We start from the raw sequence: 72,089 nt of genomic DNA, 5'->3' as shown, positions 1-72,089 counted from the left end.
TCTGATATTTGTACTTGTACTTGTAATGTCTGGAATGTTCCACCGGGGGGGAACCACTAATGCTCCTCACTGGCCCCACCCCTCTTCTGGTATGTTCTACCAAGGGCTCGGTCGATGATGAACTCTGTTAACTCTGCCATGATTCTTACTTAATAAAAGCCTTCAGTCTTAAACTTTAACTTCACGGATTCGGGCAGTTATTTGGCACATCAATTTTATTAAGTAACAACTTTTGGAAGATGGATCGATTTTTGAAACCAGAGCGTCTGGATATCGATCCGCATTCGGCAGACGCGTCGAAGAAATTTACGCATTGGCTGCGATGTTTTGAACACTTCATCGCATCGTTCGATTCGACGGTTAACAAGTTGGGTCTTCTAACCAACTTGGTAAGTCATCAAACTTACTCTATAATTGAAGATATTACTACATATGAAGAGGCCCTCGCAGCTCTTAAAGCCCAGTACCTTAAGACGGTTAACGAAGTATACGCCAGGTATCTCCTGTCTACTCGCAGGCAATTACCCGAGGAATCTCTGGACGATTTCCTGCAGGACCTTAAGGCTTTGGCTAAGGGTTGCAACTACAAGGCTGTCTCTGCCATAGTGTATCAGGAAGAAGCCATCCGCGATTCTTTCATATCTGGCCTCCGATCTAATTATATTAGACAGAGACTCCTCAAGAACGACTCGTTAGTTTTAAAAACGGTCGTCGCTGCTGCTCGATCGTTAGATGTAGCCCAGAAGAATTCAGAAGTGTATGCATCAGCCCATGCATCTCTCTCAGCCTCGTGTGTTCCGAGTATGGAGGCATCCATAACACCAATGGAGCCCCCACTTAATCCTATTGTTGCGGCTGTGCCCCATGGGTCTAAGTGTTATTTTTGTGGCCAATCTAAACACCCCAGGCAAAGTTGCCCAGCCAGAGAGGCTACCTGTTTTAAATGTAAGAAACGGGAACATTTTAGTAAAGTGTGTAAGGGTAATCCTGTACCCGATGTCTTCTCTGCTGCCGCCTATCGTTTTACTCTAGCCTCGGCTACGGTTGACCAGACCATACCGTGTTCCTTGTCAAAATCTATGATGGACATCAAGATTAATGGTCGTCCTACTGGGTGTTTGATAGACTGTGGCAGTACTGAAAGTTTTATACACCCCAACCTTGTTAACTCCTGTTCATTGAAGGTGTATCCTACTCGAAGTGAAATTGTGATGGCGTCCAAATCCCTTACTTCGGAGGTAACTGGATATTGTAAAGTCACATTGACCGTTAAGGATACGGAGTATAAGGACTTTAAACTCCTCATATTACCTCAGTTGTGTGTGAACTTAATATTAGGCTTGGACTTCCAGTGTCAGCATGAGAGCGTTACCCTTAAGTATGGTGGATCTCAGCCTCCACTCACAGTCTGCGGCCTTTCTACTTTAAACGTAAGTCCGCCTTCTTTGTTTGCGAACCTTGCTCCTAATTGTAGACCTATAGCGACTAAGAGTCGACGGTATAGTTCAGAAGATAAAACATTTATAAAAGAGGAAGTGGAAAGGCTTCAACGGGAGGGAATCATCGAACACAGTGGTAGCCCGTGGCGTGCCCAGGTGGTGGTTGTAAAGTCTGTGGGTTGTACGGTTAATAACGACACAGACTTCAGGAGTAACAAACAAACGGGTCTTTACTATTCGAAGGTCAGGGCGAATCTGCCCAAGGAATCATGCCACAACACTTATATACCGGTGTGGTCACCATCGGTATTACAGTATACAGAAGCCAAACAAGTAGTGCCACCCCTAAAGTAGTTCTCTTAAAGGTGAACGGTTACATACAATAGTTCTCTTAAAGGTAGACGGGTACATACACTACAATCCTCCCTTTTTAGCTTATTACATACAGAGTCCCCATTAAACATAACATATCTTCAACTTCATATAAAACAATTTACAGACATAGTCTCGGTGGGAAACAGTTCACAGGTTCAGTCTCTGCGGGAACAGTTCACAGATTCAGTCTCTGATCTTGACTCGGTCCGAACAACATCTCTTTGGTGTAGATGGTTCACATTGCTAGCGTGACTCCTCCATATCCTTTTCTTGACGTAACAGCTTGAACTTTCGTCCTGCTGAACCAGCAGTGCTGACTTTTACAACAACTGGGTTGCCTTGATATTTTCCTACTTCCCAACTGATTTAACTCCTTTCGTAGGGTCCACGCATGATCTGGTAGAAGTGATAATATTTGCGATAGTTATCATCTTCTGCTTCTTCTTTTTCTTTTCTGCTTTTTGGAGACTCTCGGGGCTCCCTTATCAGCTGCCAGCTGTAGCGCCACCAACTCTCTATGTTCCTTCGACTTTAAGTGCTTCATCCTGATTTCGGCACTTTGGGAGTTTTCATCACAAACTGGGCAGACCACATCCTCGTAATATTCAGTGTCACTCAACAGGTCATGGTAATATTCGGGTTCGTCCTGAGTTAGGCCAGCGAGAGGGCCTTCTACTTCCTCCTTACCCATCTGGACGTTAGCTGACTGTGGTTCCTTCCCTAGACATCGTTCTTGAAAAGACTTCTTCATGCATTCATCTTCATCCCGCTCTTCCTGGGTTTCCTGCAAATCCTTCACTAATGACCTCATTTGTGATTTCAACACTTCCCCTTCCCTCGGGGATTGATTGATCGGGCTATTCAATCCTTCTACTGGAGCAGCTGTTTCAACATTCTGTTGTTCACATAGACGCGATTCAGCGTACTTTTGGCATCCCAGTAAAGTCTGTTTTGCAACCTCAGCTATTTCCCAAACTTTTAAGAGCTCCGAACTCCTTCCCGTTGAAGATTGAAGCTCGTGTTCAGATTGTTCCCATTGCAGAGTCTTTTCCCTCAGCATATGAAGGAGTTGGCTGACCGTTAACTCTTCCACGGGAACACTGTGGATCAGAGTCTTCTCCATTTCATCCACCTTTTCCTCCAATGCTTCCACCTTCTGTTCCTCTTGTACTTTGGCTTTCAGCGCTCGGAAAAGTTGCGCCCTGATGCTCTCTAGCTCATGTTCAGGGACCATTCTTACAGTCTCTGTGTTTCTTACAGTTTCCTTTTCTTCCACTGAAAGGATTCCCAGTTGAATCTGTTCTTCAAGTTGTTGAACCTCGGACATTGCCGCCTCATATTTGTCTTGGGTTTCCTTCAATATTTTTATGAGTTCTTGGACATCTTGTCTTTCATGTTCTGCCATGTCTTTCACCTCTAATTTCTCATCTATGGATGGAACTTCTACCGATGAGTCTGTCTTGGCCTTGAGCTCATCAAGAATTTCCTGCAGCCTTTGGACTTCTTGCTCATGTTCAACCTTTAGTTGTTCATATGCTTCTACTGAAACTAGCTTTTCGGAGGTTGCCGAGTTAACCCCCTCCAGAATTGTAGCCTGGGCCTGTTCATACTGTTCTTTCAACTTCTCACACTCTGCTTGTAAGGAGTCGTAGAGAAGAACTGGAATAACATCCTGGCTTCCTGAAGATTCCTCTTCATTTGCTTCTTTCGCAATTTCCTGTTGGAGTTCAGCCAAGGCTGCTATGCTATCTGCCTCTCGAAGTCTCACTGCCATCAAATCTTCTTTATTCTTGCAGTCTATCTCAGCCATTTTCCGATTACTTTCATTTAACTGAGTGAGTAGTCCCTTATTCTGGGCTGAGAGATATTGCACCTTCTCATGTAGACCATAGCACTCCTTCTCTGCTCGACATAGCTGGTTACTGCTGATTTGGTTCTGTGTTTCAAGTTCCAACATCCTTTGCTTAGCTTCTTTCAGTTTCGCCCCTATAAGCTCCTCTTGCAACATGGCCACATTATTCACATCAGGTAAAGAAGCGTTTCTCTTTTCCATGTCCAAGATTTTTTTCTGCATATCTTTAAGTGCACACTGCGATTCAGCTTCTCTTAACCTTGCCTGCACTAGCTCCGTCTCCAATTGCAGAACAAAATCCTCAGTGTAGCGTGGTTTGCCTTTATGCTGTATCTCTAGATCATGCAAATATTCTAACTCCTGAACATCATAAGGGAGATGTGATCGGTAATTGGTCCCGATGGCTCTATGGTTGCTCTTTGCTTGAGCTAGCTGCCTCTGCTGTCTTTCCAGGTTCTCCCATTCGGTGTCCCAGAACTTTTCCATTGTTTTCATCTCTTGTACGAGACGGTAACTCAACTGTTCTAATTGTTGTCGTACTTTGAAATAAGTTTGAGTCCGAGTTCGGTGTTCTTCCGTCGTGGATAAGTCCTTAACTTGAACAGGCTCAGAATTCTCTGTCAAACTGGAGTTCTGCTCTGAAGCTTTATTCTTCTCGGTAGCATAAGCCTTTATGCATGTCTTCGTTTTCTCCACCATAGTCGGCAAGTTCATTTTAGCCTTGTCTTCCATATTTGAGTTGGTCTTATCGTCATCCGTTTCAGAATCTGAACTGATAGCTTGCACCGAGTCCTCACTCATTATGGCTTTTAGATAGTGCCATTCCATGTCTATTTTCTTGATCCACTCTCATCCTAGAAGTGGTGGTCCTCCCTCAGATAATACGTACAAGTTCATTCTTGGGTGTTCTTTACCCCTATCTCTCACCTTGACTCTTATCTTCCCCATGGGGTATACCTTATGCCCCGTGTATGTCTGCAATACGAACTTGGTATTTCTTAAGGACATGTGAGAGAATAGCCAATGGTAGTCCCTTCGATTTATGACTGATAGAGCTGATCCAGTGTCCAACTCCATTCTTACTTGGACTCCAGCTATTTTTAGTATGACCCAGATAGTTTGTAGGTCAGCTTCCTTACTCACATTGTGAATTCTCAGACTACCCAGCTCCTGGCTGTTTGGGTCTGAGTCTGAATTCTGTTCGTCTGAACTCTTCTCAGCCACCTTGTGTACCTTTTTGTACTTTTCTTGTGGTGGCTTCCTTTGGTTGTTGGTCTTCTTCCCTGACCGGCATACCTTAGCGATGTGACCCAGTTTGCCACATTTCCTACATTCTTGGTTCTTAAACCAGCATTGATTCTGGTCGTGTGTTGTCTTCCCACAACGATAGCATTTTGTTGTACTTGAGGTAATTTGGTCCACCCCGAGTGCCGCCGCCTTTAGCTGCATTTCCGCCGTTCCTTTCGCTGCGGCTTCGTGCGATGCAGCTATAAGGACAGCCCTGTCAAGTATGAGGTCGTTCTCTTCGAGTAGTCGCTTTTGTGTCCCTTCCTTGGACAATCCGCATACGAACTTGTCTCGCAGTGCCTCTGTCAGATTCCCTCCGAACTGGCAGCATTTCGCTAGCCTACGCAGTTCGACCAAATATTCCGCGTTGCTTTCGTCTTTCCGTTGCGTTCTTGCATAGAATTTGAATCGTTCAGCCAACATCAATAGTGTGGGGTTCAAGTGGTCCTTCAGAACAGCCACAATCCCTTCGAAAGTCTGATCCACCGGTTTAGCTGGTGCTAGTAGATGCTTCAAGAGCCCGTATGTCTTTGCGCCCATCGAGTTTAGCAATGTTATCGCTTTGTCGTCTTCCTCTATTTTGTTGGCTTCACAATAGATCTCGATGCGTTCCACGTACGTGGCCCAGTCTTCTATCTCAGAATTAAAATTGTTAATATTCCCTCGCTTAGGCATCTTCCTTTCCTTGGGAGCAGCACAAGTATTTCTTTAAATTCTTATTTATTATTTATTTATTTCTAAGATGGCGGTTTTTCCCGCGAAAATGGCGGTTTCCCGCTCTCTCCTTCTCTCCCCGCCCCTTCAATGGCGGTCTCCCGCGTCTGTCGTCGTCTCCGCCTAATGGCGGCTTCCCGCGTTTCTTCCCTGGTGGGAGGGGTACGCTTTCCCCACAGCGGACAGGTTCAGCCGCTGGGCTGGCTTCCGCATAGCTCCCCTTACTCGGCTCTGTCTTTCTCTCCCGCTCGCACGGCTCTACCGGCGCTGGGTACCCTGTTCACGGAGAACAGTTCAGCCGCTGGACTGGCTCTCGCGCAGTCTCTCTCCCCTTGCTCGGCTCTGTCTCTCTCTCCCCCACGTTCGGCTCTACCGGCGCTGGGTACCCCGTTGGTGGAGAACAGTTCAGCCGCTGGACTGGCTCTCGCGCAGCCTCCTTTGGTCGGCTCTGCCTCTCCCACACGCCCGGCTCCCGTTCGCCTCCCAGCCCTCACGCAGTCCGGTGCTTCCCTCCCCGGCTGCGGCTGAGTTTCTCTCTTCCCGCGCCTGCTCCCGGTCTCAGCGCTTCGTGGCTTCGGTCGCTGCCCAGCTTTTCCCGCCGATCGCGGTCCGGCTATCTCACGACGCCGTTGGACCCGCCTTCCTGACCAGCTCTGCTCCCCCTCGACCGTGGTCGAGTGCACAGCCCTTATCCTCCGGATTTCGTTACACTTTTCCCCACTCACAGTCTCCGCGGCCGCCTTGTTTCCTGCTGATCGGCTCACTCCGCACCGTGGTAGAAGGGTAGTCAGTGCCTGTTGCTGATGGAAGCCTTTGTTGCTAAAGTCTTCCTCCTTTCTATTGCTGCAGCCTCGTGTTTTCTTCCAGCATAACGACGAGGGCGGTTGCCTCTCTTCGACGCTCTTTAGTTGCTTTGGTAGTCTTGCCGCAGGGTACGATCGGACTCGTCGCCACTGTAAAGTCTGTGGGTTGTACGGTTAATAATGACACAGACTTCAGGAGTAACAAACAAACGGGTCTTTACTATTCGAAGGTCAGGGCGAGTCTGCCCAAGGAATCATGCCACAACACTTATATACCGGTGTGGTCACCGTCGGTATTACAGTATACAGAAGCCAAACAAGTAGTGCCACCCCTAAAGTAGTTCTCTTAAAGGTGAACGGTTACATACAATAGTTCTCTTTAAGGTAGGCGGGTACATACACTACAGTGGTGGTTAAAACTAATGAGAAGAAAAGACTTGTGGTCGATTATAGCCAGACTATAAACTTGTATACCCAATTAGACGCCTATCCTTTGCCTCGTATTTCTGAGATGGTGAACCAGATAGCTCAGTACCGCGTGTTCTCCACCATTGATTTAAAGTCTGCCTACCATCAACTCCCCATCAAAATAGAAGACCGACCTTATATGGCCTTCAAAGCTAATGGGCGCCTGTACCAATTCCTTCGGGTGCCCTTTGGAGTGACGAATGGGGTACCCGTCTTCCAACGGGAGATGGATCGTATGGTGGATGAATACGCGTTGGAAGCAACATTCCCGTACCTGGACAATGTTACTATCTGTGGGCGTGACCAACGGGAGCATGATCAAAATCTTGCGAAGTTCCTAGAGACTGCAAAGAGGTTAAACCTGACCTACAACGAAAACAAGTGTACCTTCAATACTACACGTTTGTGTATTCTTGGTTGCGTTGTGGAGAATGGGGTAATCGGGCCAGACCCTGAAAGATTACGCCCACTTAAGGAATTACTTTTACCTCACACTGTAAAAGCTTTAAGAAGGTGTCTGGGATTCTTCTCGTACTATGCCCAATGGGTGGCTAGCTACTCAGATAAAGTCCGACCTCTTATTAAGTCGACATCTTTTCCGCTATCGGCGGAAGCTCAGGAGGCTTTCCTTAATATCAAACGGGACATTGAGAAGGCAGTGGTATGTGCCATGGATGAGAAGATCCCTTTTCAAGTAGAAAGTGATGCATCTGATTTTGCGTTGGCAGCAACTCTTAACCAAGCTGGTAGACCAGTAGCTTTCTTCTCTCGTACATTGCAAGGACCAGAAGTTCGACATTCTTCAGTGGAAAAGGAGGCACAGGCGATTATCGAAGCAGTCAGGTATTAGAGACATTATCTCGCTGGCCAACGTTTTACGCTCATTACTGACCAGCGATCTGTGGCCTTTATGTTCAACACTAAGCAGAGAGGCAAGATCAAAAATGATAAGATTTTAAGATGGCGAATAGAACTGTCAACATATGACTATGATATTCAGTACAGGCCTGGAGTATTTAATGAGCCATCGGATGCTTTGTCATGAGGAGTATGTGCTAGTCTAGGTACAGATAAGCTTCAAAGTCTCCACGACGCAATCTGCCACCCTGGGGTTACCAGAATGAACCACTTCATTAAGTCCCACAATCTACCCTACTCTATTGAGGAGGTCCGGACAATGACCAGAACCTGTCATGTTTGTGCTGAATGCAAACCCCGCTTCTATAAGCCGTCCGAGCCAGCTCATCTTATTAAAGCAACTCGACCATTTGAGCGTTTGAGTCTTGATTTTAAAGGTCCCCTTCCATCGAGCGACCGTAATGTCTATTTTCTTAATATTATAGACGAGTACTCTCGGTTCCCTTTTGTTATCCCCTGTCCGGATGTGACTAGTGCTGTTGTAATTAAATGCCTCTGCCAACTGTTTTCCTTGTTCGGCATGCCTAACTATATACATAGTGATAGGGGTTCTTCCTTTATGAGCGAAGAATTACGACAGTTTTTGCTATCGAAGGGGATTACAACGAGTAGAACTACCAGCTATAACCCTCGTGGTAATGGGCAGGTCGAGAAAGAAAATGCGACAGTGTGGAAGGCTATCGTACTGTCTCTGAAGTCACGAGGCCTGCCGACCTCTCGCTGGCAGGATGTCCTGCCAGACGTGTTGCATTCCATAAGGTCTCTTTTGTGTACAGCGACGAATGCCACCCCTCAAGAAAGGATGTTTAGTTTTCCAAGAAAAGCTACTAATGGAGTATCGTTACCCACATGGTTGACGACCACGGGCCCTGTGTTGTTGCGCAGACATGTGAGAGGCCACAAGAGTGATCCACTGGTGGAGGAAGTACAACTCCTCCATGCTAATCCCCAGTATGCGTATATTCAATATTCGGATGGGCGAGAGGATACGGTCTCTATTAAAGATCTTGCACCTGCTGGAGCTCGAAAGGAGTTCGACTCTGAGAGTAGAGTTTTCAATCGTGGTATTGGACCTTCAGAGACACAAACCCTCAGTGTGGAAAATACTGATGATTCTGGGAATTCGAATGAACCGGAGTTAGTACTCCGGGAGGAGCCTCAGCAAGAGTTACGTCGTTCCCAGAGGATTATCAGACCTCCTGACGGACTGAATCTATAGCAGGGGGTGAATGTGATGAAATAACTCTGTGCTCTGATATTTGTACTTGTACTTGTAATGTCTGGAATGTTCCACCGGGGGGAACCACTAATGCTCCTCCCTGGCCCCGCCCCTCTTCTGGTATGTTCTACCAAGGGCTCGGTCGATGATGAACTCTGTTAACTCTGCCATGATTCTTACTTAATAAAAGCCTTCAGTCTTAAACTTTAACTTCACGGAATCGGGCAGTTATTTGGCACATCACAGAGCTGGGTGAACGCAATCGGAGTGGATCACAAGCAGAGTGGAAGTATTTGGTGATAGCAGGAATTGGTGGAGAAGAGGAAGACAGTTGAGATGTCTAACTGAAAAGGAGGAATGGAGCCACAGAACCCAAGGACTCTATGTTAATAGGCCCGACAGCAGACCTGCGGGAGAGCGAGAGAAGCGGCCGGAGATAAAGGTAGGCCCGAGAGCCCAGAGCCTGGAAGGAGAGCGAGCATTAGGGAGTGAGGTAAAAAAGAAAAGTGATGTTAGCACAAGGGAAGAGCTGATTGGTGAGTAGCTTGTGATTTTTTTTAAGTCTTGAGTTTATTTCTGTAAAGTTAGGTAATAGTCTATTAAATAAAGGAATGGCAGGATACCTCAGTCCTGTGTAATGCACATCTTGTGCCATGTGGGAACTCCAAGATGCTTCTAGTGTCCTGGACAACAACGTGTGCAAGAAGTGTCATCAGCTGGAAGAGCTCGAACTCCTGGTTTCGGAGTTTAAGCAGCAGCTGCAGTGCATCCGTGAGGCTGAGAGCTACGTGGATAGTACATTTCAAGAGATGGTCACCCCGCAGCTTAAGAGTGTGCAGGCAGAGAGGGAATAGGTGACCACCAGGCAGACAAGGTAGTGCAGGAATCCCCTGAGTGCATCTCACTCTCTAACTGGTATTCAGTTCTAAATACTGGTGAGAGCAATGGTTCCTCTGGGGAGTACAGCCAGAGCCAAGTCCACATAGAAACATAGAAACATAGAAGATAGGAGCAGGAGTAGGCCATTCGGCCCTTCGAGCCTGTTCCACCATTCAATGAGATCATGGCTGATCATTCAAATTCAGTACCCTGTCCCTGCCTTCTCCCCATATACCTTGATCCCTTTAGCCTTAAGAAATATAGCCAACTCTTTCTTGGATATATTTAATGAACTGGCCTCCACCGCCCTCTGTGGCAGAGAATTCCACAGGTTCACCACTCTCTGGGTGAAGAAATTCCTCCTCATTTCAGTCCGAAATGTCCTACCCCTTATCCTTAGACTATGACCCCTGGTTCTGGACTCCCTGACCATCGGGAACATCCTTCCAGCATCTAGTCTGTCTAGGCCTGACTGAATTTTATAGGTTTCAATGAGATCCCCTCTCAATCTTCTAAACTCCAGTGAGTATAAGCCCAATCGACACAATCTTTCCTCATACGTCATTCCTGCCATCCCAGGTATCAGCCTGGTGAATCTTCGCTGCACCCCTTCTATGGCAAGAATGTCCTTCCTCAGATAAGGCGACCAAAACTGCACACAATACTCAAGGTGCGGTCTCACCAAGGCCCTGTACAACTGTAGCATGACATCCTTGTTCCTGTACTCGAACCCTCTTGCTACGAAGGCCAACATACCATTTGCCTTCTTAACCGCCTGCTGCACCTGCATGCTTACCTTCAGCGACTGGTGCACAAGATCACCCAGGTCTCTTTGCACTTCCCCTTCTCCCAATCGATTGCCATTCAAATAATAATGTGCCTTCCTGTTTTTGCCACCAAAGTGGATAACCTCACATTTATCCACATTATAGTGCATTTGCCATGTTTCTGCCCAATCACCTAACCTGTCCAAATCATACTGGAGTTTCATGACATCCTCCTCGCAGCATACCCTCCCACCCAGCTTTGTGTTGTCTGCAAATTTGGAGATATTGGCCCTGAAATTAGGATCGGGAGCTTGCCGCGCGTGCAAGCCCCTGATGTGCACTCACCCTGCGTGCCGACATCTGAAGCCCGGGCCTGCTTGCATTTCCTGTCACAGGCCCGGTTCCGATGTCGGTGCGATGTGCTTACCTGATCCAGCGGCGTAGTTAGTGCGATGTGCCGGCTGGGATCAGGTGAGCACTGTGCAGCCAATCAGGGGAGGGGAAACTCGTTCATGAGTTTGACAGTAAGAGCTGTCAAACTCATGAAAACTCCTGGCCCCAAAACACTACTTAAACCTGAAAGAAAATTTAAAAAAACATTGCACTACTTAAATGAACAATAAAAAAGTCTGAAAAACTATTCTAAACAATAATTTTAAAATTTGAAAAAAAAATTTACATAAAAATTGGGGCTAAAACTGAATGTACCTTACTGTAAATTCTTTAAAAATAACAAACATGTGAAAAAAAAAATTCTCAATTGCACTAAAAGCCCACTTACCTGAAAAACTAAATACTTACGTCTGGTTTTTCCACGCGTAAAGACCAGAGGCATTTACACACGCGCAACTCTAAAAAAAAAAAAAAAAAAAAGAATTTCACTGCGCACGCGCTGCCTGTGCAGTCGCGCGCGCTCTGCCTCTTAACCCCTTGGGTCAGAGGACAGGAAATGCCGGTTTTCAGCGCATGCGCTGTGCATGCTGAAAACCGGCAATTCCTCCGGGCACACGCGTGAGTACCCCGTCCGTACTCTCGCGTTGTGCCCGGAATTACTGGGCCATTACATCCAATTCCCTCGTCCAGATCATTAATATATATTGTGAACAGCTGGGGTCCTAGGACCGATCCTTGCGGTACCCCACTAGTCACTGCCTGCCACTTGGAAAACGACCCGTTTATTCCAACTCTTTGCTTTCTGTCCGCCAACCAGTTCTCTATCCAAGTCAATACCTTGCCCCCAATCCCATGTGCCTTAATTTTGCACGCTAATCTCTTATGCGGGACCTTATCGAAAGCCTTCTGAAAGTCCAAATACACCACATCCACTGGTTCTCCCTTATCTATTTTACCAGTTACATCCTCAAAAAATTCCAGTAGATTAGTCAAGCATGATTTACCTTTTGTAAATCCATGTTGACTTTGTCCGATCCTGTCACTGCTTTCCAAGTGCTCTGCTATTACATCTTTTATAATGGACTCTAGCATTTTCCCCACTACCGATGTCAGGCTTACCGGTCTATAATTCCCCGCTTTTTCTCTGCCACCTTTTTTGAATAGTGGGGTAACATTAGCTACCCTCCAATCCATGGGTACTGTTCCAGAGTCTATCGAGTTCTGGAAGATGACCAGCAATGCATCTACTATTTCTAGGGCCACTTCCTTAAGTACCCTGGGATGTAGATTATCAGGCCCTGGGGATTTATCGGCCTTCAGTCCCATCAATTTTCCTAACACCATTTCCCTACAAATACTGATTTCTTTCAGTTCCACCCTTTCATCAGACCCTATGTTCCCCGATATTTCTGGGAGGTTATTTGTGTCCTCCTTTGTGAAGACAGAACCAAAGTATGAATTTAATTGGTCTGCCATTTCTTTGTTCCCCATTATAAATTCCCCCGATTCTGACTGCAAGGGACCTACGCTTGACTTCACCAATCTTTTTCTCTTCACATATCTATAAAAGCTTTTACAGTCAGTTTTTATGTTCCCTGCAAGCTTACTCTCATATTTTATTTTCCCTTTCTTAATTAATCCCTTTGTCCTCCTTTGTTGAATCCTGAACTGCTCCCAATCCTCAGGATTATTGCTTTTTCTGGCCAATTTGTATGTCCTCTCCTTGGATCTTATGCTATCCCTAATTTCCCTTGTTACCCATGGTTGTGTCACCTTTTATGTTTTATTTTTATGCCAAACTGGGATGAACAACTTCTGTAGTTCATCCATTCGGTCTTTGAATGTTTGCCATTGCCTATCCACCGTCACCCCTTTGAGTGCCATTCCCCAATCAATCCTACCCAACTCGCTCCTCAGACCATCGTAGTTTCCTTTATTTAAATTGAGGACCCTTGTTTCTGAGTCAACTACTTCATTCTCCATCTTAATGAAGAATTCGATCATACAGGTAGACTATCCTTTATCCGAACTTCCGAAAACCAAAAACCTCTAAAAACCGAAAGTTTTTTCGTTCAGCGTAAGTCGTGCGCACGACATGACCAGAGTGGTGCACGACTTATGCTGAACAGGGCAGAGGGTCACAGAGTTCCCTCCTGGGTAGGAGATTGCAGGCCGAGCCGGGCAGTGTGAAGGAGGTACCGGGACAGTTAACCCAACAATACAGCGGCCGGTCCGATAGCTGCAGCGGCCCGTCCGATATTCTTTTCTCCCCCCCCCCCGACCCGATCCGACCCCCGACCCGTCCGATATTCTTTTCTCCCGACCCGACCCGAACCGCGGCCCGTCCGATATTCTTTTCTCCGCCCCCCGCTGACCCCCCCCGGAACCCCCCCGACCCCGACTGGACCTCCCCCTCCCCCGACCCTGACCAGGACCCCCCCACCGACCCCCCCGGACCCCCCCCGACCCTGCCCTGGACCCCCCCGACCCCGACCTGAACCGCGGCCCGTCCGATATTCTTTTCTCCCCCCACACCCGACCTGATTTGCGGGCCAGCTTAGTAGGAGTCAGCCGATATCCGGCTTTCCAGAGAAGCAGGAAGGGGAATGAGACACTGAACAGTCGCAAGAGGTAGCCTGAACTTTTAAAATTTATATTAAATACAAATTTCCCAGTCTCATAATAATACCTTCTGAAATCCAAAAAATTCTGAAAACCGAAACTCAGTTGGTCCCAAGGCTTTCGGATAAGGGATAGTGTACCTGTATTATGATCGCTCCGACCCAAGGGGCCTTGTACAGCAAGATTGCTAATTAATCCTTTCTCGTTACATAATACCCAGTCTAAGATGGCCTGATCTCTGGTTGGTTCCTTGACATATTGGTCCAGGAAACCATCCTGTAAACACTCTAGTAATTCCTCCTCCTCCGGGTGCTCCGGTTTCCTCCCACAGTCCAAAGATGTGCGGGTTAGGTTGATTGGCCATGATAAAAATTGGCCCTTAGTGTTAGGGGGGATTAAATACGCGGGGTTACGGGGATAGGGCTTGGGTGGGATGGCTGTCGGTGTGGGGACCGGGTGTTAGGGTTTGGATGATCAGCCATGATCTCGTTGAATGGCGGAGCAGGCTCGAAGGGCCGTATGGCCTACTCCTGCTCCTATCTTCTATGTTTCTATGTTTCTATGTTATGTTAGTATTGTTACCAATTTGGTTAGCCCAATCTATATGTAGAGTAAAGTCACCCATGATGACTGCTGTGCCCTTATTGCACGCTTCTTTAATTTCCCTTTTAATGCCATCCCCAACCTCCGCCTTACTGTTTGGAGGTCTATATACCACTCCCACTAATGTTTTTTTCCCCTTAGTATTTCTCAATTCTACCCATACAGATTCCACATCATCAGAGCTAATATCCTTCATTACAATTGTGTTAATCCCTTCTTTAACCAGTAATGCTACCCCACCTCCCTTTCCTTTTTGCCTATCTTTCCTGAATATCGAATACCCCTGGATGTTGAGTTCCCAGTCTTGCCCATCCTTGAGCCACGTTTCCGTAATCCCAACCAAATCATATTCGTTTACCTCTATTTGCGCAGCCAATTCATCCACCTTATTACAAATGCTCCTCGCATTAAGACACAAAGCCTTCAGGCTTGTTTTTTTAACGCTCTTAGACCTATTAGAATTATTATTTACTGTGGCCATGTTTGATTTAAACCGTTGATTTCTCTGACTGCCACTTTTGTTTTTCTCCTTCCTATCTTTTGCTTTTATCCTTGTTTCCCTTTCCTCTGTCTCCCTGCTCAGGTTCCCAACCCCCTTCCATTTTAGTTTTAACCCTCCCCCACAGCACTAGCAAACAAACCCCCTAGGACATCAGTTCCAGCCCTGCCCAGGTGCAGACCGTCCGGTTTGAACTGGTCCCACCTCCCCCAGAACCAGTTCCAATGTCCCAGGAACTTGAATCCCTCCCCCTGGCATCATTCCTCTAGCCACGTATTCATCTGAAGTATCCTTCTATTTCTACTCTGACTAGCACGTGGCACTGGTAGCAACCCTGAGATTACTACCTTTGAGGTCCTGTTTTTTCATTTACCTCCTAACTCCCTATATTCCGCTTTTAGGACCTCATCCCGCTTTTTACCTACATCGTTGGTGCCTATATGCACCATGACAACTGGCTGTTCACCTTCCCCTTCCAAGATGTTCTGCAGCCGCTCGGAGACATCCTTGACCCTTGCACCAGGGAGGCAACACACCATCCTGGAGTCTCGGCACCATGGGTGGCTCAGCTGTACGGGGTGGGAGAGGAAGATCGGGATAGGGGATTCAATAGTTAGGGGAACAGACAGGCGTTTCTGCGGCCACAGACATGATTCCAGGATGGTATGTTGCCCCCCTGGTGCCAGGGTCAAGGATGTCACTGAGCGGCTGCAGGACATTCTGAAGGGGGAGGGTGAACAGCCAGAGGTTGTGGTCCATATCTGTATCAATGACATATGTAGAAAGAGGGATGAGGTCCTGCAAGCAGATTTTAGGGAGCTAGGAAAGAGATTAATAAGCAGGACCTCAAAGGTAATAATCTCCGTATTTCTCCCAGTGCCACGAGCTAGTGAGTATAGAAATAGGAGGATAGAGCTGATCAATGCGTGGCTGGAGAGATGGTGCAGGAGGGAGGGCTTTAGATTCCTGGGACATTGGGACCGGTTCTGGGGGAGGTGGGACTTGTACAGGCCAGACGGGTTGCACCTCAGCAGAGCCGGGACCAATATCCTCGTGGGGGTTGGGGGGGGGGGGGGGGAGGGGTTTGCTTGTGCTGTTGGGGAGGGTTTAAACTAATTTGGCAGGGGGATGGGCACCAGGATGTAGCATCAGAAAGGAGAAACAAGGTGCACAAAGGATTGGGAGAGACAGATAGCACTAGAGTAAGAAATAGTACAGTATTAGGTGGGGTCAGACTAAGAGAATACAAGAAGGTCTAAGATAGGCTTACAGTGCATGTGTGTGAACGCATGAAGCGTGGTAAATAAGGTTAGTGAGCTGCAGCTGCAAATAGCCACATGGGAATATGATGTTGTGGTGATAATGGAGAAAAAAAGGGCAAAATTGGGTACTAAATATTCCTGGATATAAGGTGTTCAGGAAAGATAAGAAAGGAAAGAAAGGAGGTGGGGTGGCAGTATTGCTTAAGGAGAATATTACTGTACAGTGCTGGAGAGAGAGGATGTCCTGGAGGGGTCAAGGACAGAATCAATTTGGTTAGAGTTAAGAAACAATAGCAGCGCCATTACACTACTAGGTGTATTCTATAGGTTGCCAACTAGTGGGAAGGACATAGAGGAGCAAATTGCAAGGAAATTACAGAGAGGTGCAGGAACTATCGAGTGATAATGGGGGACTTTAGTTATCCGAATATAGACTGGGAGAGTAATAGTGTAAAGGGCAGAGAGGGGGGAGAATTTCTGAAGTGTGTTCATGAGAACTTTCTTGGTCAGTACACTTCTGGCCCAACGAGGAAGGAGGCATGGCTGGATCTGGGTCTGGGGAATGAGGTGGGTCAAATGGAACAAGTGTCAGTAGGGGAACATTTAGGGAACAGTGATGATAGTATCATAAGGTTTAGATTAGCTATGGAAAAGGACAGGGAGCAATCTAGAGTAAAAATACTTAATTGGAGGAGGGCCAATTTCAGTGGGTTGAGAATGGATCTGGCCCGGGTAAATTGGAATCAAGGATTGACAGGCAAAACTGCCTTTACAACAAACAACAACAACTTTATATAGCGCCTTTAATGTATTAAAATGTCCCAAGGTGCTTCAGAAGTGTATTATAAGACAAAAATTTGACACCGAGCCACATAAGGAGAAATTTGGGCAGATGACCAAAAGCTTGGTCAAAGAGGTAGGTTTTAAGGAGTGTCTTAAATGAGGAAAGAGAGGTAATGAGGTGGAGAGGTTTAGGGAGGGAATTCCACAGCTTAGGGCCTAGGCAACAGAAGGCACGGCCACCAGTGGTTGAGTGATTATAATCAGGGATGCTCAAGAGGGCAGAATTGGAGAAGCGCAGATATCTCGGGGGGTTGTGGGGCTGGAGGAGATTACAGAGATAGGAAGGGGCGAGGCCATGAAGGGATTTGAAAACAGGGATGAGAATTTTTAAATCAAGGCATTGCTTAACCGGGAGCCAATATAGGTCAGCGAGCACAGGGGAGATGGGCGAACGGGACTTGGTGCGAGTTAGGACACGGGCAGCTGAGTTCTGGATGACCTCAAGTTTACGTAGGGTGGAATGTGGGAGGCCAGCCAGGAGTGCGTTGGAATAGTCAAGTCTAGAGGTAACAAAGACATGGATGAGGGTTTCAGCAGCAGATGAGCTGAGGCAGGCGCGGAGACGGGTGATGTTACGGAGGTGGAAATAGGTGGTCTTAGTTTTGACACGGAAGCTCATTTCATGATCAAAGGTTGCTAGCAGTCTGGTTCATCCTCAGACACATGCTAGGCAGAGGGTTGGTGTTTAGGACAGAGATGAGGAGGAATTTCTTCACCCGGAGAGTGGTGAACCTGTGGAATTCTCTACCATAGAAGGCAGTTGAGGCCAATTCATTAAATATATTCAAGAAGGAGTTAGGTATATTTTTTAAGGCTAAAGGGGTCAAGGGATATGAGGTGAGCATCTGAGGTAAGTGCAAAGTGTTAGTAAAAGTGTACGTACCTGTTTCTTCCAGCAGGCTTCAGTCGGTGTGTATGCGGAGAGTCTCGGACCTCCGTGTTGCAGATGAGAGATGGCCGTTGCATTCTCAGATGCAACAACCATCTCATTTCTGTAAAAGAAAAATAAGTTTGATGAGGTCTTGAATTCAAGACCTCATCAAACTACAGAGAATGTCACTGTTTGACAGCTTCACAGAGCTGTCAAACGATGACAATTCATCTGTCAAAAATTTTTGACAGATGAAACGTCATACGTTGACATTCTCTGCAACTGGCTTCCCCTTAATTGGCCTGCTAAGCCCGCTGGGCAGGCTTAACAAGGTCAATCAAGGGAAAATAGCGTAGTTTGGTCACAAATCAATGGAGGCGGACTAAAACCCGCCAAGCAGCAGTCCCGCCTCCAATGTGCCCCCATTAACAAAATCGCCCCCTAAGATTCTAGATTTTGGCAAGGCTAACTTTAACGGGATGAGACAGAGACGGACGACAGCAAACTGGTCAAAACTGTTATCAGGTAAAAACTAGAGATGAACAGTGGGAGGTGTTCAAAAAATAATTGAGCTTACCACAGGATCAATATATTACCCCCAAGGGAGAAGAGCTCTAATTACCAAATAGAACAGCCATGGTCAACAAAAGAAGTGAGGGATAACATAAAACTAAAGGAAAGAGGAAAGCGCATATAAAAGTGCAAAGAATAGTGTAGATCCAGGGGACTAAGAGAGATTTAAAGAATAGCAAATGATGACAAAAAAGATAGTAAGTACTGCAAAAACAGAATAAGAAAAGAAACTTGAGATATCAAGAGTAACAATTAGAGGAGAAGAAAAAGGGTAGTCAAGGGTAATGCGGCCCCTTTAAAAACAGATGGGGATAATATTGCAAATGAAAATAAGGAAATGGCAAACTTATTGAATAATTACATTGTGTCGGTCTTCACAGTAGAGGAAGAGGATTATGTACCTGGCATTCCAGTGAAATTATTAATGAATCAAGGACCAGAACTCACTAAAGTTAACGTGAGCAAGAAAACAGTATAGAAAAAATAATGGCACTAAAGACTGACAAATCCCCAGGACCTGATGGTTTCCACCCCCGGGTTTTAAAGGAAGTAGGTGAATAAATTGCAGATGCTTTAGCCGTAATATTTCAAAGCTCTCTCAATTCTGGAATTGCCCCTTTAGATTGGAAAATTGCAAATATAACTCCATTATTTAAGAAAAGTGAGTGAGAGAAACCAGGAAATTATAGACCTCTTAGTCTAACGTCTGTAGTGGGGAAGTTATTGGAATCTATAATTATAGGTAGAGTGACCAAGTTCTTGGTCACTCTGAGTTGATCAGAGAGAACCAATATGAACCAATATGAATCTGTAAAGGGTAGGTCATGTCTAATGAATCTAATTTAATTATTTGAGGAAGTAACTGAAGTAATAGATAGGGGAATGTGGATGTTGTTCATATGGACTTCCAGAAGGCATTCGATAAGGTTCCACACAAGAGGCTTACAGCTAAAATTAAAGCTCATGGAATTGAAGGCAATTTTTTGACCTGGTTAGGAAATTGGTTAGGCAGTAGAAGAATAGCGATAATGGGTATGTACATGAATCGGAGGGAAGTGACTAGTGGTGATCTCTGTGCTCGGGCCTCAACTATTCATTATATTTATCAATGACTTAGATAACACAATAGTGAGTCATATACCCAAGTTTTCTGATGCACAAAGATTGGTAATATAATAAGTAGCGTAGTTGGGAGCATAAAGTTAGAAAGAGACATTGATAGATTAAATGAGTGGGCAAAACTCTGGCAGATCGATTTCAACGCAAATAAATGTGAGAACATTCATTTTGGACCAAAAATGGATAGATCCGAGTATTGTTTAACTGGTGAAAAGCTAGGAACAGTGGAGGTCCAAAGAGATTTAGAAGTCCATGTACACAGATCATTAATATAGTAGACAGGTACAATAATCAAAAAGACTAATGGAATGTTAGCCTTTATATCTAGAGGGGTAGAATATAAAGGGGAGGAAGTTTTGCTGCAGCTATACAAAGCCCTGGTTAGACCATATTTGGAGTATGGTGTACAGTTCTGGACATCGCACCTTAGGGAGATATATTGGCCTTGGAAGGGGTGCAGCACAGTTATACCAGAATGTCAGACAAGGTATTAAGGGATATGAAGCCAAGGCCAGTTGAATGAAGTTAAGATACAGGTCAGCCACAATCTCATTGAATGGCGGAACAGGCTCGAGGGGCTGCATGGTCGACTCCTGTTCCTATATAACTGTTATGATCTAGTATTGCTGCCACCACAAATCTTGTGTAAGGCAAGTGTCTAGAATTATCATAATTGCAACCATCAATGCTACTTCATAACCAGCCAATGGAAAGCAGGGCAGCACTAATACTGCTATCTCTGCTAAATATTCCATCATACACATCAATCCAGAACTGTATAAAATCACCCAGTGAAAACTTGCAGATTATAAAATTTAGTTCAGGCTGGAATTTTAATTCTGGACCCCTTCATTTGAGAGTCATCAGGCTCTCCAGGCCATTCCTAAATTGTTTGGAGGAACGCGCTAACAATTTTCCATACCGAGCAGGAATCAGGCACCCAGAGTAACAGAAATCAACTGGAAATTTTGGCTAAATTTGAGATAATCTGAGATTTGGCAACAGGCCAAACATTGCGGTCTGCGGCGTAGTTCCAGAGAACCTGCACCTACCTTCAGTCGGTCCCCGAACAGTGAGTTCCCCTTCAGTGCTGCAAAGTTCTGTGCAGCGTATGACGTCATGAAGGCCAGGAGCGCAGCACAAGGGAAGAAACGCCCACAAAATCTGTCAAAACCTGTATTTGCATAAGCCACGCCCACAGAGGTTTCTTTCACTCTACAGAGGATAGAATATTGAAACCACCTGTGTTTCTTAAATGTAAGTGCTTTTAATGTTTATAAAAACTTTTAGAACATTCTGAAAGACTTTTAGAAAATTTTAAAGACTTTTAGATGAGTTTTAAAGACTTTTGAAAACTTTTAAATAATTTTAAATGCTTTTAATTAAACAGCAAAGTAAGTTGAGATGATGAAGAGGGTTCAGAACTTTAATGGAGATGACCTGAACACACTCCTCAATGAAGTTGAGGCGAAGCAACATCGGCTCATCGGGACTGCCAAGTTCAGAGCGCCACACAAAGGACAATTGTTAGCTTGAAGTGAAATTTCACAGGCTGTTAGTGCGAAATTCACCGTACCACGTACAGCAGAACAATGTCGGAAAAAAACTGAATGATTTAATGCAATCTGCTAAAGTTTGTATAGTTATTAGAAATTTTAAATGTAAGATTTTGTAAAATGTAATTTTACTATAGCAAAATACAGGAGGTTGTTTATGTGCATAGTTGTTGTGATGTGACTTCATTATGCAGTCAACTAGTCTCAACTAGTCATAAAATTCAATTGCTTTGGAGACGGTCAGAGATACTTCTTCTTAGGCAGTCCCTCGGAACAGAGGATGACTTGCTTCCACACTAAAAATGAGTTCTCAGGTGACTGATGAGTCCACCGCGGGACCTACAGTCTCTGTCACAGGTGGGGCAGACGGTGGTTGAAGGGGCGGGTGGGTGGGGTGCTTGGGTTGACGTGCGCTCCTTCCGCTGTTTGCGCTTGGCTTCCGCTTGCTCCCGGCGAAGAGACTCGAGGTGTTCGGCGCCTTTCCGGATGCTTCTCCTCCACTTTGTGCGGTCTTGGGCCAGGGATTCCCAGGTGTCGGTGGGGATGTTGCACTTTTTCAAGGAGGCTTTGAGGGTGTCCTTGAAGCATTCCCTCTGCCCACCTGGGGCTCTCTTGCCGTGTTGGAGCTCCGAGTAGAGCACTTGTTTTGGGAGTTGTAAGATTCACAAAATCCCCACATTCCCCCAAAGTTATTAACATGGACATTTTAAAAAGGGTACCCAAAAGATGGCGTCCGCACCTCATGACCAAAAGCCTGCAAGATTTTAAAAGCTTGGACTCTGTAGCAGCACAAGCAGCTTTTGGGGAAATCAAAACCTAAAATGCAGTTTCTGTGAAAAAGGACTTTGTATTTTGAAAAGCAGACAGCAATCATTGAATATGCATTAAGCCAGATCGTAGGCAGATCAGAACTAGGTAGGCCTATACTTGAGGCCATCAAGTTGTCTGCATAAATAATCGGAAACAGCTTAAGAAAGCCATCGAGGCTGGACAGGCCAATTAGGATGCATTAATAACAATACAGCTCAGACATCAGGCCATTAGGTGCGATGATACGGCCATCTAAAAAGTTAGTTTAGATTGCTATAATCATTTAAAACAGCCCACCAAAATTGAAACAATGAACTAACCTGATTTGGCAGGCAGATAAAGGGGCTTCGAAAGGAGTATAACTGTGGGCCCCAGGTAGCAATCACTCTCTTGACTCTTGGCCCTGGTCTCTTGACTCTTGTCGGGCTTGGGGCTGCTGCCGCCCATACTCGTGCCCTGGCCTCGTGGCGGGTTCTCTCCTCGCTCCCCGTAGCAGAGGTTCAGCAACTAAGGACACCATACCAACAACAGGGGAGGGGAACGAGACCCGAGTCATCCGGGACGCCCAGGCCACAAAAAGGGGCAAGACAAAATTGAGCAGGTAGCCCAGGACTTGTATAGTAGTCCGGCGAGACGAGACGAATAGAGACAAAGAAGACGATAACAACTCCATAAGAGCAGAGCAGGGCAGGGCAGCAAAAAACGTATCGATAAAGGCGCTTGGGAAGACGAACACCTTGCTGAACACTGCGATAACGCAGGTGTCTACGCCACAACAAATATACTGGTGTTTGACGCATGGGTAGAGAAATCTAAATGGTAAAGACTGTTAACTGCCCGATAAACATAACGTTACCACCGACGACCGCCCGAGGGAGAAGAGAACCCATCAAGACGAGACGACGACGATAGCGGAGGTGTGTCGCAGCAGCAGCTCCAGCACCGCGCCCCTGAAGACCACGTGGCGACGGGGTACCTAAGAGGACAGAGAACCAAACCTCAAAACCTGCATTTCGTTAACAGTTGGCTTTGCTTTGGATTGGTAAGCATGAATTCTGGCCCCTCATAGCTTAATCTAGTTAGGTATAGGGGGTGGGATAAGGATAAGGGGATTGTTAATATAGTTTGTTTTCCCTTGATGTGCCGTGTGCTCCCCTTTCCCTGTATAAGTATAGTTATTTTGTATTTGCCTGTATTTTATGCTAGTAATTTCTCGTAAAACTGTGTTAATTTCTGTTTTAATAAAATCTTGGTTTTTCTTACATCCAAACCACCTGTCTACTCGAGTTTCCTGTATCGCCGCCTGTACCTAAGTCCGGTGTCTAGAACCCAGGGGCGTGGGAGCAATTCGAACCACTCAGTCAGGGGCATAGCTGACTGGGCGCATGCGCCACACCCGCCACCCCCTACAGAGTCTCGTATCGGGCATGCAGAAGATGTGGCCCGTCCCTCGGAGCTGATCGAACATGGTCAAATCTTCAATGCTGGGGGTGTTGGCGTGAGCGAGAACACGGACGTTGGTGCACCTATCCTGCCAATGGATTTGCAGGATCTTGCAGAGGCAGCATTGGTGGTAACTCTCCAGTGCTTTGAGGTGGCTGCTGTACCTGGTCCATGTACGTGGTACATACTATTGTGCTTGTAAACATTTTATCTGTATGCCAGATTTGAGGTGTGAAATTGCAATTAGTGAACAATACCTTGTCTCCAAAGCAGCCAGCTGGTCTCTTTTAGCCAACAATGAACCAAATCTGAAGTTTAATTTTCATTTCTGTTTAGAGTAAAATGGCATCTAATGCCAGAGGGTGTGCCATGACAGGCAGTGGTATTGTCGTTCTTAAGGAGTTGTCTGAGCAAGAGGAAAGGGTCATGCACTTGCTGGAAAATCAGCGATGGCAGTTCAGTGTCTGGTGCCCAATCAGGCATTGGAGTAAGGAAAAGTGAGTTGTTCTGTCCAGCTGTATATTTAAAATTGTAAGGTGTGCGCAGAATATCAGCTTGTGTGATGTGCCAGATCAATGTGCTTCACCATTGTAAATGCTTACTGTTTCCTTCCCTTAGGTGGACAAGAGTGCAGAGAGTCTGCAGCTGCAGATGATGTCCACATGGGGCCTGGAGAGGGCACTGAGAAAGGGGGTTACAAAGCAAGTGCATATGCTAAGTGAGGCGTGGGAGGAAGAATTTGTGGAGTGGCAGTGAGTGGAAGGGGAGGGTGTGGACGGCTATGCCAAGTGGGGACCTTGACCATGATGAAACGCTGATCACCGCCTCTCCATCTCCTGGCCCCTCTGGCTCTGTGCGAGGCACAGATGACTGTCCTTCCACAGCCAGCCGCTAAGCTGATACCACAGAGCAGGTGGGAGAAGCAGTAACACATTTAACACAGCAGGCTGATTTTGACACTCGGGTGCAACAGATTGAAGGCTTGAGGCAAGCAATGCTCACACAGCAGAAGAAACTTGACTCTCTTGCCTCTATCAGGCAGCAGATTGAGATTCATGGGAGCTATCTGTGTAATCAGTTGGCTATAGGTATACGGACTATTACTAATCAGTTGGCCATAACTACACAGATGATTGTTACTCAGATTGACGTTGGTTCACAGTATTTCTGGCCCTGATGCATCAGGCGAATAGTCAGGTAATCGAGTCTCTCCTTCAACTATTGCAGTTGCAGACAGCAGGTTCAGCGGTCATTCATTTGACCCCCACAGAACCCCCCTTGCCTGCTCCCAGCACAGACACAGTGCAGGCCCACAAGCCAGCAGCTCCGGCGATAATATTGCCTTTCAGAAGCAGCAACCCAGCCACAAGTCAACTGCTGAAGGGCAAGAGCTAGCACCCAGGGGTCATGCCCTTGGCATGAGAGGGGTCCAATCACTGGGAAGGGCAAGGCGCAGGAGACAGTAGGATGCCACCTTTTGCAGAATCCACCTCCTTCGACCCTCAGGCACGGATGTGAGGGGACATAGTCAGTCATAAAGTCATAACGGCACAGAAGGAGGCCATTCAGCCCATCGAGTCCATGTCTGTTAATTTTTTAATGTTTGCTATTATTGAAATGTTGGTTATTGAAATTTATTTGGAATGATATTGTAATTACCTGTTTTGTTTTGAATATATATAGTCTGTTGTCACTTTAAAGTGTTCAACTGTTTTTATTATCAACCAATTTAACATTACAACTGTTTACAAAGTAGAAAATAGCTAGAACATGAAATAATTACCTCAAAAGTCTTGCAAAATGTATTTGCTGCTGCAATAAAAGTTCACTGTTTGACTTTAAATCGTGTCTGTTCTTTTCTGTGCCTTGTTGGGGGAGAGGGAGGGAGGGAGGAAGGAGGCGATATGATCAGCACCTCGTAAACGTGTTAGTTACCAGCTGTTCTCTGGCAGCTCTGCTCTCTGCAGCAGTTGGTTCCTCCCCATCAAGCCTGGCCACAGGAACATCAATGTTGGCATCCTCCAGGTCGTCCATTTCCACGGGGATCTTGTCTGCTGGGTTAATGGTCAGTCCTTCCTGCAGGGCAAAGTTGTACAAAGCACAACAGGCCACCACAATCCTTGACACTTTCAGAAGTGAATACTGCAACGTCCCCCCGACCTGTCCAGGCACCGGAAGCGTGATTTTAGAACCCCGATTGTCCTCTCCACCACTTGGCATGTGGACACTTGTGCATGGTTATATCTTTCCTTTGCTTCATTATTGGTCCTGCGGTATGGTGTCATCAGCCACAGTTTCAGCAGGTAGCCCTTGTTGCCTAATATCCATGCAGATCCTGGACGCAATGTACTGAGGACATCATGTAAGAAAGTGCCGGAAGACAATGGCGTCACTTCCCCGGTGATCTGCATTCACATTTAGGATCTGCAGTTGGGCATCACAGACTATCATTACATTTAAAGAATTAAACCCCTTCCTGTTGAAATACGTAACAGGTGTATCAATTGGTGCCTTCAATGCAATATGGGTTCCATCGGCAGCCCCAATCAGTTGGGGGAAGCCAGCAGTCCTGCAGAATGCAAGGGACCTCTCCCTTTGCTACCGAGGGAACAGTCAAAGTCGATGAAGTCAGAAGCCCCACGGAATATGACATCTGTGACCTGGTGAATGCAGGCCCTCGCAGCACGCTGGGTGATGTTGGAAATGTCACCGGTGCCTGACTGAAATGACCCCCATGCATAAAACTTCAGTGCTGTGGTTATCTTCATGGCTACTGACAAGGCGGGTTTTCGAACATGTCTGAAGGTCGTCCTTTAACATGTCACATAGATTGCCTCTTTACTAAAGCAGTCTCTTCACACACAACTTCCCCGACATCATCTCAAAAGACAGCCTCGCCCTATACACTCAATTCAATTCAATTCAATTCAAATCGCTTTATTGGCATGACAAGGTACATCTTATGTTGCCAAAGCATCGAAAAACATTTATGGTTGAACACATAAACACAGATCTATCCATACAGTGTATAAACAGATATATCCCTGAGTGTATAAATATACATTCATATAATTTGTATATACTCTTTTCTTAGATTTAATGGTTGTCCCTCTGTTTATGGCAAGCTGTAACATAGTGTGCCGTTAAGGTTACACAATTTCTCTGTTCCCCTAGTAGGTATGGGAGTTTTTGGTCGTCATTCAAATTTCTGAATTCCAGGCATATTTTTGTGAATTTTGGGTAGAAATTCTCCCTTATGCCCTGATATTTTCCACAAGCTGTGAGGAAGTGCATCTCTGTCTCCACCACCCCCTGACTGCAGTGAGAGCACTCTCTGAGGTGGGTAAAAGTTCTTCCTGATCAGGCGACGGTCATGGTTCCTGACTTTGTTGTTCCCTCGCACGTTGGAGCCTCTACCAAAAATCACACACAAGATCGGGCAAGGCGCTCAAAAGGCATGTTTCGCCCTCACAGGCTTCCTCCTTAACTAGCTGCAGTACCTGTGGGGGGAAAAATGGAAAGAATTGTAAAAATCATGTTAATAAAGTGAGTAGGTAGAAATTCATCTCGGGCGGTGGTGCAGAACAGGCGGTATCGGATCAGCCGCCAGTTACACACAGCGCCTGATATTCATACAATAGAACTGATTATAACCGCCCAAGACAAATTTCTAGGACTTAACATTTTTACAGTCATACATGCAGATGTGAAAATTTTAAACAGCATATAAATGTTAACATTTAAAACATTCATATATTCTGGCATAATTATTTTAAAAAGTAATGTAAATATGAACAAATTCATTTTTAAACAGGTCATTCAAGTTTTAAAAAACTGAAATCAAATTGAATAGAATGCTTACCTTGTCCACAGCACAAAGAGTTCCAAAAGCCCATCTGTAAATCCTCACAACACCCCAATGCCTATAATCCGCAACACTTGAGGCCTCTCTTTGAAATTGAAATCCAAAGACTGTTCAGGACTAAAATATTTAACAAATATTAATAAAAGTTGTTCAAAACTTAAATTAAGCTTTCCTTCTCCTTTTCTTTAGTTGCAGCTTTTACAAACGTTTTCGGAGTTCACCCGCTGAGAACACTGCGGGGTCTTCTTCCGGGTTCATTCGCCATTGTTGCGTGCGTAATTGCTGGGCACACAGCCCAATTCTGCGTCAGCAATACAGAGTTTCCATGCAGTTCGGATGATCTGTCAAGGTGCACCTTGACAGATCGCAAGTTTGGGATTCAGCGCATGCGGAAATCCCAAACTTGCGGTGGATTTCAAAGGCAATATGACGGCATACTCGGAGTGCGCTGTCATACACACCACAAAATCTGGGCCTCTTTATTTAAAGAAGGAACACACACAGCAGCGGCAATGCAGATATTTTATTAAGCACCAAATCGAAGAAGCTATCAAATGAGTCTGCTTCTGATCGGTTCATTCCATCTGGACATGCGACAGTTGAGTTTTCAGCAGTGGACATATATGTGACAAATCAGCCGAAATACTAGGATGGCATCAAGTACTGGCTCACTGCACAATCTGAAAGCAATTTTCTCTCAAAAAATTACTGTTGTAAGGAAAGTTAGTTTTCAACCTCATGAAAAAATTTGGACTTCCACTAAGTGGGAATTCTATACAAATATAAACATCAAGAACAGTTCATGTAACCGTAGATTTCATCTGTGATAGGTACTTAAAATCTTAGGATGAGGCAGGAAACTAACTGCACAAAGTACAGTACTCCAGTGACAAGTTTCAGCATGTGTCAGTTCAAAGTTAATGACCTTTAAAATTAGCATTTGATCTGGCTGATGTTAATTTTATTAAACTACATAAGTACAAAATTTAATAATTGACAAATTTTATTTTTACAAACAAATCTGAGACCTTCTAAAATGTTTAATACAAATTACAATTAGATTTTCAAACCATGAAATGTTGAGTTTAAGATATTTGTACCTACATAGACAGAAAACTGCTATTCAGTAGAAGAACTTCTTTTAAAATCCTATTAGAAATCTACACCTACTGTTAGTAGAATTGCACCTTATTCTTTAAAATCAGTCAGAAAAAGTACAATTCAGATTAGTATTTTCAACTAAAGATCATATTGGTCCAAGCTTCATTTTTCCCTCTTGGAATGTGCGAGATAGACAAGTGTTCCAGATTTTGAAATTGGAGCAAACCGCATATGGAGCTTAATACCACATGACTCTCACCTCATTTCTTGTCAGAATTCAGATTACACATTTTTTCCTCTGATAATTCACTTTTAGATAATGTGGCGTATTAACTTCTCATTTAGCTTTCACAATAAACTAATGAGCAATAACGCTAGCTCTAGCGAAGAGAAGTTTGACAGAGCTAATCCACAATTCCTGACAGCGTGCCGTTTCACACCAAACTCAACATTTCTGTACTGTAATTTTCTGCAAAATAGAATATATTAAGACTAATGGGACATGATGTATATCTCGTTCTGATATTAACTATAATTCAGGAATCTTGTGAGCTATCCATCTAGCTCATGAAATATTAATCACATCCCAGTTATCTTTACAATGTGTCAACTATCTTGAACATTACTTAAGTATTAAAACACTAAATGAGACTTGAGTATATTTTTAAACTTCATTCAAGCCTGCAGATTTGGATTGCTTCTACTCCTTTTGATTCCACTTAGGATAGCAAATCCCTGCAGAACTATGCAGAGAAGCACTGGAAGCATGCCAGGCTGTTTACCAGTTACAACGTTGATGGATGACGCTTTCCTTTCAAGGCAAACATCTGATAAAGCGAATAGCCGCTGAGCAACGTAGAAGTTGTCCTCTTCTTTTAAGAGCAGGAGGTCTGGATTATCAACAGGAAGCATTCCATCATCAGAGATGTTATTAATCTGCAAAGAGGAGATAGTCTTTCAACAAGTGACTTGTGCTTTATATAACCTGTGTGCTCTTACACAGAGCAATATGCTTAAAATCCAACTGGTAAACTGATCCTCTGCATAATCTGTTTGTATAATGCAAGAATTATAACTCTTTAGACTTCCTGGACAAGTAGCAAATGGTCAATAAATGAAAAGAAACAAAAATTCAAAAATGAGGCAGATGCACTTTACTTCAGCATTTCAATGCGCAGTGGCGTTGAAGAAGATGCCAGCCCAGCAGCTGCCTCTTCAAGAGCATTCTAATTGGTTCAGTCAGGCAATGAAATTGTTCACTTATGCAAAAAACAAAAGAGGTCCAAATCACGAGGGGATAGTATTGGTACACCCTGGGTTATGCAATCGTACAAGTAGATATAGGGCATTGAGAGTTAACTTCCATAAAAGTAAGATGTTCACAGTTTAAAAGAAGCAAGTGACACCACTGAACCAAAGGTGGCATCTATGGCATACCGGAATTTGTAACAGTGAGTTTTTAAAAATACATTCCTGGGATGTGGGCGTCACTGACAAGGCCAGCATTATTGCCCATCCCTAATTGCCCTTGAGAAGGTGGTGGTGAGCCGCCATCTTGTACCTCTGCAGTCCGTGTGGTGAAGGTACGCCCACAGTGCTGTTAGGGAGGGAGTTCCAGGACTTTCCCCAGCGACGATGAAGGAACAGTGATATTCCAAGTCAGGATGGTGTGTAACTTGGAGATGGTGCTGTTCCCATGTGCCTGCTGCCCTTGTCCTTCTAGGCGGTAGGGTTGCTGGCGAAGAAGCCTTGGTGAGTTGCTGTAGTGAATCTTGTAGATAGTACACACTGCAGCCACAGTGTGCCAGTGGTGAGGGAGTGAATGTTTAAAGTGGTGGATGGGGTGCCAATCAAGTGGGCTGCTTTGCCCTGGATGGTGTCGAGCTTCTTGAGTGTTGTTAGAGTTGCACTCATCCAGGCAATTGGAGAGTATTCCATCACTCCTGACTTGTTCCTTGTAGATGGTGGAAAGGCTTTAGGGAATCAAGAGCGGAGACACTCGCCGCAGAATACCCAGCCTCTGACCTGCTCATGTTGCCGCAGTATTTATGTGGCTGGTCCAGTTAAGTCTCTGGTCAATGGTGACCCCCCTCCCCCCCCAGGATGTTGATGGTGGGGGATTCGGTGGTGGTAATGCCATTGAGTGTCAAGGGGAGGTGGTTAGACTCTCACTTGCTGGAGATAGTCAGTGCCTGGCACTTGTGTGGTGCGAATATTATCTGCCACTTTTCAGTCCAAGCCTGAATGTTGTCCAGGTCTTGTTGCATGACAGCATGGACTGCTTCATTATCTGAGGAGTTGTGAATGCAACTGAGGAATTGAAAGGTTTATGATGCTCAAGAGAACAATGCCCTTACTGAGTCCATAATTATGAGGGGGGAAATGAAAAAAATGATGTAAACCGCACCTATCATTTGTTATGGAAACTTACCAAATAATGCAATGTTGGAAGAATTTGAATTTCACAGCAAATACCCAAGACTGCAAGACTTTCTTCAGACATACCTAAACAAATAAAAATGTACTTTAGATATAAAGTAATCCAAATACTGTTTAAGCTGTAGCTTTAAATAAATTCAAAGCTTGGTAAATTTGACAAAATAAGGTTACTTTAAGAAAATGCTATTCCTGTTAATAAAACTTTGCTTTAGTGAGTAATCCAACAAAAAATAATCTGGTTAAAAACTTAGGTGACTGGTTTAAACATTAGCATAAGATTCAAAATATTCCCATTTAAATGCAATGAAAAGTTTATCAAGAATAATACAAAGAAGCATTTAACAAAAAACCTACTTGTTCTGACAATGGACAAAGTTTAAATTGTGACAACTTACTCAATTTGAGAGTTATTATTTACATTACAGCCTCGAATTTCTGCAAAGTTCTCCTGTTCTCCCACTGTAACTTCAGCAGAGCCCCAGGAGAAACAGGGTAAATGACCATTTATGTAGTTTCTCCAGGGGTTTGGCTAATACCTTTACAGAAATTCCAGGCAAATACATTGTGCAAAACATTTACAATGAGAATATTTTTTCTTTACTGGTTAATATTTTGACAATATTCCCAGGCATGAAACTTCCTACTTTCTTACCATCTAAAGCACTGAAAAGGTAGAATGCAGCTGTAAAGAGTTCTGGTGTTGTAACATCTTTGTTTTTTGAAGAGCCATCTTCATTTGGGCACCTGTAGCCTAAAATCTGCAGTAGATCCTTGACTTTTTGGGCCTGTGTTGACTCCAGCTCTTGTAGTCCCATTAGATTTGGCTGCTCTGCTGAAGAGAGCTCATCCAACTGCAGAATACCAAACAAATAAAACTGTTGTCACACAAAGACACTTTCTGACCAGTGATATTTGGGGTGAAATGTTAACTACCTACTATAGGTACAATCATACTTACTATTTGAAACCTCACACCATCCCACCGGGAAAAATGATGGCGAGACCCTGATCAAATGGGCACACTGCAATTCACCTTCTCTCCTGCCTTCAGATGCAGCACTTTTGGGCTGAGACTTGAGGCCAGAGACAGTGACTAATTTCATTCCTCCCTCAGACCCACACCATTGCTCATGTAGTTCTCACCGGCATCAGCAAAATAGTGTACACAGCACGGTGGCATAGTGGTTAGCACTGTTGCCTCACAGCGCCAGGGACCCGGGTTCGAATCCGGCCTCGGGTGACTGTGTGTGGAGTTTGCACATTCTCCCCGTGTTTGCATGGGTTTTCTCCGGGTGCTCCGGTTTCCTCCCACAGTCCAAAGATGTGCGGGTTAGGTTGATTGGCTATGATTGGAAGAAAAAAAAAAAATTGACCCTTAGTGTTAGGGGGATTAAATACGTGGGGTTACGGGGTTAGGGTGGGATATGTGTTGGTGTAGGGGTTACGGGGATCGGGTGGGATATGTGTCGGTGCAGGCTCGATGGGCCGAAATGGCCTCTATCTGTACTGTGAGGTTTCTGTGATTCTGTGAATAGCCTGGTTCTACCTCTCCTGCAATAAACATGTGTGAAAAGCACTTCAGACATTTGCCAGCTGGTACAGGTGCTGTATGGAAGCTATTACATGTCTCCTTGCCAGCTGTGTTAATCCACTGAGCTCATGCTGAACTTAAGACAGACCAACAAGACCTCTGGAGGAGCAGGATGTTATCAACTACAGACTACCTTTCCACATGCAACTTTAGATCTATCCCCCATTTGGTGCACCCAGTAAACGATAGGCTCCAATCCTGCCTGCCCCTGCTCACTCTACAACCACCTTCTGAAAATTGACATTCCAATCCTTGTGTGGGGTTATCCATCCGCCTCTCTATCAATCTGATTGCTATGCGACCAAATGTGCACCGTGTTTCACCAAGATATTCAAATACAATGCAAATCTGCAATTAAAAAAAACCCTCACATCTGCAGGTTTAAAAAATTATCTTCAAGCCGTAACAACTCAGAGAAATGATGGCTAAGCTGTGGCAAGGGCAAGATGTGGGAAGAAATTCAGGCTTAGCTCCTTTCAAAGATTAGAGAAGGCCATCCCTCCAATAAGTAATCTAACATCCTTACAACCTTCATATAAAAATCAATGTATACCACAGTGTTACAGAAATTGAGAGCGACACCGAGGACTTCTCTCTTCAGGCCAGTTTTGAGCACATTGGTGATGAATGTTTATTGTCCGGGCTTGCCAAGTCTGAACAATAAGAATGCATACTACTCCAGATTGCAGTCTTGCTAATTATCGTTGGAGGGACCCTCCACATGTTGGAGTAGTGTAGTCACTGTACTAGGACAGTCAGCTCTCGCTCTCCTTGATGGGTCCTACCCTACTTTGTCACAGTGTAACACAAGATATACTTCACTACTTAATTTGCTAGCCTCACATAGGTTTAACTAAAATTTCATTCTTCGAGGAAATAAACAATTGTCTATATTGATGAAGGTCATTCAGCCTATCTTTATAAAAGACTAGTGCACTAAGTGATACTTTACTTCAAAGGAAGGAACATGAGGTGCTGGATAATACATTTACATTGTGATTTCCTGACAATGTTGAAGTTTCTCAGTACTGGATCATTCTGATCATTGGGATTTGGCAGGGGTAGGGGGTGGTAAGGAGAAATTCACAGGCAAAGTGTTTTGTTCCCTGTAAGTGACCAAGAGTCTCAGGCTCATCCATTTCCAGAGGTGAGGAGAAACAGAGGCACTAAATGTTACCCCACTGCTGGCTACCCCAGTATTTTGGGTGTGGTCAACTATGCAGTTAACAGTGCCCACAGATCATCCAGTACTGTACAAATGGAGAGGAGATCCATTTCATTTGCAAGCCCAACACTTGACAAACCACTTTCATTGGCATCACTGAAAAGCAATTGCTGAGATTATTTATTTCTCAGATGGATGTGGTTTGGTTCATTAGAGGAGTGTTCCACTATTCCAAACTGTTACATAAAATGATGAGGTTTACTGTAAAGAAGGACACAATTCAGCCAAAATAATTTACTTACAACATTTTCAAGAAGGGAAATCACGTCCTCATGATACAAGAATTCACAGTAAAATTTAAACAGCTGCTGGCACTTTTCCTCTGAAAGTTCAATGAATGGCTGGAGCTGTTGCTTAGCCTCTTCAATAGCTGCAACATATTAAAGATATGAATTCTGATTTCACCATCGTGTCAATGTTAAACCAGTTTACATAGAATATACGCACTCAATTCATAATTGCTTATATTTGACTATAAAGCACTTCAAATCATTGCACTGAAATGAAAAAATAATTATATAGAGAATGTTAGCATATTTAGCAAGCTCATTGCTAATCAAAAAAATGCATTATACAAGGATCTGTGTGGTATCCTTTGTGCACTTAATATACAGACAATTACATAGGAATTAAAATAGACACCACAAAGAGCAGGCATTAGCCTCCTGTTTTTCATAATCGGACTGCTCAAAATTTATCACGGGTATCCTCAGCAGAAGCAAATGGACTTCTGAATCAAATGGTCGGTAGCATAAAATGCAATAGAGTACAAACTCCTGTTTGCAGTAAAAACAAATGACATCTAACAACTAGATATGATCCATAATACAATATATACGAGGAGATCCTAAAATATTATAGGCTCTCCAGCTTCGTTAAAATGACTAATGCTTGATGCCTGCGTAGGCACAGATAAATTCCAATTTATGGTTATCGCACTGCTTCACTCCTTCGAAGCCCTCAGTATTTTATAACTATCTGCTACTAAAGCAACTATTAAACCAGGAGTTAATGTATAAACTCAACTGCACGTTTTATATCAATAAACTTTGCCGAGAAACATTAATTCTTGAATCAGGATTTATATTAACTGGCTAAAAAAAAATCTAATTTAAAAATCATTGTTCCACAGCCCATCAATTGGACTGGTTTGTTGAATTAATTAAATTAAAAGAACACTAAGCAAAATCTAGAGTCTAGATTTGCATCCCGATAGCATGCTTACTGATCCTTTTTTGAGAGAATCTTGGGCCCAGCTACCACCAGGTAAATACTTTCCCCTTGGCACAAATGCGGGAGTGAATCAATTACTGCCACAGAGACAGAATTCCTAAGTTATCCTATGGTCTTCTATTTTTGACATGCGAGCAGAGGCGAGGCCAAGTAGGTATTGGCTTTATTTCCAAACCACATCACCAACCTTTTGATTTTTTTTTTTTTTTTTTTAAAAACAGTTCATGGCCTCCACAAGGCAGAGCTGCTTTAATTGCATTTACAAGACAGAAATCCACAACATAGAACTTTTTCATGTTACCATCTGGATGCCAATTAGCCTTTCAGTCAGTTTTTGTTCTCTTAGGGTCCATGCTGCCCAAAATTCTGCCAGAAATCAATTGATAATTTTCCACTAATGTCAGTTTTAATACAATGGTAAGTGGGCACATTTTCTGTATTCTGTAACCTGGTACTGTCCTCCCAGAAAAAAATAATCCCGGATCAACTTGCTATTGTTTTAAGTTGGATTTCATAGTTATATTTTATGTGCTGAAAATTGAAAGCCAGAGAACTGGGAAACAATTTATGGTTGAATTGGAAATACTGCAAGATAGCAATGGCTGGGAAGTGCTTTGTTACACTGTAACGCAAGTCATAATTATGCTACAGATATTCAAAATCCTAAGGGGTATAGGCAGATCAACATAAATATTGTGTAACAGTTACAGATTCTACAATAGGGGATATCTAAATTAGAAGAGGGAGGGTGAAAAGACAGTATAGATTTTAACTATTTTACAGAGAGAGTGATGCATGTATGGAATGAACACATTTTATAAATGGAAATCTGTATGTAAACATTTATTGTGACTAATTCTATGTAAACAGTAGCCTGTTACACAGTAGTTGCAGGCCTGTTTTGTGGCCCGAATCACCCAACTTCCTATTGTCCATTTTGATGTTCTTTTATATTAATATTTACTGCATGCAGTTTTACCTACAATTTAAAAAAACCTTAGGCCCGATTTTGTGGATTGTGTGGGAAATGGTCGGATTCCCTGAATGTGGGGTTCTGACACAAAAAAAAATGGGTCAGCCAGCTGCACGCAATTTTCCCTCAAGTGGCCAATTAATTTCCAGCGTGTGGGCAGCCTTGCTAATTGTCCATTTCCAGTCAGGAAGCCCCACAGTATGATGTCATCATTCGTGGTGCTTTCAAGGTCCACAGCAAGCATTGCTTCCTCTGTTGGCTTCCAAACGAACCATACAGGATGGCAGAGGAGCCTGCAGCAGCTGTGGCCAGTGCCAGACCCCGGGCTGCCTCCAAATTCGACTGCAGGCATTATTGGATGGGGTTAGGGCCCACAGGGAGGTCCTCTTCCCTAGGTCAGGCAGGAAGAGGCCTCCCACTGAGACCAAGGCTGCATGGATGCAGGTGTCAGCAGATGTCAACTCGAATGTGCATGTAACCTTGGCATCACATCTCTAACTCCTTCCTCTACTCCCCCACAGGACCATCCAGAGCCCCCGTCCCCACTGTGGAGGAGGAAGAGGCTGTGCAGCCAGACTCCTGAGGAAGCTCCAACCTCTGAGGGCGCAGCGTCAGCAGAAGTAAGCGCACCCAGCACCAGCGCAGACACTCACACTTCGGAGGGACCTTCGGGACATAAAGTAGTGTTGTCACCTGGTGTTTCACAGCTCACAAGTGAGCCTCAGCAGATTCTGGAGACAGGGACAGCAGTGGAGAGTCCTCGTTGGAGGGCGCAGGACTCGCCAGCTCAGCTCAGCTGCGCTGCATGTCGACCCTCTGCCTCTGGGTCCATCCGCAAAAGAGGTGATGGATCTCCATGCACAGATGCAGGAGTCTCTGGCAGGTTTTGTCTCCAGGGTCGCTGCGAGTGTGGAGCGAATGGAGGAGTCCATAGCGACCATGAGCAGAGCCTTTGTGGAGTCACTGCCGCAGGAACGCATCACCATGGAAAGGTTGGCAACCTCCATGGAGGAGATAACTCGCCAGGGTACGGAAAACATGGTAAGTGCTCATAAGAGAATGACATCTCGAGGAGCGTTGGCCATCTATTGAACAGAGAAACCAGACCTTCATGGAAGTCCTTCTGAGTAGGACTGCCAGTGCAGATACGGGTCCCCATGGCCCCCTAAAGCGCAGCAAGGTGCTTTCAAGCCACTTCCAAGCGCTGGCCCCTTCTGGCCTATGCAGCTTCAGGTGAGTGAGCAGCAGCCTGGTGCTCATCCTGCTGTTCCTGGTTCTGCTGCTGCCGCCTCTGCTGCTGGAGATCCTCTAATGGCAAGAAGGGAAGGAAAAAAAGGCGTCCCATGCTTCTGGTAGATGCCTCCGCTGAGGAAGCGCTGAGTGAGGGTGGCGAGAGGGGCTTCCCAGGAGCTCACATTGGAGAAGTGTGTGAGGCTCCAACCTTCCACCACAGCTGTGCCTAGGCCTTGAAGAAGTAGCCCCAAGCCTGCAACAAGGTCCTTCAACATACAAATGCTGTCCCTTTAAATCGCAGCTTTCCCGAATGACCTGCAGCTGAGAGCAAGCAAGCCGGCAAGCTTCACACCAGGTTTCATCAGCGGGGTTCCCCGCAGGCGTGTTTAGCGTGGGGAACCCCTGAAAATTGCAAGGGCACCCTAAAATGGCATTAAACATGCCAATAATTGGTGATCAAGGTCCCAACGGCCAGTCCCGCCAGCAGCGGGCGGGACTGAATTGGCTCGCGGGGAAACGGCGATCCGAAAGTCGGACGGGGCGGGGAATCAGGCGGGGGGGGGGGGGGGGGGGGGCGCGACCCCCTATTTCGGCGATTTTTGGCCCCCGCCCGCCTGAAAAGCCGCCCAATGGCTGGCAGAAAATCGGGGCCCTAGTCTTTGCCACAGGCCTTATGTATTGGTCTGGCCTGTATGTGCTTGCTGCTGGCAACTTGTCCTCAAATTATTTTTTTATTATTATGGTCTCATCCTCATTGACTGAAAATTAAGCTACCAGCTATGCACAAACAGTAAAGATGAGGGGCCAGAAAAAAAAAGATTGGGGAACAAGTTGACAGCAATAGCCACACACAGTCTGAGCTGATAAACAGCAGGTCCACAGCAAATATCAGCCAGAAAAAAAATGGGATGGTCTGCCCTTCGGCCCTCAAAACATCCAATGGTGACGGCAAAAGGAAAAGGATGAGCAGACAAAAATAAGGGATGTTGGGGAAAGGCGAGCAATTGGGAAGGCTCGGGGATTCGAGATACCAATACGCACAGATCGACAAAGAGGGGCAGTAAAGTGGATATGTCTAAGGGAGCAATACACAATGAAGGCAGAGTTTCACTCAGGGCAAAGGAGACGGTAGAATGTGATGTGACATGGAGGCACATCACCAACTGGTGCAGCTGAAAAACTGTCAGAAGAATGGGAAGAAATGGAAAAGGGTAATGTACAAAATGCAGAGCACCCAAAAGCAGAAATAAGAAAGTGGTGAGAAGAAACAGGAAGTACTGAAAGACAGGGCAAACGAGAAAGAACACAGCCAAGGCAAACAAGGGGAAACTATTGGAGGCAAAACACAAGAAAAGTGAACAGGGATAACAACATGATGCAACAGTTAGACAACTAGTCGAAGCGCAATAGCCCACATTCTTCCCCCAGCCATGGGAGCACAGAAACAGATAAAGGGTACAATAGACAAACAAAAATAAAAGCAAAATATCAGCCTGATAACTACAAAACATAAAAAGGCAACAGCAATACCATTTGGAACAATGCAGACAAGGCACAGATATAGCTGCAATTTACCACAGAAAATTCACTAGCATCTTTAAAAAGGGCAAGCTGAATTTGACAAATGTTGCCACTGACAGAAAGCTCTGCGGTACAACACCTAGTCAGACAACTATTTGAAATTACCGTCAAACAATGGTGTTCATTTACCTGGTTTTAAAATGCTTAGAGAAGTTTCACTGGGGACATCTGTCTTAACTGCACACATCTGGCTTTTATTTGCTCCATCAACACAGGTTAAAGAGGAGCACAATGTGCTGGCATAATCTTTTTTATTTTTGCCTAGCAGGACTTTATCAAAGCCTCCACATTTTTCAGAAAGCAGGCATAACTCTGAAAAATAAAACAAAAATTAGTAACAGTTACATCAGCATCAAAACTATCTAGGCTACAACAGCACTATTAATGAGAAAATTGCAATAGCCAATTAACAGCACTGGAAATTATTAAAATCAGACTACAAACAATTAAGATAATGTATATTTATGAGCTACATGCCGATTCCAGTGATTAGCTGTATGTTCAAGCCCAACTGAAAACAGACTTGAATGCAACTGGGTGTCAACTCATCCCCAATGCTACACTTTACATCCCTACTTATCCTTTAACCTGTTGATTTAGCGGGAATGAATCTTGTTTTTTTTGGGGAGGGGGTTTTTATTCGCTTATGGGATGTGGGCGTCGCTGCCAAGGCCAGCATTTATTGCCCATCCCTAATTGCCCTTGAGAAGGTGGTGGTGAGCTGCCTTCTTGAACCACTGCAGTCCATGTGGTGAAGGTACTCCCACAGTGCTGTTAGGTAGTGAGTTCCAGGATTTTTACCCAGCAACCATGAAGGAACGGCAATATAATTCCAAGTCAGGATGGTGTGTAACTTGGAGGGGAACTTGCAGGTGGTTGTGTTCCCATGCGCCTGCTGCCCTTGTCCTTCTAGGTGGAAGAGGTCGCGGGTTTGGGAGGTGCTGCCGAAGAAGCCTTGGCGAGCTGCTGCAATGCATCTTGTAGATGGTACACACTGCAGACATGGTGCGCCGGTGGTGGAGGGAGTAAATGTTTAAGGTGGTGGATGGGGTGCCAATCAAGCGGTCTGCTTTGTCCTGGATGGTGTCGAGCTTCTTGAGTGTTGTTGGAGCTGCACTCATCCAGGCAAGTGGAGAGCATTCCATCACACTCCTTACTTGTGCCTTGTAGATGGTGGAAAGGCTTTGGGGAGTCAGGATGTGAGACACTCGCCACAGAATACCTAGCCTCTGACCCCCAGGATGTTGATAGTGGGGGATTTGTCAATAGGCCATTGAATGTCAAGGGGAGGTGATTAGATTCTCGCTTGTTGGAGATAGTCATTGCCTGGCACTTCTGTGGCACGAATGTTACCTGCCACTTATCAGCCCAAGCCTGAACGTCGTCCGGGTCTTGTTGCATGCGAGCATGGACTGCTTCATTATCTGAGGAGTTGTGAATGGTGCTGAACACTGTGCAGTCATCAGCGAACATCCCCATTTCTGACCGTATGTTGGAGGGAAGGTCATTGATGAAGTAGCTGAAGATGGTTGGGCCTAGGACACTGCCCTGAGGAACTCCTGCAGCGATGTCCTGGGGCTGTGATGATTGACCTTCAACCACCAAAACCATCTTCCTTTGTGCTAGGTATGACTCCAGCCAGTGGAGAGTTTTCCACCCGATTCCCATTGACTTCAGTTTTACTAAGGCTCCTTGATGACAGACTCGGTCAAATGGTACTTGCAAAATTAATGGGACTAAGAGTCGATAAATCTCAAGGACCGGATGACCTATATCCTAGGGTTTTGAAAGAGGTGGCCATTGGGATAGTGGACGCATTGGTTGTCATCTTCCAAAATGCTATAGATTCTGGAACTACAGACCTGTTAGCCTCACATCAGTAGTTGGGAAAATGCTGTAATCTATTATAAAGGATGCAATACCTGGGCCCTTAGAAACTAATAATAAGATTGAGTTAGGGTTTGGGGCAATCCTGTTTAACAAACCTATTGGAGTTCTTTGATGTAACTAGTGGAGTAGACAAAGGGGAACCGGTAGATGTGGTGTATCTGGATTTTCAGAGGGCCTTTGATAAGGTCCCACACAAGAGGTTGGTGAACAAATTTAGGGCACATGGAATTGGGGGTAATATACTAGCATTGATTGAGAATTGGTTACCAGACAGAAAACAAAGAGTAGGGATAAACAGGTCTTTTTCAGGATGGCAGGCTGTGACTAGTGGGATACCGCATGGATCGGTGCTTGAGCCCCAGCTATTCACAATCTATATCAATGATTTGGATGAGGGGACTAAATGTAACATTTCCAAATTTGCTGATGACACAAAGCTAGGTGGCAGTGTCAGTTGCAAAGAGGCTTCAAGGGGATCTTGAGAGGCTCAGTGAGTGGGCGAGAACATGGCAGATGGAATATAACGTGGATAAATGTGAAGTTATCCACTTTGGTAGAAAAAACAGAAAGGCAGAGTATTTCCGAAGTGGTGAAAGATTGGGGAAGGCAGATGCTCAAAGGGACCTGGGTGTCCTTGTACATGAGTCACTGAAAGTGAATGTTCAGGTGCAGCAAGCCATTAGGAAGGTAAATGGTATGCTGGCCTTCATTACAAGAGGATTTGAGTACAGGAGTAAAGAAGTCTTACTCCAATCATATAGGGCCTTGGTGAGACCACACCTGGAGTACAGTGTACAATTTTGGTCTCCTTACCTAAGGAAGGATATACTTGCCATAGAGGGAGTGCAACGAAGGTTCACGAGATTGATTCCTGGGATGGCAGGACTGTCGTATGAGAAGAGACTGAGTAAACTAGGCCTGTATTCTCTTGAATTCAGAAGAATGAGAGGGGATCTCATTGAAGCATACAAAATTATTGATAGGGTGGATGCTGGGAGAATGTTTCCCCTGGCTGGGGAGTCTAGAACCAGGGGCCTCAGAATAATGGGTAGGCCATTCAGGACTGAAATGAGAAGAAATTTCTTCACAGAGGGTGGTGAATCTTTGGAATTTTCTACCCAAGAGGGTTGTGGAGGCTCAGTCATTGGGTATATTCAAAACAGAAGTCGCTAGATTTCTGACTAGCAAGGACATCAAGGGATATGGCGATAGCGCCGGTGAATGGAGTTGAGGCAGAAGATCAGCCGTGATCTCAATGAATGGCGGAGCAGGCTCGAATGGCCTACTCCTGCTCATATTTCTTATGTTCTTAAAAACCCATCTGTTTCACTAATGTCCTTTAGGGAAGGAAACCTGCCGTCCTTACCTGGTCTGGCCTATATGTGACTCCAGACCCACAGCAATGTGGTTGACACTTAACTGCCCTCTGAAATGGCCTAGCAAGTCACTCAGTTGTAACTAACCACTACGAAACAAAATAAGAATGAAACTGGATGGACTACCCAGCATCGACCTCGGCACCGGCTACGGACACGGCAACGGCACACCCAGCCCAGTCGACCCTGTAAAGTCCTCCTCAACAAAATCTGGGGACTTGTGCCAAAATTGGGAGAGCTGTCCCACAGACTAGTCAAGCAACAGCCTGACAGTCATACTCACAGAATCATACCTTTCAGCCAATGTCACAAACTCCTTCATCACCATAGAAACATGGAAGGAGTGGGCCATTCGGCACCTCGAGCCTGCTCTGCCATTCAATGAGATCATGGCTGATCATCCAAATTCAGTACCCTGTCCCTGCCTTCTCCCCATATCCCTTGATCCCTTTAGCCTTAAGAAATATATCTAACTCCTTCTTGAATATATTTAATGAATTGGCCTCCACTGCCTTCTATGGTAGAGAATTCCACAGGTTCACCACTCTCTGGGTGAAGAAATTCCTCATCTCAGTCCTAAATGGCTTACCCCTTATCCTTAGACTGTGACCCCTGGTTCTGGACACCCCGGCCATCGGGAACATCCTTCCTGCATCTAGTCTGTCCAGGCCTGACAGAATTTTATAGGTTTCGATGAGATCCCCTCTCAATCTTCTAAACTCCAGTGAGTACAAGCCCAATCGACCCAATCTCTCCTCGTACGTCATTCCTGCCATCCCAGGTATTAGTCTGGTAAATCATCACTGCACTCCTTCCATGGCAAGAACATCCTTCCTCAGGTAAGGCGACCAAAACTGCACACAATACTCAAGGTGTGGTCTCACCAAGGCCCCGTACAACTGCAGCAAGACATCCTTGTTCCTGTACTCGAACCCTCTTGCCACGAAGGCCAACATACCATCTGCCTTCTTAACCGCCTGCTGCACCTGCATGCTTACCTTCAGCGACTGGTGCACAAGAACACCCAGGTCTCTCTGCACTTCTCCTTCTCCCAATCTATTGCCATTCAAATAATAATCTGCCTTCCTGTTCTTGCCACCAAAGTGGATAACCTCACATTTATCCACATTATAGTGCATTTGCCATGTTTCTGCCCAATCACCCAACCTGTCCAAATCGTACTGGAGTTTCACAACATCCGCCTCACAGCATACCCTCCCACCCAGCTTTGTGTCGTCTGCAAATTTGGAGATACTACAGCCAATTCCCTCATCCAGATCATTAATATATATTGTGAACAGCTGGGGTCCTAGGACCGATCGTCTGTCCCACCAGCAGGACAGACCCACCAGGGGTGGCAGCACAGTGGTATGTCCTCAACATTGACTCCGGACATGGGCAAGGAAACCTCCTGCTGATTACCACCTACCGCCCTCCCTCAGCTGATGAATCGGTACTCCTCCATGTTGAACACCACTTGGAAGAAGCACTAAGAGTAGCAAGGGCACAGAATGTACTTTGGGTGGGGGACTTCAATGGCTCGGTAGCACCACTACTGACCGAGCTGGCCGAGTCCTGAAGGACATAACTGCCAGTCTGGGCCTGCGACAGGTGGTGAGAGAACCAACACGAGGGAAAAACCTACTTGACCTCGTCCTCACCAATCTACCTGTCACAGATGCATCTGTCCATGACAGTATTGGTAGCAGTGACCACCGCACAAGTCATTGTATTTTCACTAATGTCTTTATAAACTTTCTACTTTAAAAAAATCTGTAAACCTCCCAACCATTCTGCTCGAATTAACTTTTAAAATTAATTTTACATTCCCTGAGGCTACTCTTTTAAAGCACTCTCAAACATGCAAAAGGGTGAGAAAACAGGACAATGGTTTAATATTAAGTGACAGACCAGTAATGGGATCAAAATTTTGCAGCACAGAAATAAGCTCTTTGCCAATAAAGTCAGTGCTGGCATTTTTCCTCCCACGAGCCACCTAGTTTAATCCCACTTTTCTTCTTGCTCTTCATACTCATCACGATTTCTCTTTTTCAAGAAACAGTCTAATTCCCTTTTAAAAGTCTTTATGGAATCGGCTTCAACAATGGCAGAGAATTCCACATTCTAACCATCCTTTGTGCAATTCTTTTTGTGACTAGTTTATGTTCCCTCATTACTATTTCACTTGACCAATGCAAACACTATATACCATACTAGCTGGGGAGCCCCGCATTGCGAGGGCAATTTTGGGGCGTTTGGTCTCCCTGCCCCTGTGTGTCCCCCCTCTCCCTGTCATGTCCTCTCCCTGCCTCCCCTCCCCTCCCTCCCTCCCCTCTCTCCCTCCCTCCCCTCTCTCCCTCTCCCCCCTCCCCTCCCCCGCTCCCCTCTTTCCCTCTCTCCGGACCCTCCCCCTGCCTAGCGCCTGAGGTCCGGTGCCGTTGCTGAGGTCCCCCGCGTATCGCGCGGCTGATGGACGGCCGCTGCGGGCGGGCGGGCGGCGCATGCGCGGTGAGTGCGGGCGGCGCATGCGCGGTGAGTGCGGGCGGCGCATGCGCGGTGAGTGCGGGCGGCGCATGCGCGGTGAGTGCGGGCGGCGCATGCGCGGTGAGTGCGGGCGGCGCATGCGCGGTGAGTGCGGGCGGCGCATGCGCGGTGAGTGCGAGTGGCCCGCGGGAGCCGGCAAGGCCGTTAGCGAGCGGGAAACTTCGGGCGGCGCGCCCGCGCTCCGTCCGCGACACCTGAGAGGGGGAAGTAGAGAGAGACAGAGAGGGAAGAGGAGAAGGAGAGAGAGGGAAGAGGAGAGAGGGAAGAGGAGAAGGAGAGGGAAGAGGAGGAGAGAGTGAGAGGGAAGAAAGAGAGAGAGAGAGAGAGAGAAATTTTTTCAGCTTCAGGCCCCGAGTCCCCCCTGCGCGAGGGTGAGGAGGAGGGGGGGGGGGGGTTGCTAAACACAATATAAAACTCAAATAAATTGTTAATTAATTGCCTAACACATAATTGAAATATTTACCTTAGTTCCCTAACACACAGAAAGTGTGGGGGAAAAATCGTGGAAAATCAAGATGGCGGCCACTCACCTCGGTTCAGAAGGATAAGGCCCGCCCACACACGCACCGATTGGTCGACCGGTCAGGTCACCGAAGCGTAGGATTGGTCAATCGTCGAGTCACTCGACACTCAACTGTAGGAAGACCTCGACGTCACACGGTCGCTAATGAGATGCTAATGAGCGGAACGCTGAACGTTTTTGGGATACCGCGGGCGGGATTTTTGTCCGGCCGAAACGTAAATACGCCTATGACCGGTCCGGAATCGCAAGCTTTCTTTTGAGGCGACGTGCGCGTCGGTACGCTCTGTAACTTCCAAACGTGTAGAGACCAGGCGGACAGACAGACAGACATCGGGACAGACAGAAGAGCCGCTTTATATATATAGATGTACTTTCTAATGTCAGAGATTGGAAGCACAATCGGCTGTTCGAAAATGAAACTACCAGCTTATACCTGACCTATTATATTATTTGGCTTAAGTGTTAAGTCCGATGCATACCAAACTGCCCATTCTGGTTTATAAAAAGCTCTGTGACACTGTATGCAATAACAGTGCAAGGTGGGATCTCCAACACAATATCAGTATCCTTGGATATAGTACCATCATCGGTAGCTGAAACCTACAAAACAAAACCAGTTTAGAAAAATGTTCTAATTATCACATATCAGAGACTGCAAGGTTGTTTGACAGAATACTAATGTTTAGAAGTACACTGCAAGATTGGTGCTCACAAACAATAATTTGAAATCCCCTGTATTTCTTGCAATTTGGAATCTTGCTAATGTTTGTGTGCCTGGCTTCCTTGTTTGGATTTCAGGTGCATTATTGGAGTGTTAGTGTCATATTGCATCTTCTGCTACAACTTCCTCCCTCAACCAACAGCAACAGACCCACACTGAGGCTTCTCCCTGGCTAAATGGGACCAGTTTCAGTCCTTTCTGTGTGCCGAGTTAAAGGATTTTGTTTGGGGCAGCAATGAGGCGCAACAATTTCCCTCACTGTCCTGGGGGGGGAGGGAATATCAGGTTGGGGTGAGGAAAAGGAGAAAAAAAAGCCATGCCTCCTGATTACTATCTAGTGAATCTTGCTGAAAAGTTCATATACGGGGATGGTAATTCAGCTGTGGAGATTGATACTTCAATGGTGTGCAGGAATGGCTGCATGGTGAAGTACCAGAAGGCAGCAAGTGTCTGTGGAACAATAGCTGGCATGACAACTTTCAGAAGAGCTGGGGGGGGGGGGGGGGGCGGGGAGAGCTGGGGCAAGAGAGAGTTGGAAGCGATATACTCCCAATAACTGTGTGGATATACACAAACATTTTCCTCTCAGCTGCTCTGTGGCTTTTACTGATTGGTCTCTTGAAGGGAATATGGGCAACATTGCATATGGCAGATCTACAAAGTTACTGTACAATTATTCTTGTATCAAGGGGTAGTACTGTCTTAACTAACAAGGGGAGTCCAAGTAGCACACTTTAAAAAAAAATAAAACCACAATCCAATAGGTCTACTATTCCCAACAGCTTTATTTAATGCTACTCCTCTTTGTATATAAGTGACCTCCTTTGTTGTGTGTGTTTTTTGAGGCCATTTCCTCTCCAGGGACCAGATGTAATTTTTGTACACTGATGTAAGAAAGCAGAGGAAGTGCTTCCACATAGTTTAGTATCTAGCTTTTAGGCCATGGCACGCAAAAAGGAGCAACATATCTACACCGCCAGAAAAATAAATAGAAATGCCCTACAGCTGTAGCACTATTTTATATCAGTTACATCTTGTTGAGCCAGCCCATTACATCACTTACTAATGTTTTCCACTGTTTTAATGAATTTGTAAATACATTTCCAAACAGGTTGCTTAGAGATCTGTTACAATTAATGCAAAGTAAAATATGGGACAAGTTCCCAAGATCCATGCTATATATAGCGAAAATGTTATGGCAGCTACAATGAAAAAAAACTTGTTTGGAGTCAATATACGCACCTTCAGAATTTTTGTTTTCAGCCCCAATGTGCCACCACACTTTTCTTCAATCTGCAAGTGTTCAGAAATAGAGCACTTTTGGGATGTGATAATTTTTTCATTTACTACACACAAAATTTCATTCCTTTTTTCACAAGTTTGCTGGACAAAAGAGTGGTCCAAATGTATAGCCCTAGAAAAGGAAGCAAGTAGATGAGGTGACTGTTTGACCCTTTCATCATCACAAACCTTTATTATAGGTATGACCAAACATCATCAGGATGCCATTAATCTATTGGGTGTTCTGGAAAGTGGTTACTTATTGCAGTGGGCTCATCTAAGTAAACAATTAAGGTATAACTATTGCATTTATGGCTAACTACTGAAAGTTTTTATCCTAGATTACATAACGCCCAATGTAGTCGGCTAGGGGACAGACTAGCAAAACAACAGCAAGAACTGGCAATTATATATAGCACCTTTCACAGCCTCAGGACGTCTCAAAAGTGCTTTACAGCCAATGAAGTCCTTTTGAAGTGTAGTCACTGCTGTAATGTTGGAAGCGTGGCAGCCAATTTGCGCACAGCAAGCTCCCACAAACAGCAATGAAATAAATGACCAGATCATCTGTTTTTAGGTGCTGCTTGAGGGATAAGTATTGGCCAGGACACTGGGAGAACTCCCTTGCACTTCTTTGAATAGTGCCGTGTGATCTTTTACGTCCACGTGAGGGGGCAGACGGGACCTCGGTTTAAAGTCTCATTCGAAAGATGGCACCTCCAACAGCGTAGAACTCTTTCAGTGCTGCACTGAAGTGCTAGCCTAGATTATGTGATCAAGTCTCTGAAATGGGGCATAAACCCATGACCTTCTGAATCAAGAGGTGAGAATGCTACCACCGAGCCCACAGCTGGCACATAAGACAAAACTTCATGGAACTCGACGACAAACAGTCTTCAGAATCTAGAAAAACATAAGAATCTGCAGATACACCCGGCTCTTGTTCATTTAATAATTTCTTTGAAGAAGGAAAGCAGATAAATTTTAAAGACATTACTAAACTAAAATGCAATAGACTAACTAACGCATATCTTTAGGACCAGTCTGTGGCTGTGTTACATTTCTGGATTTTTTTGACCAAGTTGAGTGTTCCCAAGTTTAAAAAAGGAGGCACCCAGACAAAAGCTGGTGAATACGCCAATCAGAAGTTGTTTCTCCCAGAGGCTAAACCACAAGTGATTCATTGGTATGTCTGGGTTTTCGGGAAGACACCCCTCATTGTGTTAGAAAATCCTTTGATGCTACTGGTCTGTGAGAGGGAGATTTTTTGACACAGATTGAGGCGCTTAGGAATAGAACACAAACAAAAAGAAGCATTGGACTTTTGGAAATAAGAGGTTGCACAGGCAGGCACACAGCCTGTGGCTGTGAAAAACATGGGAGTGCAGGGAGAGTGGTTCTACCCTGGGCTGTTGGACAGGATGTAGAAGGATTATTTAATTTAAATTAAGTAAGTCTACCCAATGATGTGGGGATAACATTACGTGTTCTTTATTTTGTAATATTTTGGAAATGTAAGTTGTACCACTTGAACTAAGCGACTCTAATCTTGCATATATGCACGCAGTACATTCTACGATTGAAACCAAGCTTCACATCATATAGTGTTAACTCTCCACCTTCGGAGAGATTGAAGAGATAAACATGCGAAAGAACATGCACTCCAGATCACAAGGGGTTGCGAGTGTTATATCTCTGGGTTATGTTATTGTACAAGTAGATATGGGGGTGCGGGGGGGGGGTGCGAGTCAATTCCTGCAAGACACCCAGACCACTTAAGGAAGCAACTACCACCACTGAATCTGCAAAGGTACCCATGGTAGACCTACTTTCACTGGTAGGCAACACAATTAAACCACATTTGAGTCTAATATTACGCAATGAAGAAACTCAAATAATTCCTGACCCTGAATTGAATGGCTGAGATCAAGTTACAGAGTCCCGTCCTGTTAACACTTTGGAACAGAGGACCAAGCATTTAAAGTTAGCACATTACTCACTATTACAATGTTCCCTGTAATTTTTTTTGTACTGAGCGGGCCACGAACTCCTTTGAGCGTGATCTTTTTGTCCGTGGGCAAATTTTACAACGACAACAACTTTTACAACAACCACTTAAAAACATATATACAGTAATGCCATATTGACACCCCACTGTCTCAATTGAGGAGACAATCAGACAAGGTTCCATACAAATGTAACATAACTTCTCTGCTTTTGAATTCTATTCCTCTAGAGATGAACCCCAGTGCTTTATTTGCACTTTATGGCTTTTTTTAACCTGCGTTGCTACTTTTAATGATTGATAATCCATACCCCTAGATCTCTTTGCACCTCTACCCCATTTAGATTCTTATTTTCCAAGGAGTAGGTCACCTCCTTATTTATCCTACCAAAATGCACCACCTCACACTTACCTATATTGAAATTCATTTGTCATTTACATGCCCATTCTGCAAGTTTGTTTATGGTAAAATTAATTAAAAGCTTTTAGTTCGTCATGTACAACCTATTTTTTTTAATTACTCATCAGAAATGACTGGGATATAAAAGAACTGCATAGTAATGCATTAACACTTCAGAAACACTCAGTTACATGGTTATACATCAACAAACAATCCAAAAGCCAAGGTGAGCTGAAAGAAGCATATCTATTCGTGCAATTTGTATTCATTTTAAAGTTTTCAACGTATTAGCCCATCCCTCATGTCACTATCAAAGTGGCTGCACAAGCAGCGGCTTCCCTATGGCGCTGACATGCTGTGCGTCCACATAAGTAATTAGAATATTAATCACAATGCAACCAGACAACCAACAAATATAAAGTACTGTAGTTCTTTAGTTCACAGTATTAAAAAGAGTTGAACAAAAATGGGTATCCGCATTTTCAACTTCAATCACTTCCATTAATAAACGTGGTCCTCTTGAACCCGCACACACCCCCCACGTAACATGTCAGAAATGCAGCACTTATTCACAAGTGCAGAAAAACACAGACAATTTGCGTCACCGAATTAAAAACAAAAAGCAGGAAAAGCTATGATTTAACAGAGATAAACATTGATCTTTCTTCCTGAACAGGAGAACGCCCAAGGTGAGCTGAAAGAGGCATCTCTTTCATTTTAAAGTTTTCAACATATTATCCCATTCCTCGTGTCACTATACCAATGGCTGCACAAGCTGCATAAACAAATAGTGGTTTCTTCTAAAGTAGCTTCCTGCAATTGTTATACATCATTCCATAACTCTTGTTTCTATTAACATTCCACTAAACATTTAAGAGGAAATCTATTGATGTAAAAAGACTACAGAGCGTTTGGTTTGAGTAAAGAACAAGGCTCAGTCGTCTTTTTACATCAATTCAATCAACTGTTTCAAAACCATGAGATTTCTAGTTACAATCACTAGTTCCTGGTTACAGAAACATCCTGAGCAAGCTGGGCCCAAGCCCGAGTAGTTATACTCCTTGGATGGCGCCACCAGCTGGCCACCCAGTGTTACTTTGAGAGTCATGATAAGATTCATGACATCTATATTTACATTATTCCTGGGACTTGTTAGGACTATAGAACAACAGATAAAATAAAATGGTTTGTGTTTTTCCCCTTTTTTGGTTCGCTTCCTAAACGTCAAAGATATATTTTTTAAAAGTCAATAAAAAGTAACATGCAACTCCTACAAATCCTCCCCATCCCTCCTCAACAGCATGATTGCATGTTTGTGTAAAGCTACTCATTTCAGTCGATTGTTCAAAATTAAGTATTGAGAAATTTCAATTTTTAAATATTTTAAGCATTTCAGAGTCTCTTTAAAAACATTTGGACTTCAAGACCTGGTTGAAACTTGGTTACATGAGGGGAAAAAAAATTTTTGCTTGTGTTTCTTTGAAAATCGTATTTGAAATTTAGGGGGGAAAAAACAAGTGTTTTAACACTCATTTTTTGTGAAAAGTTCATTAAAAATCTTTAAATTCTTTCAAGTCTCATTGCAGCTTTGACAGAAGAAGTTGCTCCAAGTTTCTCTTCAAAGCTGTCATTAAACATACAACAAAAAATAAACTAATTTCAAATGGAGCTCTAATAAGAAAGTGAATAAAGTGGTTAAACTTTCTAAGAAGGCGGGGAGGTTATCTATCCTCTGTCTTGGCGATGGGTTGGGATTGGTTTTGGAGAAGTTGTTTCCTCTTTTTCTGCTACCATTCCCTCCGTCTCTCACATATTCTGAGGTACAAAATGGAGCACAAACGTATTCCCCTCTCTCACAACATGATTTAAACAAGCCTGATAGGCTCTTTCAAAAAGGGGACAACACCTGGCAAAATTTAATTGGAACTTACTGCGGAACATTCAACATCACTTTCCTGTATTACTTTCTGGCTTTAAACAATTATCCGAATTTTACACATTTTTTTTTCTTATATCCTTGTTTCACCGCGGGCCTAAAACTTGTTTGCTTTAGCCTCCTTCCAGCAGCCATTGCACATGTGCTGCGCCTCCACCTGGGTTGTTCCAAAGTGCAGCCACCGCTCAGTCCCCGGGAATGGACTACACACATCTCCACAGAAAAAGGTACTGAAAGAATCCAGAGACAACACTCGCCAGGTTCCAGGGCTCTGTATCTTAGCAAATGCCATTCCAATTGGGATCGGCTCGGAGGTCACAAAGGACTCTGAGGATTCCCGGGCCAATCTGTATTGGGTCCCTCCCCCCGCTCCAGCTCACTGCACGGCCTGTGAATTTAAGGGCATGGGACCTTAGAGTGCTGCATGGCCGCGCACCTTACAGGAAACATTGTCTCTCGCGCTCTGTCGAACATCGGAGCAAAAGAAGAAACAGAGAATCAGTGTCGGGTCAGGAGAGAGAAATCAAACCAAGGAGTGAACCAATAATTAAAGTACAGACACCCTAATGTATCAGAATGTTTGAGGGACTAATGCTTTCTGTTTAAAGTACTGATTTAGTTAATTGAATGCCCTTAATGTCCCAGCTCAGTGTAACCCTGAGCGACAACTGCCGGAAGGTTTTAGAAGAGACGATTAAATGAGGCTCTGTCGGTGGATGTTAAAGATATTTTTTACCGCTATTCAAAGAAGTGCAAGAAATTCAACAGCCGTCCTGACCCAGTAATACTACCAGAAACAGCTGGACACAGAGAACGAACTGAAGGGTCAATGTTTAAGGGAGAAAACCAAACCCCTCCCGGCATTACACAGGAACCCATTGACCATCGGAACACACACTTCACCTGCTGCAATGCCAATCATTGTGTGACACGTTCCTCCAGTTGGGATCGGCTCTGAGGACACACGGTAAATGACTCTATGACTGGTTCCAGGGCCATAGTGTATGGGCCCTTCCCCCGCTCCAGCTGTCCAGTTCTCTGCGCGGTCTTTGAATTTAAGTGCACAGGAGCTCAGGGATCAGTGCGTGGCCACACACCTTAGAGGGAACAGTGCTCACTAATCTAGTCTCCCAAGAACAAAAATAAATAAAGATGCATCACCTTTTAGCTAATGTGTGGAAGCATACTGCTAGTTTTTTTTTTTAAATACATTACTAAAAGCACAAATGTTAATGATTTATGACAGCATAAAGGGAGACTAAAGAACACTTTGGGGAGGAATGTTTTCTTTACAGTTGCATTCTAATTAAAGCTTATTATAATGCCTGATAAGTTTAGGAGTACGAGAAAATGGGGAGAAACTCATGTACTATTAAGCATTCATGTCAGTGGCAACAACTGGATAGTCTCATGTAAATGACAAATTTAAATTAGGAAAGATACACTCCTTCCTTTCAAAATTAGGTCGTGCTTGAACTGTTTTCTGTACCATTTTTTGACAAAATAAAATGAAAGTTATTTTTGCCTGTTACCAACTGTTAAGTGGCCTTTGTTTGACCCTGTACCTATTCCATGTGAGCATGAATAAGCTAGGAGCTATATACTTGCTGTCATTTACCTTTTCTCAGCTATTTTCAAAAGTTGATGCAAATCAAATTCTTGTTTCTTCAGGATTCCAAAGGAAGATTCTAGTGCTACAGAATCCTGACCTTCCAGGCTGAAGCTTAAATTGGCAATCTGAGTTTCCGTGCTTGCCCCCACAGTGTCTCCAAATTTTCCTTCATACTTGAGAAAGACGGATTCAGTGACAGCTGCAAAACAAGAACCTTTTCAGTTCAACTATTGAAAGAACAAGTGAGCATTATAACAGTTACTAACATGTGACTGGTTCCGAGCATGCTTTAAATCAACAGTACTTAAGCCAATTGTTCTACTGAGGTCTGATGAACATTTAGAAAGATCTAAGTTTGTGGTCATATTATTATGTGTTTATAAAAGTATGGCCAGATAAATACACAATATTCTCAACGTAGTAAATCTATTTTCAGTCGGAATACAGGATCTGATGAGGGTCTGCCACCAAGGTTGAGGTAAATGTGTTTGCTAGTGCTCTGGGGGAGGGTTTAAACTAAAATGGCAGGGGGTTGGGAACCTGAGCAGGGAGACAGAGGAAAGGGAAACAAGGATAGAAGCAAAAGGAAGGAGAAAAACAAAGGTGGCAGTCAGAGAAATCAAGGGTTTAAATCAAACATGGCCACAGTAAATAATAATTCTAAAAGGTGTAAGAGTGTTAAAAAAACAAGCCTGAAGGCCTTGTGTCTTAATGCGAAGAGCATTCGTAATAAGGTGGATGAATTAGCTGCGCAAAGAGGTAAACGGATATGATATGATTGGGATTACGGAAACATGGCTCCAGGGTGACCAAGGCTGGGAACTCAAAATCCAGGGGTATTCAATATTCAGGAAAGATAGGCAAAAAGGAAAAGGAGGTGGGGTAGCATTGCTGGTTAAAGAGGGGATTAACACAATTGAAAGGAAGGATATTAGCTCTGATGATGTGGAATCTGTATGGGTAGAACTGAGAAATACCAAGGGGCAGAAAACGTTAGTGGGAGTGGTATATAGACCTCCAAACAGTAATGCGGAGGTTGGGGATGGCATTAAACGGGAAATTAGAGACGCGTGTAATAAGGACACAGCTGTTATCATGGGTGACTTTAATCTACATATAGATTGGGCTAACCAAATTAGTAACAATACTGTGGAGGAGGAATTCCTGGAGTGTATACAAGATGGTTTCCTGGACCAATATGTCGAGGAACCAACTAGAGATCAGGCCATCTTAGACTGGATATTATGTAATGAGAAAGGATTAATTAGCAATCTTGTTGTGCGAGGCCCCTTGGGTCGAAGGGATCATAATATGATAGAATTCTTCATTAAGATGGAGAGTGAAGTAGTTGACTCAGAGACTAGGGTCCTGAATTTAAATAAAGGAAACGACGATGGTATGAGGCGCGAGCTGGGTAGGATTGATTGGGGAATGTTACTCAAAGGGTTGACGGTGGATAGGCAATGGCAAACATTCAAAGATCGCATGGATGAACTACAGAATTTGTTCATCCCTGTTTGGCATAAAAATAAAACAAAAAAGGTGACTCAACCGTGGCTAACAAGGGAAATTAGGGATAGCATAAGATCCAAGGAGAAGACATATAAATTGGCCAGAAAAAGCAGTAAACCTGAGGATTGGGAGCAGTTCAGGATTCAGCAAAGGAGGACAAAGGGATTAATTAAGAGGGGGGAAATAGAGTATGAGTGTAAGCTTGCATGGAACATAAAAACTGACTGTAAAAGCTTTTATAGATGTGTGAAGAGAAAAGGATTGGTGAAGTCAAGCGTAGGTCCCGTGCAGTCAGAATCAGGGGAATTTATAATGGGGAACAAAGAAATGGCAGACCAATTAAATACATACTTTGGTTCTGTCTTCACAAAGGAGGACAGAAATAACCTCCCAGAGATGTCAAGGAACATAGGGCTAAAAATTCAGTTTGGGGCGCTAAGCTCGCCTGGGCGCCGGAATTACCGCTGCGAGCGGAGCCACTTGCGCCATCGGGATATTCAGTTTCTGCGCCCCAAATGGAAGCGGGCCGCTAAACGAGACTTCCCGCGCCCCGCTTGGGGCGCTGAAACTGAATATCGGCGCGCAAAGGGCCGCAGCGCCACCCGCTGCGGCACGGCACGCTGCGGTACTGCAGGCCTTCCTCCCACTGTTAAGGGGGAGGTGCCTGCTACAGCGCGATCCCCGCTCGCGAGTGCTGGCAAATGAGCCCGGCACCAAGGAGAAGTGCCGGGCTCTTGGGAAACAGCCGGCAATGCCGCGGGGGGGGGGGGGGGGGGGAGGCAGGGGACGGAGGTGCGGGCAGGCGGCCGCCGAAAAAGCGGCCGGCCGCGCCTCCACCTTAACTAGCGCCACTACCGCCACAGGTTGGCCCGTGTACCGGTCGCTATTTGCGGCCAGCGCTGAAGAGGCGGGCGCGACCTAATATGGCGTTCGGGGCGGTAGCGGGGCGCTGCGCGCACCGATGACGTCATCGGTGGCGGCGCAGCGTTACAGGCTAACGCCGCCATTAGCGCCCCGCTAAATATCGCGGTGGTTGTGGCCAGTGGCGCTAAAGCCTCTGAGTGGCCTCTTTGGGTGCAAACTGGTGGCGCAGGCCACTGAATTTCTAGGCCATAGGGTCTAGATGTAATATCTCCAAGTTTGCAGACGACACAAAGCTGGGTGGGCGTGTGTGCTGTGAGGAAGATGCCGAGAAACTCCAGTATGATTTGGACAGGTTGGGTAATTGGGCAGAAGCATGGCAGATGCAGTATAATGTGGATAAATGTGAGGTTATCCACTTTGGTGGCAAAAACAGGAAGGCAGATTATTATCTGAATGGCAATAGATTGGGAGAAGGGGAAGTGCAACGAGACCTGGGTGTCCTTGTGCACCAGTCGCTGAAGGTAAGCATGCAGGTGCAGCAGGCGGTTAAGAAGGCAAATGGTATGTTGGCCTTCGTAGCGAGAGGGTTCGAGTACAAGAACAAGGATGTCTTGCTGCAGTTGTACAGGGCCTTGGTGAGACCACACCTTGAGTATTGTGTGCAGTTTTGGTCGCCTTATCTGAGGAAGGATGTTCTTGCCATGGAGGGAGTGCAGCGAAGATTCACCAGACTGATACCTGGGATGGCAGGAATGACGTATGAGGAGAGATTGGGTCGATTGGGCTTATACTCGCTGGAGTTTAGAAGAATGAGAGGGCATCTCATTGAAACTTGTAAAAGTCTAACGGGACTGGACAGACTGGATGCAGGAAGGATGTTCCCGATGGCCGGGGAGTCCAGAACCAAGGGTCACAGTCTAAGGATATGGGGTAAGCCATTTAGGACAGAGATGAGGAGAAATTTCTTCACCCAGAGAGTGGTGAACCTGTGGAATTCTCTACAGAAGGCAGTGGAGGCCAATGCATTAAATATATTCAAGAAGGAGTTGGATATATTTCTTAAGGCTAAAGGGATCAAGGGATATGGGAAGAAGGCAGGGACAGGGTACTGAATTTGGATGATCAGCCATGATCTCATTGAATGGCCTACTCCTGCTTCTATCTTTCTATGTAAATACAAAGTTGTTTCAGGCTTCTTCCAAATGCCACTTTGTAACTGGCCACTAGGTGGCAAGCAAGTGTAGTTCAAGAGGACACACTGATTCCGCTCTCATTCTCAGAGACTGATCACAGGAAATATTCAAAGATTTATTGAATTTCAATGTAAATCAATTAAATTTAGATAAAATAGGAGTCCCAGTATATGCTATTTTCTAAATAAAGTGTTCAACAAGATATCTTAAATTCTGTGAAACTTGAACATAAATTGGGTTCAAATTAAGCCCTTCGATCTATTTGATTTCATCTTTTCAGAAATCATACTATCATCCTGTTAAAGTGTAAGGATACGGTTAAATTCTTCAAATTAATTTTAGCTTTTAAGTGCGTTTCTATTAGCAATGTTCAGTTAGTAAAAGGGATTCCAGTCAGACAGTGTTTTCCAATGATAAGCAGAGGCTGCAAACTATCTTTGTTCGCTTAGCCTTGAGAGTGGCCATAGATTTCTCAGCAGTGAGATAGCTATGGACATGTTTTGACCATCAAGTGAAGAAGCTATGGCTTTAGATAGTGATTCCTTTGAGGACAGCTGTGCAACGTCACTGAAGAGGGCCTTTGTACTCTGCAACTGTCTCCAGTTGAATGACTTGATTGACAGTTCAGTCAAAGTGAAGGCTTGGAGATTATTCTTGTTAAAAATAAAATTCATTAAGTGAATAACGGGATGAGGTAATCGTTTGATAACATTTGAATCTGTACTAGAGTGAAAGAAAGGTATTAAAAAGAGTGTTAGAATAGAGGAGGGTTGTAAGTCTTTGGAATTCTGAGGGCTGTGGACACTCAGTCGTTCAGTATATTCAAGGCCGAGATTGATAGATTTTTGGACTCTAGGGGATCAAGGGATACGGGGATCGGGCGGGAAAGTGGAGTTGAGGTTGAAGATCAGCCATGATCTTATTGAATGGCGGACCAGGCTCGAGGGGGCCCTATGGCCTACTCCTATTTCTTGGGTTCTTATGTAGATGCTTCAGAACTCAACAAGGCTTGGCCAGCCTATGCTGTCAAGCTTGAAACCTGTAACATGGTGAATTCTCAGGTACCTGGTAGCGCAAGTCTCTCAAGAATGTGTGTGATTATTATTAGTAATCGTTATCATTGTATGTGTGTAGCTATTGGTAATAGTTTTTACTGTATGCCTAATTCCTATGAAAGCCAATAAATGTCTTTGAACCCAATTATCTTGTGGAATAACTTATAAAAATCTACTAAGCAAGAACATCCATTCCCTAACAGTAGCATCTAGTAGTTTCTTAAATCCTGGGCTCAATCATCCATCCTAATTATTGATCACCATTTCTGTAAAGAAATACTTCTTAAAGTTAGTCCTAAAACTTGCCCTAAATAACCTTGATCTAGTGTCCTCTTGTTCTGCCACCCAGGCAATCTGAAGTATTGCTCTGGGTTTATATTCTTTATTTTGTTAAATATTATTTATATCTCTAAGCCCACCCCCAATCCCCTCCAATCCATTTTTTTGAGGCTAATCAAGCTGTTTTTCATAACTCATCCTGCTAACACGAAGAATCAGCTTGGTACCTGGTGTCTTTGGCTAGCACTGGAACCAAACCCAAGAATCTCATCACATTCTCACTCTTTCACAATTTACTACTTATTCCTACATGTCTGTCTTTAAGGCTCAAAAATGAGATTTCCCTATAATCACTGCTCATATATGGAAATCTACTAACAAATCTACCGAGCAGCCCACAATCACTCTTCACTGTGGGGAACTCTAGCTCCAGATTGATAGTTCAATATTTAGTTCAAATTCTTCTTGTAATATAGGTGCCTATCCACGCTAAGCATTGAGCCTACCATTACCACCATCTCTTCAATCCTGTCCTATCCCAGCCATCTCATGACATAAGGAAAAAACCTGCATTAATAAAGCAGCTTTCACATCCTCAGGACATCCCAATATGCTTCACTGATGTTTTGTAGGAAAGCACAGTAGCCAAGTTGCACACAGCAAGTTCCCACTAACAGCAGTGAATCTCATTTTGGTTATGTTAAATTGAGAGAGAAATGTTGACCAGGAAACTAGAAGAACTACCCTGATCTTCCTTGAATAATACAAGTGGATCTTTTCCATCCAACTGAACAGTCAGACATCTGAAAGACAGCACTTCCGACAATGCAGCATTCCCTCACTGCTGCACTGAACTATCAGCCTAAATTATGTGCTCAAGTCCTGGAGTCGAACACATGATCTTCTAACTCAAAGGAAACAGTGCTAACATTGGACTAAGCTGATTGTAGGTGTACTGAGCACAGCAGCCTCTTCTGTATGGACCAGAGTTTGGATTCTGTTTTGTAGTGTAACTTTTTATCTTTTACCATACCCTCCGACACCTACTTCCACCTTTTCTCAGCTTCCAATCATTGACTCCCTCAGTAGTGTCATCTCCCTCTTAATTTGTCCCACTATCCTTGTTTGGCTGCCCCACAACGGTTCTCATGTGGTTCAGCTGAGGTTTATACATCTCGGGGGGAAAATTCGGTTGGTTTGCGTCTCCCGTTAGTGCCTTAAGAGGGCGCAAATGGGGCACAAAGCAACTAGCGCCCGTGCGCGGCGATGTTTGCGCCGCTCACGAAATTGACTAGACATTTTGCGGTGGCGCTAAACACTACCGCCACGATCTCCTGCGCCCACAGATCGTGACATCAGTTGAGCATGCAACGCCCCGGTCTGGATATGGAGTGGCGCCCCGTCTTACCACCTGCCGCTAGCAACAACAGGTTGAGGGGAGCATTTCGCAGTCGGGAAGGTACTGGGGGAGCACTATTTAAAGGCGACCACTTCCTGCCTTTTTTGTCGGCGTAATTTTTGCACCACGCATTCCGAGTGAGAGACTCTGCAGGAGAGATTCAAAGCTGTGTTGAGGAATTTTGGGTACTGAGCAGCACTTTGCAGGTTCTTTTTGATTTGATCTTCTTTGCATCGATTTAGAAGAGACTATGGGGGCTGCACTCTGAGCTCTTTCCCTGGGCCTCTCCATTGTTCTTTCCAACAGATTTGATGTACAGGTCTCTCCAGGCCATAATTCAAGGCTGCAATGATCAGGGTGTGGATGGAGAGCAAGATCGACCCTCCCCTTTAAGAACTGGCCGGCGCCTGTGTTCCATTGCTGACTGACATCACATGAACTTCGCCAGCTCTGAGGTAGCGCCTCGCTCCTCGGCATTAGCGCCTTAAGAGGTGTGTAGCGCCTGATTTAGCGCTCCAATCACCTCCAGGGGCAATAGAAGCCAAGTTTGCAGTCGGAGGCGATAATTAGTGCCAGGCATTAAACTTTGCGCCCGGCCGATAATTGCACCCCAAACGTGGCGATACCGAATTTCTCCCCCCTCATCTCTACCAAGCCCAATACTATCTTTTTACTTTCTATGACCTCCTTGCATCAACTATTCCTAAGTTCCTGTATCTGTTGCCACGTAGAAATTTCTGAACGATCACGCTTGCCTTTCTTATGACCATCCCCCACCCTGTCTTACAGTAATCCAGTTTATTTTATTAGCATCTTCTTCCATTATTTCTTCCCCAATATTACCATTTTGCATTACCTCTTGTTGGTCCTTTTTTCCAACCTCAGATGTCTCCAACTGGGTTGCAGTCCAGCCAATGGTAAATTAACTTTTCAGTCACCAAGTCCTTCTCGTGAATTTCCCTCTCCTGTCCTTAAACTTTAACACCTATTGTAATAGTACCTTTATCTGCATTCCTCCTTTGACAGTTGTAAATATTTCACAATACACATAGTCATTGCTTTCATTTCATTTTCCATTTCTTTTGTGGCTTAGTCTAGACCTGAATGTGTTTTTGGATCAACAGCCTATTAATGATCATAAAAATGGGACAAATTAGGAGGCAGATGACACTAGTCATTGCGTATTAAATATCCTTTATAACTGAAGTATCTTAACTTACTAGCTCAACACAATTTTATTACCAACTTGAATAGCTTTCACAGTTGATGATTTGGTAAAGAAATCTTTTGGTGAAACATTTAGTGAGTGAAGGGCAATGGCTGGAAAAATAGCCCGATTGTAGATTGATGGGGTGTTAGTGAAGAAAGTAAAGAGTCACTAGCCATTAATAGCCTGCTATTAGTGTCCAAAGATGGCTGATGGGAAAGACTAGACCAGGGTAGGTAAAGATCCCTGGCAAGCTCAGCGAATCTTTACTGACTCTGAAAAACGGACTGGGCATTTGTGTTTACAAATCGATCACTTCTAGCGGTAGGGAGAGAAATGGGTTATTTGCTGATACAGATGTCGTCACATTTCTTGCCATGTGCCAATCACCTGTCAACTGAATATTTTGAACTGACTTCCAATGTTTGGCATGTCGAATCATACCTATCCATTAATCAGATTTCTCCTTACACTAGAATAGCATGGAAAGAACAAATCAGCACTTTGCACATTTTAAACCAGCCTACCAAAACATTTCCCAGCCCTTTCTCCCAAGAACAATATTCATAAGACTAAATTCTTTAGAGCATTTATTCTATTTTTTTTTGCTATGAATGAAATGAAGGCCTCAAACTGTTATGTTTATTTCAGAAAGTCTGCAGTATTAGAAAGGCCTCACTACCCTCATGTTTGACGTTTTACTAAGTTTCTGCAATGAGTACTAATCAATGAACAAAGATTCTGTACCAGGTTTGATGGGTGTGTCACCAGTCAATATGTCTTGGAGGCTAAATGAAGAAGGGTGGTATTTTGGCTTCTGCCAGAGCCATCCCTTCTTCCTCTTTGTTACCAGGCTCAGGAGCTGCAGCTTATCAGAATCATTCAGGCTGCTAACAGGAATCAGGTCACCGCTGCTTTCAATCTGTTTTACAAAACTGCTGGTTGCCTTTGCAAACATCTTCAGGGATTAACCATGGACCTAAGAAAAAAACATGATTTAGTCTATTAAAAGAGTTTTAATTTTTATCACCAGTTTTTAAGATTACATAATACAAGCTGCTTTACAACTGCAATGCTATAAAAGCTGCACACATTTGCAAAATACACTACAGTCCCAGATGGACCTTAAACACCCACATTCATATAAAATGGTGGCAATACAACCAATTTATCTTTATGATGAGGCTGCTGAGGACAATGTTTTAATATGGCTGTAGCAGCTATTGCATTATTGAAAGAAAGATAATTGGCAAGAAGCAACTAAATCCACACTTGGTAGTTTGTCCCAGCTGAAGCTCGAAAATGCAACAAATGCTGCTAGAATTATAAAACCTAAGTAGGACATGGCTCAAGAAGGGCATTATGCACTTTTTTTTTTACATATGCAGGTTAGGCAGAACCAGGGCTCCCAAAATTCTGCGGCTCCCAAAACTAATTTCAGTGGCAAGCCTAACAAAATCCTGCAGCATGTTTATCTAGGTTTGGGGAAAGAGGGGGTTATTTCAATATAATAAATATTCTTAAAATACACCATCAATATGTAGATATTTAAAAATACCCTTTAAATAATATTTTAAAAAGACTATATAGAATAGTGCAGTATTGAAAAATCTGGTTCCTTAAGATGTTTAGAAGTAGTTTACTAGGTCAGTCATTTCCAATAATAGCTACAATTCAACACCTAACTGTCTCACCTAACTTTACTGGTGACTTTTTGTTTAAAGTTCTGGTCGTTACAACATCATACAGTAGACTATCCTTTATCCGAAAACCTCGGGACCAGCCGTGTTTCGGTTTTCGGAAAATTTCGGATTTCGGAAGGTATTTTATAAGACTGGGAAATTTGTCGGGGGTGGGTCGGCGGGGGGGTCGTCGGGGGGGGGGGGGTCGGCGGGGGTGGTCGGCAGGAGTCCGCGGGGGGTCGTCGGCGGGGGTCGGGGTCGTGCGCCACTCTGGTCATGTCGTGCGCACGACTTACGCTGAACGAAAAAACCTTCGGTTTTTAGAGGGTTTCGGTTTTCGGAAGTTCGGATAAAAGGTAGTCTACCTGTATCTCCCAAGTACGGTGAGCAGAATCGAGCAATTATAAGTACTGTTCAAACCGACTTTTCAAATTAGAGTTTAAAATTACAGCGCTGTATCTCTAAGCATAAGAACATAAGAAATAGGAGCAGGAATAGGCCACTTGGCCCCTCGAGCCTGCTCCGCTGTTCAGTAAGATCATGGCCGATCTTGGGCTCAAAGCCACTTCCCTGCCTGCTCCCCATAACCCTTCACTCCCTTATCTTGCAAAAATCTGTCTATCTCCATCTTAAATGTATTTAATGACCCAGTCTCCATGGCAATCTGGGGCAGAGAATTCCACAGATTTACGACCCTCAGAAAAGAAATTCCTCCTCATCTCAGTTCTAAAAGGGCGACCCTTTATTCTGAAACTATGCCCCCGAGTTCTAGATTTCCCCACGAGGGGAAACATCCTCTCTGCATCTACCTTGTCGAGCCCCCTCAGTATCTTATATGCTTCAATAAGATCACCTCTCATTCTTCTAAATTCCAATGAGTATAGGCCCAACCTGCTCAACCTTTCATATGGCAACCCCCTCATCTCTAGAATTAACCTAGTGAATCGTCTCTGAACTGCCGCCAATGCAAGTATATCCTTCCTTAAATAATGAGACCAAAACTGTACGCAGTACTCAAGGTGTGATCTCACCAATACCCTGTACAGTTGTAGCAGGACTTCCCTGCTTTTATACTCCAACCCCCTTGCAATAAAGGCCAACATTCCATTTGCCTTTTTGATTACTTGCTGTACCTGCATGCTAACTTTTTGTGTTTCATGCACAAGGACCCCCAGGTCCCTCTGAACTGTAGCATTTTGTAATCTCTCTCCATTTAAATAATAATTTGCTTTTTTATTTTTCCTGCCAAAGTGGAGAACTTCACACTTTCCCATATTATACTCCATCTGAAAAATGTTTGCCCACTCACTTAGACTGTCTATATCCCTTTGCAGATTCTTTGAGTCCTCTGCACAATTTGCTTTCCCACCCATCTTTGTATCATCCGCAAACTTGGCTACATTACACTCGGTCCCTTCATCCAAGTCATTAATGTAGATTGTAAATAGTTGAGGCCCCAGCACCGATCCCTGTGGCACCCCATTAGTTACCATGTTTAAAGTGCTCATGAGCCCAGCACTTCATAAAAACAGATTCACAAACTACTGTTAAATACAACATGTCCTAGGCTGCACTCACCATGCTAGGAAATGCAATGTGTTAATAGTGACAAGTTTAAAATAGAGATTGCATTCAGAACTTCTGCAGACATAGCTGATTAGGTAGCCAAGATCAACTTGGGTTATTTTGAGAGGTTTGCCTAGCAGGTAAAGTGCACAAGGTGTGAAGCACAAACAGATGAACAAATTGAAAAGCAAATGGGATGGGTCGAATGGGGTCAGTTAACACCACTTGGTCTTTGAACACCAGATAGTCATTTCAGTACAATTACAGTGGGGAAAACGGTTCAGAAGAAAGAGAAAGAGGGACAATATGGCAGGAAGATTTGGCAGTAGGTTCTATAGCCACAGAATTGCAGAGCATTCGGTGCCCTAGGTATAACACGCGTTAGTTATATGGTTAAGTTTCAACTACAATGTGCCTCCACTACAATTTCAGAAAATCCTCTAATGTAATAACTGTGTAATAATTCCACATCATCTCCCACAACACCCACTCAATTACTTCAGTGAAGTGGTCTGTTCGGTACCAAATTACAGGCAGTTTTCATTGGTGAACTCAGAAATACTCGGAACTGGGTTGTAACAGCTCCAACTAATTCCAATTAAGATCTTTATGTACCTCATAGGAATTTTATTTTATCTGTTCTGTTTTGTTTGGATTTGAACTCAAATCCCATAGGGAACAAGGATCGTTACTTCTCCAGCTTTGGACTGGACTGTGCCCAGATACTTCTAAACTCAATGTTCTGATTTTTAAACTGGAAGTCCATTGTTTCCATTTACTTCAATGGCACTTCAGTAAAGAGAGCAAGTAGTTTCTTGGCCTGTACAGCCAGAGGAATTAGAGCACAAATCTCAAGAAGCGTTTGACAGAGTGCTTGTCTGGTCCCAACTGCAATACCCTGTACAGTGGTCATATTGAGAAAGACATCCAGGCATTGGTGAGGGTGCAGTGAAGAGAATTAAACTGATTGCTGGGATTGGGCACCTGAGTTATGAGGAGAGGGTGCAGAAGCTGGGAAAGTTTACACTGGAGAAGACTCGGGGGTAATCTTATATGCCCTTTATAGAATCTTAAAGGGAAATAGGGAAGATAAAAATGTTTGACCGTCAAATTCTACAAGAGGGCATAGCCTCAAACTTAGAAGAGGGAGATTGAAGAGACAGTTATGGAGAGGGTGGTTAATGCACACAAAGGGAGGCAGTAGAGGACTGATAGTGTAGCAAATTCGAGAGAGAGATGGATAAATGATTGTCAAAAATGTGATAAAAGGGGCAAGAAGGTATTATCAGTCATATTTCCTAGACAATGGAAGCGCTAGTTGGACTGCAATTGCCTTCTCCGATCCTGTATATTCCAAAGTCTTGTGATATGGAGATGCTGATCTCCGATGTGCTGCTCATGCTAATTTTATTTTTAAAATCATGAATTTTGTTTCCTCAATCAGCTATACTTTAGTTTAATCTTCTTCAGTTTTTAAGTTTACTACCCATTTTGTTTTGATTGTTCCTCAGTTTTGATTTATACCCTTTAGTTTAGGACTAGATTTTCACCCTTTTATAGGCAACTGGCTGATAAATCTAGCCCAGCCTGTGTTCAATTTTGCTTGTTAAAAAGAAATTGGTGCAAAACGAATGTTTTTCTTTAATGCACTTTTAAATTATTTAGTTTAATATATTTTGGGTATTACCTGCCTGCCAATACTGCAAACCATGTGATGGAGGACTCAAAACTATGGAGGTAGTTTAATATTGGCTCAGTTATAAATTGCCACTGATTATATTTACACACACAACGGACCAGTTCCTTTGAGGTGCAAGGCAGTATAATTTATAAAAGCTCAATTTAAATTAAAAAGTGCCATTTTTGCACCAATGTCACTTTGTACTAAATCAAATAATATTCCATGCTATGAAAGTCATTTGAATAAAGTAATGTGGCTTAATAGAACTTTCCATTCATGGTTTTTTCTCTTAAAAATATATAGCTATCTAGAATAATAAATTAATAGTCAAATTTTTTAATTATGTTCCATATACTGTATTTGGCACTAATGGTTTTTTTTTCAAAAAAATATCAGGTAGTAATGAATTTGTTTTAATAGTTATTTTGAAGTAATTAAGTGAAAGTAATGCAATTTTTTTGCAGTGATGCCTCAAGTTTTGTATCAATATTTCAAGTAATGAAACCATTCAAGTAAATTAATGTAGCTTAATATATTATTGCAGCAAAGATTCAGTTGTTTATAAATCACACTTAATATATCGCAGTATTTGAATAAGAGCAATGATGAAACAAAATCAACTTTTTCAAGGAATCAATGATCCCAAAGTATTGAGGCCACTGCAATGGCAGAGCTTCAGAACTGTAAAACAGGTTTATTGTCTGTTCAAATATTTTTACTAACAGTGTTAAAAAGCAAAGAATCATTTCGCTGTTTCAGTTGTCAAGTTGACTAAAGGTTCAGGAAATGGTTGACAATCAGATGGCTTCCAACCTCGTGCAGGGCCTTCAAACTACAAAAATGATCATGTGTTTAGCAAGGACTAATTAGATATGATTACTGTGAAACACTCAGATGAAAAGTCATACAGTTAGCACAGACCAATCAGATATGACAACAGATCTTTAAAAATATTATATTGATAAGACTTTAAATTAGCAAACTAAGCAATAAGGGGTAATCTTCCAATTACTCTGCCACAGCACATGCTCAGAAAGTTACACCCAGAGCACAAGCCTGGACATCACCCTCTGCCCCAATACTATTCCATTTTGATTCTGGACTTGGTAAAAGGTGACAACTCACACTTTCATTATTCTTGATTGAACTGTTACTGTATTACTACAAAAATGCAAGAAACCATGAAACACAAAACACATTCACCCATCAAGTCCATTCCTCCTACTTAATTAATGACTACCTCACAGCGATGTCCTATCTCAAAATGACTATCAGTGCCAGAATTCCTTTAGAGCACAGCAAAACATACTTTATGAGTGGCAGATTCTCGAATCCGAGACTAGATGTACCAAATGGACACATGTCCCCCTCCCCCTCTCCTGAATGATTTCCTGCTGGGTTATAATTCCACAGGCACTGATCACCCTTTGCTCCCTTTCCCAAATTGCCATTACTCACACACAAACCTTTACAGGTTTATTTGAGTGCAGGGAGCATTACAACCAAGCCTGATCCATATTCATACGCAAACTTCCAGTAGGTCTCACGGGATCAGAAGTGGCTAATTTCCCTCAGGGCCACTGATTCCAACTGTAGCATCCCTACCGTCCCCCTGACTGAGATCAGATAACTCAGAAGAGATCAAGTATTGAATCTGGAACCTTCAATTTCTGCCTGGCTCAGTTACTCACTGGGGAAACTTGTTGAGCCAGCAAGGCCTTGTTACATGTTTCACTACTTATTTTCTGGATTGATTTTTGATAGGTTGGGAGAAAAAAGTCAAACTAATTACAGGTAGAAAACTAGCCATTTTGTGGAAATAAAATTAGATACCAGAGCTCATATTGTGCTAACTGAAAATTCCTTCATTTTGCTTTAAATCAATCCAATCCCACATATACAAGCATTTTGTCTGCACTGGATTGTGTTAACAAATGTTAACAATAGTTACCATTATGCAGTCAGTTAGCTAAACAGTGAACCCCTTTCTGCATCATGGTCGATGAGAACATGTATAATAATAAAGCTAAATACCAAGAGTTATTCAAATTGGCATGTAGGCTGGGCTGGGCGTACCTAATTATACTACAATTTTGTTTTCCCCCGCAGGGTTCATTTACACAGTAAGTCATTTGTCTTTGAGGATAATACTCAATGTTCCATGGTCTTTTCAGTGACTTAATATAACACACTGAAAATTAACTATTTACTTTAGAAAGTTTTAGCTATATTCACTACAAATTCTGACTTGTAACAACAGTATCTGAATATTTAGTTAGTACAAGAGGTCCAGATTGTACAGCTCAAACAGAACTCTTTAACAGAGCATTTTAATGGGGCCATAGTGAAACATAATGCTGTGCCCCAAGATTCAACTGTGAAAACTTTCAGGTATTATCCCATACTACAAAGTAGAATTTACCCGAAAGTACAAGAACAGGAAATGCTGGAAACACAGGTCAGTTAGCATCTGCGAAGAGAGAAAATTAGTTAATATCTCGAATGCAGATCCTTCTTTAAAACTGAAAAATAAGAGGCAAACAGCCATATTAATATAATCAACAAAAAAGGGGATAATAATTAAATATACTGTGTACAGGAAAAATCTGGAGAAGAATAATAGGTGGAATTACACAGATTACCTCAGTCAAATAACAGACAGAACTGGATATTAGAGACGCCAGATTTCCAGCATCTGCAGTATTTTGCTATTTACTTATTCAAAAGTGTGCCCGATTTCACTATCTTGTGACTTAAATAAAAGTTAGTTTATGCAAGGCCAAAGGATGTAAATTATACCCAATGCAAACAATCAAATGAGACTATATCTGTCATCCCATTGATTACCCTCTTAGGATATATTTACAATACAAAGTAGTTTCATATTCGCAACGCTACAGTAATGATGTAATGTAAATACGTTAATGGCCCTGAATTTGCAGTCGGCGGTATAGTTAAGGAGTGCGCCTCCGAACGCAATCCGCACTTACCTGCTGCAAACCCTGATCGAGAAATTGCTTTGAAACGCCGCGGAGTTGTGCGCAGCAGTGACCCACGGATCCCAGGAGCGCACCGTTGTGCGTAAGATTACGTAGGATCACGTGGGGCGGTGCTCCTTTCACTAGCCAATCAGGAAACACTTCAACTCGACATCACAGAAATTGTAAATTAAACGGTGATATACTAATTATATTTATTTGACAAGTACTTGGCTTTAAAAAGCACAGGGATACTTTGGAGTAAGTAGTTATTCACTGGAAGACTAGGCAAGATTAAAACAATCTCATCCTTAAACCGAGCCTTTACAGCTGGCTGGTGGTTCTTTTATCTGTTCGTTTGTAATTATTATATGATTTTCTCATCCCCCCTCCCCTTATGCTGTGCACCTGTTTGCACCAGCCGTAAAATTTTCCAACATAATTGATGCGCAGTAGGTGGGCAATTAGCCCAACTTTTCGCCAGCACATCGTTTCAATGAAGACTTGAAAGTCGCAGCAGATCATCTGTCTATTCAGAACTTGATAGATCGCAAGTTCGGGATTTAGTGCGTGCGCAAGCGCATGCGGAAATCCCAAACTTGCAGAGTACGCCTTCAAACCGACTGCAAATTCAGGTCCACTAAGTCCAGAACTGACTTCGAAATGAAGTGGCGTCTCAGTCTACTCCACTCCTGTGTCAAGTTAGGCTCTTCCTCTTGATTCAGGCTGCAGGAGCAGAGCAAAACCGTATCCAAAGAATGTCAAAACCTGTTGTGTCATGGTGCCATAATACAGGATACCAAATCACAATTGTATTCAATAATTTGTTAGTGAAATGCGATATTACTTTATAATCTATTAAGTAGCACTTCTGCATAAGCAGAAATTCTCATTAGAGACTGGAAGGAATCCAGGTTTGAATTGCGCTTTAACGTGTAGCGGTTCTGATGACGGCTCACCACTAACTGGTTTTCAAATGCAGACCGTGTGGAGCGCGTTTACATTTCCCCCTGATTTGGCTTTTTAATCTGTTCTGTAACAGCTAAATAACGATCACTTTTCCAACTACTATTATTGTCAAGATATGCCCGGATTCTGGGTGTGGTTCAAACATCCTTCTTACATCCGACATGAGACATGAACAAAAACACAAAACAAAACTTTTTGAAATACACAAGTTGGTCAGACAGAGAATGAACTGTCGGCAGATGTTTGATATTCAGACCGGGAAATAAACCAATCGGCAATTCTCAAAACGGAATTCAGTAGATACAGAAAGGACGAGAATAGTTTAAGACAGTTACATTTCTCAATGATGAAATGTGAGAGTGTGAAATCTCCCAACCAACAGAGCCGAGTGGTCCCGAGCTCCCGCTAGCTGGTTTACCGCTAATTATTTTCCAAATCTTTCGCCACATAATGACCGATTGTAGTTAAACGTGGAAATACAGAGCACGCAGGATCCATCTGGACCTCCCGATAACAAACACAAGCAAAACGCCCGGCGCCCGTTAGAAAAGCCCGACAAATCCCAAGTGTGAGCCGGTTGTGGAGCCGGCTCTCCGGGCCAGACAACGGCCACAGCTGCTCAGTCGGTCCGCGCACACAGGGATTCACAGACAGACAGAGAGCGAGAACGGCGCCACCTCCTCTGGCCCACACTTACCTCAACTCGACCCGCTGCAGTGACACAAAGAGACGGAAGTGCCGAGGGCTGACAGTGACGAGCAGGAGCGTCCCCGCGAACTGCAGCTTATGGGCGGGGACGGGACGGGGCTCCGCCGCCGCCGGCATTGGGCCAACCAGATGATAAATCACAGTGCACTCAGTCAACAGGCCAGAACAGTCCGATCTTGCACCGGGGAGAAGTTGCTGCAATCCTGGTTTGGCGCCCACCGCGGGCGCGGGCGACACAATCAGCAACACGTACATGTGGGCTCCAAACTAGCGCTAAACTCATTCGGGGAATCTTCCCCTCCCTTCAAGCAGGGTTGCCAACGCCGGTTGGAGACATTCTGACCACATGATGTCAGCAAATGTTATTACATTTACCTTATAACGGTTGAGTGCTATGGTTGAGCATTTTGCTGGTTTGGGGCGTGCAGCTACTGTGCAAGAAGTTGCAAGAACCAGAAGACTAGCAGCCGAAGAAGGGAAACCGAGGGTGGGAGCGATTCGCAAAGGGGAAACCAGAGGTGGAAGGAACTTTGATTCCACCAATGACTAACAGTAAAACTGAAATTACGCTGATAACTAATAGTAATACTGGTAACACTCAGATTTCACTCACAACCAACAATAATACAGTACCTCACTGACCGTAATAGGTGTACTCTTCTGGTTAAAACAATAAAACTGTAACTCAAAAGAAACTTAACTTAAATTATATCACCTTCTTTGTCCCGAATAGGCCTCACCCCGCCTCTTACTACCCGCTTACTGTTTACATGCTGGTAGAAGATTTTTGGGTTCCCTTTTATGTTAACCGCCATTCTACTCTCATATTTTCTCTATGCCAATCTTATTTTCATCTTCACATCCCCTCTCAACTTACTGTATTTGGTTTGGTTCTTCCTTGAAGAAGTCACCTGACATGCATCATACACTCTCTTTTTTATACCAAAGGGTGAGCAGATTGGAGTGCCTTCTGGTAGGCCTGCTACAGGGCCTGGTGAAATCCACTGTCTGCAGGTCCAGGAGACATAGGATCATTCACAGAAAAGAAACCTCACAGTGCAGATAGAGGCCATTTCGGCCCATCCAGCCTGCACCGACACATATCCCACCCTATCCCTGTAACCCCACGTATTTAATCCCCCTAACACTAAGGCTCAATTTATCATAGCCAATCAACTTAACCCGCACATCTTTGGACTGTGGGAGGAAACCGGAGCACCCGGAGAAAACCCACGCAAACACGGGGAGAATGTGCAAACTCCACACAGACAGTCGCCCGAGGTCGGATTCGAACCCGGGTCTCTGGCGCTGTGAGGCAACAGTGCTAACCACTATGCCACCGTGCTGGAGGATTTCTCCAACTGCTTGCTGTTGAGTCTGTGTTTTCAATTGCAGTTATACTGAATAACAGGACACAGACTACAGAAGTAAGTAAACAGGTCTTTAGTGATTGAGGGTCCCCTTTTTTTGTTTGAACCCAAAAAACCCAATTGGACTGTAAATAAACAAAAGTTCAACTAAATCTTAACAAATCAAATTAAAATTTGGTTTTCCGAGTTGATGATGCACTCCAGTCCCCGCGGCGCCCACCGGTCGCGGAAATACTCAAGCGCACCGGCGGACACCGCGTGCTCCATCTCCAGGGCCACCCGGGCGCGAACATGGCCGCGGAAGAGAGGCAGGCAATCCAGCTGGACGACCCCCTCGACCGCCCACTGCCTGGACCAATTGATGGCTCTTTTAGCCAAGCCCAGGAGCAGGCCCACAAGGAGGTCCTCCAACGTGTCCGCTCCCCTCCGCACCGGGTGACCGTAGATCAAGAGCGTGGGACTGAAGTGCAACCAAAAATCGAGGAGCAGCCCCTTCAAGTAGTGAAAGAGGGGCTGCAACCTCTCACACTCCATATAAACGTGAAACATGGACTCCTCCAGGCCGCAAAAAATGCAGGCGGCCTGGGAGTCAGTGAGCCTACTTAAAACCTTATTGCACGGGACCGCTCCGTGCAACACCCTCCAGGCCAAGTCCCCGATGGAACAAGGGAGGACTCCCGCGCAAAGAGCCCTCCATTGGGGACCTCCGCCACCGCCAGTCGGCAAGACGCCACGCCAAGGCGTGTCCGGACGGTAGACGAAGATGGCAAAGTGGAGAGTGT

The 72,089-nt window shown here is 44.3% G+C and overlaps 1 protein-coding gene across 7 annotated transcripts; it reads right to left on the bottom strand.

Moving 5' to 3' along the window:
* Positions 1-25,009: 25,009 nt before the first annotated feature.
* On the bottom strand, positions 25,010-70,161 carry gsdmeb (gasdermin Eb). 7 transcript variants are annotated; one of them, XM_085988690.1, is made up of 11 exons: positions 69,565-69,920; positions 67,705-67,752; positions 61,101-61,332; positions 52,851-53,043; positions 46,853-47,024; positions 45,369-45,489; positions 38,686-38,868; positions 33,779-33,906; positions 31,373-31,571; positions 30,713-30,786; positions 25,010-27,297 (listed from the first exon to the last, which is right to left on the bottom strand). In XM_085988690.1, the coding sequence occupies exons 3-11, from the start codon at positions 61,309-61,311 to the stop codon at positions 27,292-27,294; spliced, it is 1,287 nt and encodes a 428-aa protein (XP_085844816.1). In that variant the 5' UTR covers positions 61,312-61,332; positions 67,705-67,752; positions 69,565-69,920; the 3' UTR covers positions 25,010-27,291. The 7 variants fall into 7 exon arrangements, with proteins under 7 accessions (XP_085844816.1, XP_085844813.1, XP_085844810.1 ...); XM_085988687.1 differs by lacking the exons at positions 25,010-27,297; positions 69,565-69,920 and adding exons at positions 27,689-29,217; positions 69,927-70,161; XM_085988684.1 differs by lacking the exon at positions 25,010-27,297 and adding an exon at positions 27,689-29,217.
* Positions 70,162-72,089: the final 1,928 nt, after the last annotated feature.

This window comes from Somniosus microcephalus, chromosome 5, assembly GCF_052327205.1.
Source record: "Somniosus microcephalus isolate GS21.2 chromosome 5, FLI_Smic_1.0, whole genome shotgun sequence".
NCBI lineage: Eukaryota > Metazoa > Chordata > Chondrichthyes > Squaliformes > Somniosidae > Somniosus > Somniosus microcephalus.
This window is presented reverse-complemented; position numbering and strand designations above follow the sequence as displayed.

What these genes read in the sequence shown, in the direction of transcription:
- gsdmeb (XM_085988687.1), bottom strand. Translation starts at nt 61,311, where the DNA reads ATGTTTGCAAAGGCAACCAGCAGTTTTGTAAAACAGATTGAAAGCAGC. An exon ending in TGACACACCCATCAAACCTG is followed by an intron (nt 53,044 to 61,100) that starts GTACAGAATCTT and finishes CTTGTTTTGCAG; the next exon opens with CTGTCACTGAATCCGTCTTT. An exon ending in TTCCAACATTGCATTATTTG is followed by an intron (nt 29,218 to 30,712) that starts GTAAGTTTCCAT and finishes TCCTCTTTGCAG; the next exon opens with ATTAATAACATCTCTGATGA.